Raw genomic sequence first — 72,089 nt, 5'->3', positions numbered from 1 at the left:
ACATTTTGGTTGAGCATTTTGTCAACTTCCGTTTGGATACCTCTGCGCTCAGTGTGGGAGACAGGATAGGGACGTCGTCGAATAGGACTGGCGTCACCAGTGTTTATACGGTGCTGAACGGTGGATTTTTGCCCTGGAGGTCTGTCGTCGAAATAAAAAATGTCGGTATACGACGCGAAAAGGCGACGGATGTCGTTGGCTTGCGCAGGGTTGAGGTCGGGTGCAATCACATTCGAGAAACAATCCGGTGAAAAACGGGTGCTGTTAGTTACAGGAGACTGTGGTAAATCAATCTCGGTGATGAGAGCCGCTATTTCCAATTCATCAGCATTAGATACATTGGCCAAGAACATGCCACGAGGAAGAACTTGAGGGCACAAGCTGAAATTGAGAAGTGGGAGCGAGATACATTTGTCAGAGACAGTCACAAGCATAAGGGGGACGGCAATGTTGCAGCACAAAAGGACGTCGGCAAGAGAAAGGAGGACATATTGACCATCGATAACCTGTGGCTCCGCGATCAAAATGACGTAGGCGGCTGCCTGAGGTGACAGCCGCACATCCTGAAGAGATCACAGGCGTGGCGGGCCAGTGTGGGGTTCAGCGACTATCTGAGGCAGCTCTAGCTGAAAGACGCCGGTAGCACAATCGATAAGAGCAGAATGATTCAACAAGAAGTCCAGGCCTAGGATAACGTCATAAGGATAGTTGTTAATTTCGGATAAAATGACAGAAGTAGTGTGGTCGTTTTTGCCTAAGCGGGCAGTGCACGGACCAAGAACCATCGGCGTGCCGCAATCGGCCACACGGAGCATTTGTGCAGGCGCTGGTGTCAGAACTTTCTTTAAATGTGTGCGTATAGGCTTGAACTCGTGACGGATATGCTTGCGCCGGTGTCGAGAAAGGCTTGTACAGGTACGCCGTCTACTTCATCGTCTATTACAATTCGTCATGAACGGAGAGAGATTTGCAGTGAAAGGCGTCAATGCAGCACCATTTCTGGGGGCTGAATTTCTTAGTTTTTCGAGACGGTGTGGCCGGAAGCCACGGCTGACGAGAAGCGTCATGGCTGCGGCGAACGGGATCATGGACCACGTGTTTTTGGCAAATGAGACTGTTGCCCACGTGGTGAAGGTGAGCGGCTGTACCAAGTGTTCCGAGAATGGTCAATGGCATTGAACTCATGGGCAGGTGAAAAGGTGCGAGTGGTACCATTGAAACGGGTCATATTGGTCGTTGCACGAGGTGCCGAGCACCATGTGTTGCGGCAGTAACGAGCAATATGTCCAACGCGGTGGCAGTTGAAACATATAGGGTGGTCATCTGCAGTTAACCACTCAGCCGGGTTGCGAGTACGTGGAGAAAACCGTCGCTCGGAGGCGGACGTCACGAAAAGGCGTTCGCTGAATCTGGGTGCGGCGACATTGCACACGGAATGCACTCCGATGTTTTCAAGCTCCTGGTGCATGATGGCTTGAACTATAGGAAAAGTAACAGGAGTGACATCGGTGCTGCGCGATTGGAACGCTCAGGGCGCCATTGCTTCCAGTTCACGACGAACAATGCGTGTCAGGTCTCTCGGCGGCGATGGACGTTGTTGTGTGAACTGGTCCTCGCAAGTCGATGTTGCAGCGGTGTTTGGAAGTAGGGCGAATGTTCGCAGAATGCGGTGACGTTTCACTTGCTCAAACTGACAACATCCTTTGATGATCGCGTCAACGGTGGAACACCTCTTGCACACAGGAGATTGAACGCGTCGTCGGCAATCTGTCTCGGGACATGCCCGACCTTGTCACCTTCTGTTATGTCGCTTCCGGCCTTTTGGCAGACGGCCAGCGCGTCTTGAATGTATACGAGGTATGAGTCCGTGAGAGATTGGGCCACGGCAGGCCAATTCCTTTTTCGGCGGCCATCGTACGAATGGCGGTTTTGCCAAACACCTCTCGCATCTTTTCTTTGCAATGATCCGATCTTGTGAGTTCTTCTTCGTTGTTTTCATAGCCCACCTTGGCCGTGCCTGTGAAGTAAAACAGCACATTAACCAACTGAAATGTGGGATCCCATCTGTTGGGCACACTCACTCGTTCGAACATGGCCAACCAATCGCCAACGTCGGTGCCATTGGTCCCGCTGAATGTACCGGGATTCTTAAGTGGAGTGAAAACACACAGTTGCGACGCCGTGTTCGTCAGAGACGCTGACGTTGACGCGGAAGGCTGAGCATGCCATGACTGTGAAAGTGATTCGATGTCCGCTGCCGAGCACCATTGCTTGATGTTGTACCCATCATTTCTCACCAATATGTTATGGGGTTGGTGACTTCTGTACAAGATGTATCTAGAGAGGAAAACCACAGGCAAAAGGCACAACGACTGATTGGCACACTCGGGCGCCTTGTCTTGTCTTGTCGCCTAGAAGATCTTGCTTGGCTAATACCCACAAGGGGGATTGGCCACACTGTACCTTGTAATGCAAATTTCTTACTTGCCAGTTGCTTCTGCTCTTCGTTTTCCTTAACTTCATCTCTATAACAATATAAAAGTATGGCCTATGTCATTTTTCCTCAGCATGAATCGTCGACCAATGCTCTGTGCGCCAAAATTAGTGTACAGTGTGCATTGCTTGCTGTAATTTGAGCTCCCTTTTTGTGGCCACAAGCTCGGCCAAATAAAGAGTTTCGCTTTCAGGAAGCCTGCTTCTGCTCCATCCACGACACGACTACGTGTCAATATAAAGAAACATGGAGTGACTGATATATAAAACCACGTTACTACATATAATTTAGGCTCTACAAGTTCATTCTTGTCTTTCTGATAGGGATATTATTTTGAGCGTTTTTTTAACAGCTGTGCCTTTTTGCTGAAGCCGTCTCAGATGTCTCAGATATAAAGGCAACATTCCACAGTACGCAGAAAGGCTTACGCAGGGAAATTCACATAGATACCCAATAAAGTGGCTGAGGGGATAGCTGTCGTGGTAGCTCAGTGGTAGAGCATCGAACGCGTTATTCGAAGTTCGCAGATTCGGATCCTGCAAATTATCTTTTCGCCCACTCTTCTTTCTTCGCATTTATATTACTATTGGCTTAATAACATCCATCATACTTTCCTTGGCATTATTGTCTGTTAGGTCTCATTATTGTTGTGTCGAAAGACGAAAAAACCACCCCTTAAGTATGTACTTGTTTCTCTTGTATATATATATATATATATATATATATATATATATATATATATATATATATATATATATATATATATATATATATATATATATATATATATATATATATATACATACATAATGTGAAGAAGGCGATGATAGGATAAGCCGTGGAGTTTTTCACGGTATCACCTAGAGGGAAATCTAGTGCTAGTGAGCTGTTGCAGTCAAGGAAATGCCGGTATATGTGAGCTTCGAACGTGACTCAGTTTGTATACCTCAAAGACTCGTCTGACGTCACGTTAGAATGGCTGATTTCTTACTAAAAGAGCACGTAATAAGCTATTTATTTTTCATCATTGCAAAGAAACGTGTTTTGTTTATACTGGAAGCCTCTGCGTCATTGTAAAATTTTACAAAGCGTAAGAGGTAACCAACGGCCCCTAAACTTGGCAGGCAAGCGACAAAGCGAGCGTTCCCTCTGCCATTTTATGTCACCTGTTTTTTTTTCTTTCGCCGTTTGGTTGTGTTGTCAAGGTAAGTGTTACTTTCATTAGAGAATTTATTACGCGTTGAAGAGATCTATTGATAAACGTGATGTTTTAGAGAAGCTTTATTTATATAGTCGTATTCACTTTTGAGCTATAGCCGCACTGAACACCAGCCAACACAAGCCTCGCAGACACATATACCGTCATTACCCCGTCAGCGCTCCATCGAGCCCCGTAAGAAATTCGCATAGACGGTGGCGCCACACTTACCTCTAGGTATGTTTGTTAAAAACTCTATGGGATAAGCCGAAAAGGAAGAGGTACACGTGCATTAAATTAAAGGGATGACATCTGAACCCCGACGTATGTCTGTTCTTTAACATCATAAAAGCCGACAGGGTCGACATATCAACCAGCCATGGCTAAACCAAAGCCTCTGCTCAACATACAGAAGTTCAAGGGAACACTAGAAGACGTCCCCATCGACGAGTGGCTACTATTTTTTGAAATGAAGGCGACCGAGGCGTCATAGGCACCCCGTGATCGGGTCAGTCACTTCAGTGAATATATCGAAGGGCAAGCGTTCAAGTGGTATACTTGACAGGTTATTGGCAATGACGAGACATGGGACGATATAAAGCGCAACATGCGATTCCATTTAGCTGCGACTGACGTAGATGCCTTTCGTCTCTTCATCCACTATACCGGTTAAAAGGACGACAGTTCATTAAGAATAGCTACAACGAGAAAGAAAGACTGGGCTCATTGGCCGATTTTAAAAAGTGCCACATCATCTCTAGACTGAATGACGGTATTTCTTCTAATGTAGAACTAACGGTCGCCGGGCTGTCTCTCAGCTCGTCACCACAGTGGCTCGCCGCTGCTCAGCGAGACATTTTTGAGACTGGTTAGAGAAATTTTCGTTACCCGTACTACTAGTACTACATCGAGAGCTCCACGTCTGTTCAGCACACTGCAGCCGCCAACATTGACTTCTCGACCACGTGTCTTCCAAATGATTGTGGATATTGTTCAGCTGCTGGTTTCCGATAGTTTCATTGGCACAAGGAATGTCCACGCCACAGCAACGTGTCCTCTATTTAGACTAGACCGGGAAACGAGAAAAGCCACCCAGAGTTTCATTAATGCAGTAACTGCAATTATTGATATATGAGCAACAGTTACTTGTATCAGGGAAGATGTGTACAAGCTGCTCAGATGATGGGAGACTCTCGCATCATGGTACAGCAAGGTACTTCAAGCATTCGAACTTTGGGTCACGTAAACATTCAATTGCAAATTGGGAATGCCACAAAGAAAGTTTATGCCCACGTTTAGCGAGGTATGGTAACGTAACGAATTCTGGCCCTAGACAGCGTTTTGCACTTCAATCCTTCTGTAAACTTGTAAAGCCAGTCAGTAACACGAGGACGTCAAAATTTGAACTTGTCGAATCACAATGAAAAGAAAGCCACTAAAGTACCGCTGATGAGAAGCCTGAATTCAGAGCCCCGCCGCGGTTGTCTAGTGGCTAAGGTACTCGGCTGCTGACCCGCAGGTCGCGGGTTTGAATCCCGGCTGCGGCGGCTGCATTTCCGACGGAAGCGGAAATGTAGGCCCATGTGCTCAGATTTGGGTGCACGTTAAAGAACCCCAGACGGTCGAAATTTCCGGAGCCCTCCACTACGGCGTCTCTCATAATCATATGGTGGTTTGGGGACGTTCAACCCCACAAAAAAATCAATCAAGCCTGAATTTATGAAAGCTTGCCAGAACATGAATCAGCAGTGCTCGGCTCTTTTAAATAATTATGAAGAGATCTTGACGAAAAACCTGATAGGTACTGAATGCATCACTACTGAGAAACATAGGATTGCACATGCCAATGTTGTACCTATTCATCGAGCAGCACACAGATATTAACAGGCCGACAAAGCGCCAATTAAGAAACATGTTGATGCTCTCATTAAGCAAGGTGTTTTGAGGCACTCGTTGTCGCCCTACGCCACACCGGTCTTCTTAGTGGAAAAGAAAAGTGAAGGACGTACTCGTCTATGTCTTGATTATCGCATGCTCGACGCCATAACGGTACCCGACTATCAACCAATCCCACGTATAGATGACACTCTGAACCACTTGGAAAAGGCCAACTTTTATGTAACTTCAGAATACGTGCATATCCGAATGCGTCTCGACGATGTTCGAATGGCGTTCGTTAAGAACAATGGTCGTTATGAGTGGCGGGTTATGCTAATCGTATTAAATAATGCTCCGGCTACATTCGAAAGAGCGACGAAATCGATGATAGGCTAACATCACCTCAATAATGTTAGCAATTACTTCGACGATAGTGTCGTATACTCAGAGGCCCTTGAATGTCACATGCGACACTTCGAGACACTGTTGAAGGCTCTTAGAGACTACAACGTAAAACCGAAACAGAAAAAGTGCCAGTTTGCCAGATCGAGCATTGAATACTTGGGCCACAAAATTTTACAAGGAACAGTGACACCTAAGCAAAGTAACGTGGCTGGATTCTCTTGTCAGCTGGTCGCGGTGGCTGAAAAGAACCCTCGATCTCAAAAAATCTGCAGTGTACCCACCATCCCGGCAGTGCATGGTCAAGTGGTTCAAGGGCACAAAGCACCGAAGGGAATTTACGTCTGACCAATATAAACGCGTCCGCACGATAAGAGTATGCTGTATACAACTCTAATGGCACATTTTACAGCCGTAGTTCTGTGCCTAATGGAGCATGCATTCTTCGACAACGGGTCGTTTTCAGTACGTTTCCGCACCGCCGCTCAAACAATGCTGATTTTATTCTTGGCAACAAAAACACTTTTAATACATGACGTGCTCCCACCTTCTTAAGCCTAAGCGAAAGATGGTGAACCTAAGGTAAAACGGCGATTTTTTTTCTTTGCCTTTTCTTTGGCAGGAACCGTGTTACCTTTCAGGTCACTCCTCAAGTTTCACGTCAGCTTATGACAAGCCAGCAAAACAACACCTTTCGGTTAATCAGCTTCTTTTAGCCTCAGGATTTGTGATAGTACGCTCGCGGACATTTTATGATCACATGACTTGCTTATTGCAGTTTAAAGCGGGAAAGGTGATACCGTTTGTTATGATTTTGAACGATCAGAATCGAAAGAAAGCAAGAAATTGGAACTACGAGGGTGTTGTTGCCAGTATACTTGCTTATCATGGAAGCATTAGCTTAGGTCTAAGAATCGCTACACACCTTACGAAAATAAACCTAGAGCTTCTTCCCTGGAGATTTTTAGGATGTTAATCGCGTTGTTCGTTTGTAGATTGTTTCAGATAATTTTAAATTATTACCCCTGATATGAGATAGATGCCTCATGTCTACACAAAAGTGTTTTTTTAGTTGTATTAGTTTTTCTTACTTTTTCGCCTTGCGAGAGCGTGCATGAATAAATGTAAATGTTTTGTTTCTTCATTAAATTTGTGAATTGAAAGTCAGTGCTCATCTTGTGTCCTTCTTTTAGTCTGTCGTTGTTTTGTGCACTGTTAACCTTGACCAGCTATGAATTGTTACCAACTTGCCTAGCTTTTAATGCTATACTCGCTCTATACCAAGTGGCTGCGATGTTCGTATGCTGGGGGGGGGGGGGATCCTTGCTGTGGAGCGTTGGCATATGGGACTTCCTGAGAGTCGTCTCTGAGCGTCGGCATATGGGACGCGGTAATGACACTTCTGGCTGAGCATACTGCTGACGTTCCCGAATGGGCTAGGGATCCTGAACCACGAGTCTAACTTCATCACTCATGACGTCGGCCATTGACGACACAGCTAGAGCGCTGTGGTACAATCGCTGCCTCAGGAGTTACTCTCGCACCACAGAACTCATGAGCTCACTAGAAACTCCGTGCTGTTGCCCAAGGTAGTACGTCCTGCGTCTACAGAGGAAATGCCCAGATACCGGTTGTGCAATCTTCGCTCGTTGTTGAAGCGCTCTTTCCGTTATAGTCGCCTCAGAACGAAACTCAGCGACTGTGGACAGCGGACTCTGAACCAAACTGAAAAAGTTCCTATTTTAGGCCTTGAATAATATATAGATGGCAAAACTTTTTGTTCTCACTCACGTTAAGATCTTCTCAGCGGAAAAGATGGGTTACGCCCTCTGCATACATGGCCACACTTTCATTTTTCATTGTTCCGTTGGTCTCGTGCTTGGAGAGCGGCCTCGGCTTTCGCCCTGTGATCCGTACTCGAGTAGGTGGCAAGCAGCTCCGGTCGAAAGTCATCCCAGGTTGAAATGGCAGCCTCGTGGTTCTCGAACCACGTTCGTGCGGAATCTTCCAACGCAAAATAAACCCGCCATAGCTTGTGAGCAGCGTCCAAGCCATTGACCCTCGGGACGCGCTCAGATCGTTTGAGCCAGTCCTCTGCATCTTCATGTGCGTCATCGTGAAAAAGTGCGGGCGTCATCGGCGTATCAGCTACAATTTGTGTTGGCGTGACCCGAGAAGTCATCTACGTGGCGTCTCGTGGAGAGAGAGAGAGAAAACAACTTCATCTGAATAAAAAAATTCACAGAAAAATAGAGGTCTGGCCGCCATCTCCTCAGCTGGCCGCTGTATGTCTTGAAGCTGCATTTCCGCGCACGTAGCGCGGAGTACACTTTCGCACACCTCGGATGAGGGAGTGGTCAGGAGATCATCCTCGCAGCAGCCCCACGGTATGCGAGCCCAAGGATGCCGCACTGTGAGCGATGCGGACAGAACCCATTGAGGTAAATGTGTATATACCCGCGGGCACGCTAACTAGTGCGTTTAGAGGTGGCACCACGTGATTTCTTGTGGTTTCATGAGTTTGGGATGCGGCGGTGGTTTCGTTCGACGCGCGAGGCAATAGTTCTGAGAAATTCTGTGATACGATATTAGGAGCTCGCTGATGTTCTCGGGGCTCGTGGCGCGGGCCCCCGCTAAGGTAACGAATTCTCGAGCTTGACAATGAGTGGCCTCGTCGTCCCCCGGGTTTCTTGCGTGCACCGTGTTTCCAGACGAGAGCGATGTAAAGCGGATCCTCGTCTTCGAGGGAGGTGAGGGACTGAAGGAACCGTAAGGTACCGGCAGTCGTGGTGCCGTGGGCGAAATGGGATATAGCGGTTTTCGAGTTGCCGAGGATCTTAATAAGCCCAGAGGACACCGCGAGAGCTACGGCCGCTTCCTCGGCTTCGACGGAGTGGATTGAACGGACGGGGGAAGTGATATTTATATGAAAAGAGGAAAAGAGTGAGCCCCGTAACTGTCTCTCAGGGGGAGGACACCTCAAGAGTAGCTCACGAGGGTGGGAGAAAAGAAGGGATTAAAAAGATAGGAATAAAAGCTAAAAAGATAGACAAAGAGGGGAAGGAGAGAGCGAGGCGCAGGGAAAGCGAACGACGGAAGTGAGGAGGAGATAGGAAAGATGGAAACGGTCGTAGGAGTCCGAGGACGGGTCACCACTGGCAAGAGCTCTTGTCGGCGACAGGAGATGGCGTAGGGATAATCCAGTCGGCCAGCGCTACGCTGTCGTCGTCGTCGGGGACCGGCGTCAGGAGGTGGCGTAGAACCAACTTAGTCGGCCAGAGCTGCACTGTCGTCGGAGATCGCGAGGGCACAACCGGTCAGCACGTAATCTAGCCAGCAACTCCCGTATTGAACGGATGGAGCTGGCTACTCGCAAGACTGCGCTGGTGTTGAGGGGGGGAGCGAGTAGTCATTACACTAAGAGCGTATGCATTTTTTTGAGAAGGGTGGCGGGCCACGTCCACGTAGGCCACGTAGGCCACGTCACCGCGAAGCATAGGCGTCGTGTAAGGCTTGGGCTTGGGCTCACCATTTATAGTCGCGGTGTCCAGGAAGCATGTTTTTCGGCAGTGGCTTGACAAAAAAAATGTCGACCTTAAGTCGGAGGTATATAGGCCGGGTCTGCACCTGATGGCTAGGCAGAGAATTCTATGCGAGAGTATCCAGCGGCCAGTCCTGCTGCCACGAAGTCGGGGAATATGTGATGTGTGGTGTGCTTCGAAGAGTCCATCGACAGTGTTGTAGATGCCGAGGATGAGCTGCTGTTGTTCTTGCAAAGTCCGGAGGGGGAAACTCGTGGTCCTCGCCGCGTAGGCTACAGCTGCTGTGCTGGTGATCGGGGGTCAGCTCGGTGAATCCTAGTCTCCTTTGCTCCTAGTTACATTCTACAACTTCAGAAGAGTTTGGGTTCACACCCTGCTACTCCAGCAGATTTTTCATGCACTGTTAAAGAAGTTAAAATGCTGAACATACAAACAAACAAGTGAGAGAAAAATGTTGTAGCCAGAACTAGAGTGACCTTGAACATGGTCATATTCTAGGTCATTCTAGCCAGAACACCTTCGCTTCTTCGGAGTTTGGAACCTCGTCTTCTTCTCTTGCGCCGCTTAGTTCGGACGTGCTTGAGTTGTTAGCGTTAATCCTGGCATGCTCCACCGGTGCTTTGCTCATGGCCTCCCAGATCTCGAAGGCCATGTTTTGCTTTATCTGTTTCGCACGCACGCCGCAAAAAACATACGTAGGACGTATGAAATGGCTGACGCACGTTCTTTATTTGTATTTTGCGTATATATATTGTGACTACGCGAGATTGACGAGCACACAAAGCGCCTCAAACAAAAACGATTTATCGATCGCAGGGAACAGGCTGCAACAACTTCGTCTTTTGTCCTCGGCCAAAGACACTCGCGCTCCTTCGTTGTCCTCGCCACTGGCATATACGCGCGTCATTATTCTCCCTTTAAAAACATCGTCCCGATGTTAAACGTTTGAGAAGCAAGGCGAAATCAAAACTGCACAGTTAGTCACTGAAAGTAAGGCCTCATCCGAAGCACGTGGACAATTTCTGGTGAATGTCTGTGCCGCTTTGAACACTGCACGCCGTCCGGAACAACCTCGTAGTTGACGTCACTAATGCGTCGCAGAACCTTGTAGGGTCCGAAGTATCTTTGCAACAGCTTTTCGGAAAGCCCACGCTGACGAACAGGTGTCCAGACCCATACTTTGTCGTCCACGTTGTATATGACGGGTCTGTGCCGGAGGTTGTAATACTTGGCATCGTCGTCTTGCTGTTTGGTGATTCGCACCCTGGCAAGTTGTCTGGCTTCTTCTGCTAGCTGGGTAAACTCTTGGGCGTCTGTCTCATTGCCATCATTTTCATGAGGGAGCATTGCGTCTGACGTTGTTGTAACCTCGCGTCCGTAAAGGAGACTAAAGGGTGTCTTCCGAGTGGTCTCTTGACGAGCCGTGTTGTACGCGAACGTGACGTAGGGCAAAATGATGTCGCAGTTCTTGTGCTCTACATCTACGTACATGCTTATCATGTCAGCCAGGGTCTTGTTGAGGCGTTCGGTGAGCCCGTTGGTCTGGGGATGATACGCCGTTGTCTTCCTGTGAGCTGTACCACTTAGTCGGAAAATGGTGTCCAAAAGCTCGGCCATGAACGCAGTACCTCTGTCGGTGATGACTATTGCGGGGGCACCGTGTCTTAAGACGATGGCTTCGATGAAAAATTGTGCCACTTCAGCTGCCGTTGCCCGTGGCAGAGCGCCTGTCTCCGCGTATCGGGTCAGGTAATCCGTGGCGATGATTATCCACCTGTTTCCAATGGCAGACTTTGGGAAGGGGCCCAGAAAATTCATGCCAATTTGTGCAGACGGTGTCGCCGGCACTCGAACAGGCTGCAGCAGGCCAGCTGGTTTGATGGATGGTGGCTTGCGGCGCTGGCAATCTAGACATGCCTGCACGTAAGTTTTGACAACTTCGGCAAGTATTGGCCAGTAATAGTGCTGCCTTATCCTCGCCAATGTTCTTGCGTAACCCAAGTGACCAGCGGAAGGTTCACCGTGACAGGCTTGCAGTACCTCACGGCGAAGCGAAGAAGGAACGACGAGCAAGTAGCTGCTGACGGTGGGTGAAAAGTTCCTCTTTAAAGAACGTCATTTCGCAAGCAGTACGACGGCAGCCCTCTCGCAAATAACTTCAGAACGCTATTCTCTCGCCCTTGTAGGTAACCTATAAGTGGTAGCAGCTCAACATCACCACGCTGCTGTTGAGAAAAGGTGGCAGGGTCCACAATTCCGAAAAAGGCCGTGTCGTCATCGTCGTTGTCCGGGGATGCCGTCTCAACAGGAGACCGAGAAAGACAGTCGGCATCGGTGTGTCGTTTTCCCGACTTGTAGGAAACAGTGAAAACAAATTCTTGGAGCCGAAGACTCCATCGTGCAAGGCGGCCAGACGGATCTTTCAAGTTGACTAACCAACAGAGAGAGTGGTGATCGCTGATAACGGTGAATGGGCGGCCGTACAAATAAGGACGAAACTTCAGGACTGCCCATACCATTGCAAGACATTCTTTTTCCGTCGTAGTGTAATTAGCTTCAGTTCGGGACAGCGTCCTGCTGGCATAGGCGATCACGTTTTCATTGTTGTCCTTCGACTGTACGAGCACTGCTCCAAGACCCACGTTACTAGCGTCTGTATGAAGTATTGTCGGTGCGTCTTCATCGAAGTGGGCCAGCATGGAGGGTGTTTGCATTCGCTGATGAAGCTCGTGAAAGGCCTGCTGTTGGTCTTCGCCCCATCTTAAGGGGGTATCTTCCCGAGTAAGCTGTGTCAATGGCCATGCGATGCGCGAAAAATTAGCAATAAACCGCCGGTAATAGGCACAGAGTCCTAAAAAACGTCGCACTGATTTTTTATCTGATGGCGTCGGGAAGTTTGCCACGGCGGCAATTTTATCCGGGTCGGGTCAGATCTCTTGGCTGCTCACGACGTGACCGAGGAATCGAAGTTCGTGGAAGCCAAAGTGGCACTTTTCTGGTTTTAGAGTAAGACCGGCCAAGCGTATTGCTTCAAAAACTGCTTCGAGCCTTCGTAAGTGTTCCTCGAAAGTCGCCGAGAAGACAATCACGTCATCGAGGTACACCAAGCAGGTTTGCCACTTAAGTCCCGACAGAACCGTGTCCATGAGACGCTGGAATGTTGCTGGTGCCGAACACAAACCAAAAGGAAGAACCTGAAATTCATAAAGTCTGTCGGGCGTAACAAAGGCGGTCTTCTCACGATCTCTCTCATCCACTTCAATTTGCCAGTAGCCACTTTTTAAGTCCATAGACGAAAAGTAGCGTGCGTTTCGTAGTCTATCCAATGAATCATCAATATGCGGCAGAGGGTAGACGTCCTTCTTTGTGATCTGATTAAGCTTACGGTAGTCGACGCAGAAAGGCAAGCTACCGTCCTTCTTATTGACGAGTACTACAGGTGATGCCCAAGGACTGTTAGACGGCCGAATAACACCATCTTCTAGCATCGTCTTCACCTGTTTTTGAATTACCTCACGCTGCTTTGGGGCGACTCGATAAGGATTGGTCTGGCATCGGAATCCGTGATGATGCGGTGTTTCGTCAGTGCCGTTTGACCAACTCTTGATGTGAATGAGAATTAGCCATGGAACTTGTTGATCAGCGTGAGAAGGCGGTCTCGCTCAATGGGAGATAACATTGGACCAACGTCTACAGGTGTCGGTGTAGTGATAGTAGACGCTGCTGCTTCCTCCACTAAATGACAATCTTCTGTTTGCGAGAGTTCGTCAAAATAGGCAATAGCCGTGCCTTTAACTATGTGTCGGCGTTCTCTGCTGAAATTTGTCAATAGCAGTTCAGCGCATCCGTCAATAACAGTAATGACAGCCCTGGCAACAGAAATGCCGCTAGTGAATGCGAGCTCCTTGATGTGTTCAGCGATGCCAGTACCATTTTGTAATTTGGCACAGTGCACAGATACGAGGGAACAACTTCGTGGTGGCAGTATGACGTCGTCATCGGCAATACGGAAGCGAGGTGGCTGGTGTTCCTCATCTGTAGCAGTCTCCGAGCTTACAGTGAACGTTACGCTTCTGTCACGGATGTCAATGACAGCCCCGTATTTGCGCAAGAAATCCATTCCCAATATGAGCTGTTTACAGCACTCGTGGAGAATGACGAGGGTGGCGACAAAGGTGGGACCAGCAATGAAGAGTTGGGCCGTGCACTTTCCAACCGGTGTCATCAACTGACCTCCTGCAGCTCTTATATTGGGGCCCTGCCATGGCATTTTCACCTTCCTTAGTCTTTCGGATAGCTGTAGGCCTATTATAGAAAAGTGGGAGCCAGTGTCCACAAGTGCCTTCACTTGGTGGCCGTCAATGTGAAAGACGAGGTCAGCGCTGATAACGTCGGTTACGTCGGCAGTTGTCTCATTCGTCGAATTAGTCGTTGCTGTCGTCTTCTTCGGTATCGATGGCTTCGAGCTGTCACTTGTCTGCAATGGGGGCTGTTCGGAATTTCGAATATTGGCAACCCCACCCCCCGAGGTCGCTGCGTCTAGTTTCCCCGTCGCGGGCTAGGGGACCTGCCCCTGGTGACGTCGGCAAAACTGCGACGATATGGTGAACTGGGCCACGCAGGAGATGGAGAACGTGATCTGGGCATTACTGGATTCTGCGGCGGTGTGTTCACATGGGCGTAGTTGTACATGCGTTGATCGTCGTACGCAATGTAATCAGGGTAGCGAGGAAATCTCGAGTACTGAGCGTCGCGATAACGGCAAACTCTGTAGACGTGCCCAGCTTCGCCACAATGAAAGCATACCGGTCGACGGTCAGCGGTACGCCACAAATCGGTTTTCCGACGCTGGTAGGTAAGTGGAGACTAACTATTGGGCCACGTTGCGGGGCGACGTTGTGGGGCATGTTGGTTATACGGCATTCGTCTTGTCGGAGGAATCGGTGAGGTTGCGAAAGTGGTCGGCGCTGACAGTGGCTGTGTTTGCAGGGTTGGTGGTGGTCCAGTCATTGGGGTCTGCTGTGCTGAAGGAGCGACGACGGGGCGTCGGACTGCATCAGCATAAGTAAAATGTCGTCGCACACCATTATAGCCGGATGAAGAGAGAGCATGGCGGACCTCATCCCGGACAACATCAGCGACAAAAGACAATGCCAGCGTCGGTTCAGTTGCTGGAATTAAACCAAGCTGCTGAAGCTCCTCCCTCAAAATCTCCCGGACGACTTCCCGCAGAGGCCTGTCGTTGTCGCAGAGGCTCGCCGCAGTCGTGACAGGGCTACTCGCTCGAACGTTGACCGGGTTCTGCTGGCGGTACCGTTGCTGTAGGGCCCGTTCAATAGCTGTGGCTTCTTTCGTAAACTCAGCTACTGTTGTTGGCGGATTTCTCACAAGCCCAGCAAACAGTTGCTCCTTCACGCCTCGCATTAGATACCGCAGCTTCCTGTCTTCCGGCATCTCGGGATCCGCCCTGCCGAAAAGACGGGTCATGTCCTCGGCGAACATAGCGACGCTCTCGTTCGGTTTTTGAATTCGAGCTTCCAAAAGACGTTGCGCATTCTCATTTCTGTCAAGACTACTAAAGGTGTCAATCAGCTGATTGCGGAGGTCATCCCACGTAGCCATGCTTCTTTCCCTGTTGATGTACCACGTCTGGGCGTTGTCTTTCAGGTAGAAGTACACATTCGCGAGCTTGTCTTCTGGGGTGGCCCACTGGTTGTACTTCGCGCAGCGTTCGAACTGGTCCAGCCAGTCTTGTGCATCTTCATAGGTCTCACCATGAAAGCAGTCAGGAATCATGGGATTCTGAAGTGTCATGTGCGATGTAGCTGCAGTGGCCATGGTGGTTGAAGGAGGCAAGCAATTGCTGGCAGTTTCTGGAAAGGGATTGAGCTCGGGAGCTAGGCCTCGCAGATGGCAGCTGGAACGGTGGACTGGTGTGTCGACGGGTGGTAGTGATTCCGGGCTTGAATGTCGGGTCCGCGAAGGGGTGCCAAGCATGAAGACGTACCCAGCACCTCCACCAGTGTGACGACGCGAGATTGACGAGCACACAAAGCGCCTCAAACAAATAAGATTTATTGATCGCGGGAAACAGACTGCAACGACTTCGTCTTTTGCCCTCGGCCAAAGACACTCGCGTTCCTTCGTTGTCCTCACCACTGGCACATACGCGCGTCATTATATATATATATATATATATATATATATATATATATATATATATATATATATATATAAAGAGAGCGAGGGACAAAGTCTTATAGAAAGTTTTAAGAAGATAATAAACAATGTCAGTTACATAAAAAACATTTATTTCTTTGCCAATGCTGCAACTTTCATCGTCCTGTGAGTTTGTTCGCAATGTGACCGCTGTGCCAGACGGTCTACTTGTCACTGCCCCGTGATCCGTATTTTATAAGCCAGAAAGAAAAACGAATAGGCATAAACAGTCCCCTGTGGAATAGCTGCAAAACAATAGTCTCTTTATAGTCTGTTGATGCTCATTGAAAGCCCAGGCTAAGCTGTAAAATATCTCCAGGGCCCGCGCCCGGAGGAGGTGCTGCCCATCATGATGCAGCCCAGAGGGTGCCCGAGCCCCCCCCCCCCCCCCCCGTAATATTTGCCTATGTAATGTGCCATATGAACTATGTGTTATATGCCACATATGCCATATGATGCCGTTTTAAGCGAATTCGGAACGTGGAATACCTCTCTTGAAGCCCTAAAACTAACCTTGAAGCTCAGTAGGAGTGTATTAGATGCGAAGCCGCTGTTTGACTCATTTGTGTAACGCCGTATATACATGCGTCCGTACGAACGTGGCACAACGCGTTCTCTCGCAGCAGGTGTTGGATTGGTGCCAAGTAAGTCACGCCGCAGCAGCGTGTTGACGTGAAGCTCCGTAAAGTGCCAACCACTGGCACGCGTATGCTCGCGTCTACGCGTCAAAAGCGTCAAATGCATCTCTCGGCGGCGGCGTCGGAGGGGCATACGCGAGGATGGTGGTGGTGGTAAAAAACATTTATTTCCGAAAAAGTTTACTAGAGAGTGCCGACGTGGCCCATCGGCGTGCTAGAGTGGCAAGACCCTATTCCGGGACGCCAGTGGAGCTGGAAGCTGCCCGTGCGCGCTCCACCAAGGAGCGTTGTGCAGCCAAGGTAGAGCAGCCGAGCAGGTGCTCCCCCCAAGCCTCTCTAGTTGGGATAGGAAAAGGGGATGAGAAAGGGACGGGATTAACTGGGCACGATGCTACGACGTGATATGTGTCGGCGAGGACATGACAGGTCGAGCAGGTGCCATTGATTTCCGGCAAAAAGTGCCTGGCGACCGCCGGACTGATAAAGGTGTTCGTCTGCAGGCGGCGTAGCAGTCGTTCATCCGCTTTCTCCAAACCGCGTGCGGGGTCCGGGTAGAGGCGGCGCGAAGCCCGGTAATAAGCCAAAATTTCGCGAAAGCGCGTCAGGTTGGTATTGCCAGATTCCGTCTCGGGACATGGAGGGGCAACGGCCCGGACAGGAGAAGCGCGGGCAGCGGCATTTGCCGCCTCGTTGCCGGGCAGGCCCGAGTGGCCTGGGGTCCACACTATACGAATGGGATGAGGATTAAAGCGCCAAGAGGCTGCCTGTAGTAGGCTAGCCGCCAGCGGAGCAATCGAACCCTGAAGGTACTGAGAACAGGCCGAGCGCGAGTCCGTCAGGATGGTGCGTGAGGCAGGGTGAGAGGCGGCCAAAGCTATGGCAACCTCTTCAGCGTGCGTTACTGTGTCTGCTCGAAAGGAGAGGCCATCTACGTGTTTGCCCTCTGTAATCACGGCAGCCGTGAAGTGACCCGAGGGGGAGGGACCCGAGACGTCCACGTAGAAAACACCAGGACGATCGGAGTGTCGCGTATGAAGGGCCGCGGCGCGTGCTAGTCTACGGCCAGGATGGAGGTCAGGGTTCATATTACGGGGTAGAGGTTCCACCCATAGCTTTTGACGCCAGAGCTCTGGTACCGGCTGCAGAGGGTCTTGGTCAGATATCAGGTTAAGGCCAAGTCTGTGTAGAAGACGGCGCCCTGAAGGCGTCTGTGACAGTCGATTGATTTGGTTAACGCGATGAGCTTCGCGCATCTCTGCAAAGGTGTTGTGTACCCCCAGAGCCGTGAATCGGCTGTTGGAAGTTGCAATAGGTAGGTCCAGAGCGCGTTTGTATACTGAACGAAGAAGGACGTCCAGCTGGTGCTCGTGTCGACGACGCAGGCGAAGGTAAGGCAAGGCGTAGAGGACGCGACTGGTCACAAACGCGTGGGCCAAGCGGAGGGACTGAGACCCGCGGAGGCCGCCGCGCTTGGTAGAAACTCGCCGTATCATGCGGCTCACCTGTTCGCTGGTGCGTCTGAGGCCTGCTATTGTGCCCTTTGGGTCCAAGGACGATGTGAGGTGAAGGCCAAGAACTCGAATATTTTGCACTGACGGGACGGGCCCGGACGGAAGAAAAATTTGAGGTGGCGGTAGCGGAGAGACTGAAAGAAGAGCCGATTTAGCTCGAGAGCACTCCAGGCCGCATGAACCTGCGTAGGTGTCCACCAGAAGGGCAGCCTTTTGCAGGCGTTCTTCGATTTGCGCTAAGGAGCCGGTGTTGGTCCAGATTGTGATATCGTCTGCATATAGTGCGTGTTGTATTCCCTCGACCTCGCTTAGAAGAGAGGGGAGGTTCATCATCGCCAGGTTAAAAAGCAGAGGAGACAGGACTGCCCCTTGAGGTGTACCCCGCGTGCCTAATAAGTACGGGCCGTGTTCGGTAGAATTAAGGCGAATGAAGGCGGTGCGATGTGATAGAAAGGCGCGAATGTAGTTGAAAGTCTTCTGCCCGCAGTTTGTGGTAGACAGGTTAGTGAGTATAGTGCTGTGTTTGACGTTGTCGAACGCCCCGCGGAGATCAAGAGCGAGCACGGCTTTATCGTTATGGCGCATAGTAGTCGGCTCTATGATATCGTGTTGAAGCTGGAGCAGGACGTCCTGCGCCGACAGATGCGGGCGAAAGCCAAACATCGTGTCGGCAAAGGTGCTCCTGGTCTCCAAGTAGGCGGAAAGGCGTTCGCGAACCATGGTTTCCATGAGTTTGCCTGCGCAAGACGTAAGTGAGATGGGTCTCAGTGCCTCAATACTAACGGACTTTGCCGATTTGGGAATGAATGTCACGACTGATGTGGTCCATTCTGTTGGAAGCGGAGAACCGTCCCATATCGAATTTATAAGCTGGAGTAGCGAGAGGTGTGCTTGGTCGGGAAGATTTGCCAGGAGCGATACTGTGATTCCGTCGCGTCCAGGGGCCGTGCCCCGTCGCATTTTCGTGAGTGCAAATCGTAAATCAGAAAGCGTGTACGAGGCGTCGAGGTCGGTGTTAGGGGCGCCGGCATACGTATATGCTGGGCCTGCGGGATCAATTGTGCGGCAGATGTAGCGGTCACAAAGTTCTCGCGCGAGTTCATCCGTAGTGCCCTGAAATGCATGCAGAACACGGATACGCGAGGAGGCGCGAGGGATCAAGCCGGGCTTGATATTTTTGCCACGCGTACGCTACGTCACCACGCGTACAGCGGCGCCAACACACCAGGGGCCACGCGCCAACCAACCAGAGGCCGCTATGCCTCAGAACGTTATGCCTAAAGGCCACCGCTTCGAAGGCACAGCCGAGTTCTGGATGCAAGCACGGAAACTACTCCAAACGTTCCTGAATGACCGCTTCGTAATCTGGAACGACAACGACACGACGAATGACTGCGAGTGTTACCAGTGTGACGCGGTTTCGTGCCGATTTCGAGCGACGCCGACAAATCCAGCGAATGCCGGCCGGCTATGCTAGCGCCGGTCCCGAGTGCGATCGTCGGGCGAGTGAAAGGAGCATGTCGGTGTTCTTGTGTTTTGATCTGCGACTTTCTGTGCTAAAGACGAGTGTAAACAGACTTCAGAGGTTTGAAGGTTTGAGCGTGAGCCCTCGCCTACCACGGAGGCAATTCAGAGTGGTGTCATCTGCATCCAGCGCAGGCCTCTACCGTCTAGTTCGTATGAACCAGCACATGTGAGGAACATCGGCTGAAAAAAACTCTACGGTAGTTTCCGTCGCAACATAGACACCATATACGACGCCAGAAACAGCGTAGTTCATACGGAGGAGTTTTTATCTGCCCTGTGTTTGTTTTCAACATCGGTATTCATCATCGCTGAAAGCGAACCTCGCCCTAGCCAACACAGTTCGGTGATGTGAAAACGTACGTACTTATAGAAGTGTATTCGCGGACTGTACGACGCTGAAACATTCGTTGGCTTCGGTGCAAATTGTTTTCGTGTGCAGCCGAGCTAATAATAACAATCTTGCGCTGGTTGGTAGCAGTGTGAGGTGACTTCGTGTCACCAACGCTGAAACATTCAGCTGTCAGTGGTCTCATTTCCATTCACGTACAAGACAGAAACTCGAGCATGCGTTGCTGTGGTGATCGAAAAAGAAAGATGCATGATTAAGTGCTGCTGGTATTGCCTGCTATTTCACCTCTCGCTCCTTCTGCTTCTCTGCCACTCTCAGTAGCACATACGTTGTTTGGAGACATTCTAACACACACATTCTTAATTTTTAGTTCATTCTGATACTCATAGCAATAGGCATACAATGGCGCTTCTCCTTCGTTTTACAGTTTACTATAATATAACGCGCGTTTTGTTTACAGCTGGACAGATAACTGAAAACCTTGTGAGAAGCACCTGATTTGAAATCAGCTGCACGATGACACGATAGTTGGAAGAGAAGATCACCACATGTATGCCCAAAATGAATGAAAGTGCACTAGTATGCTACAGCACTTTGTATAGAAGAAATGCAAAAAGTACCTCATGTGACTTGTGAGACCTTTCAGAACTGTGCATGTATTTATCTGTTCCTCCAGACTGTAATGAGCTGAAGATATTATTCGATGGTTTCGAACATTGAATATTTGTATGTGTTTCCAAGGAGTGCTTCATTTCTGTTCGGTTTTTTAGTATATGCATCAACTTGGATTATATATATGCATGCACTTAAGCATATTCAGTTCAGCTCTGTTGGAAAACTTGCCAAAACTTCTGTACGGTGCTCTGATGCAATCCTATAATCGGTATCTGTCCCATCAAAAATTTTGGGCATGATTTATTGCATTATAGGGTATTTTGACAATTGACATGTGAAAGCCACAGTGCTTGGCTGTAATCTCAAAATCAATGTCTGTCTCATCAAGAAGTGTCAGATGCATTTTGTAGATCTTAAAGAATATTTAAACTACCAGCAAAGTGCTGAAGCCTTCAACACAGCACTGATCCGCAATCACCATCCAGCTTAGAAGTCATTTGTAGTGCTCTCTAACACGTTCAAATAAAGTTATCAAACACTTGATTGATCTAATTGGTTTGATTCCTAATACCAGTGTGTCTGACTTTTTGGAGGCACTTGTATAATAATATGTTCTATTTCTCTGATTTTTTACAAGGGTGCACTCAAGGGTAGTGATATTTGTTTACCTTGGCACACTTATTGTGATATTACTGTTTAAATCCTTTCATTTCGTATATATGTACGCCACTTTTGCAGTAGCCTCACATTGGGCTGCCGTACTTGAATATAAATAAATAAATATATCATCCCAAAGTGTTCCACAGTGTGCTCGGGTCCAATCTGATCACTAATATCTGTTGCATCATGATGTGTCGGGTGTGTTTTATTGCATTGGAGAACATTTTGGCTGCCTTCCATGAAGGGTTCAGTTCCAGTATTATGACCGATATCTGCGACTTCATGTAGAGTTATGCGCGGTTTGTCGTTTTAGAAAGTACTTTAACTACAGACAACGTCCAGAAGTTTTCCATACAGGGTTCAGTTGCAGTCCTATGAGCAATATCTGTTTTATCATGAGGGTTTCAAATACAGTTAGTTGCATTATAGCATATTTCGACTACAAAAAATGCCCAGAGGCATTCTACGTAGTGCTTGGTTCCATTCTTATGACCAGTATCTGTGGTATCATTAAGAGCGAGATGTGGTTTCTTGCATTAGAGGATATTTTCAATACGCTTATCATTCAAAAGCCCTCCGCACAGGGCACAATTACCGCCTCATGACCTAAATCCGTCACATCATGAAGAGTAGGGTGTGGGTTGTTGCATTGGAGAGCATTTCGGCTCCAGACAACGTTCAAAAGCCTTCTATTCAGGGTCCAGTTCCAATACAATGACCGATATCTATGATTTTATGAACAGTTGGGTGTCATTTGTCATTTTACAGAATACTTTGACTAAAGACAACGTCCAGAAGTCTTCCATACAGGGTTCACTTTCAATATTATGACCGATATCTGTGACTTCATGAACAGTTGGGTGTCGTCTGTCGTTTTAGAGAATACTTTGACTAAAGACAACGTCCAGAATTCTTCCATACAGGGTTCACTTCCAATATTATGACCGATATCTGTGACTTTATGAACAGTTGGGTGTCGTCTGTAGTTTTAGAGAATACTTTGACTAAAGACAACGTCCCGAAGTCTTGCATTAAGGTTTCAGTTCTAATAATATGACCGATATCTGTCACATCATAGAAGTGTCAGGCACAGTTAGTTGCATTAGAGCACATATCGACTATGGAAAATGCCCCTAGGCATTCTGTGCAGTATTTGGTTCCTATCTTATGACCAATATCTTTTGTATCAATAAGAACCAGGCGTGCTTTGTCACATTAGAGGATATTTCGAACACACACATGAGCCGAAAGCCTGCTACTCTGGCCTCAATTGTAGTCTTATGACTGACTTAAATCTGTCAGATCATGAAGTTTCAGGCGTGGTTATTAAGTTGAGTGCTATAAAATATGATGTGTAAATATACTGAAGGTACCAGCATATTCAAAATATTGTTAATAAGTTTGGTAGTGCAGGTATAGAAATCCGGTGGTTTGTAAACCTAATTAGGAGGGCAGCCGCCGCCTCATTCCCTAAACAGAGGAGGGAGGGGGGAGCACACATTGTCAACTCCATATATTAACATAATAGTGAGGGGGCGCTAAGTCAGCCCCTACATGGAGGGGGGGAGCACTGCAACAAACTTTTGCCCCCCCCCTCCTCCATGAGGAGAACTCTGCACACGCCTATGATAGACCTACAGTATGCTAGACGCGAATGCTCATTCGCGGGAGCGGCACACGCACCGATATTGATTTCTGGTGAATACCACTATTTTTAGTTTGGGCACTGGAATGTCAATTACTTCTAAAATAGTCTAAACTGCGGTGGGTGAAGCACTATCAATTTTTAACGTGTTCTCATATCCTCTAAAACATATTGTCACGTGCGTCCTGGTGGAGGTGCTGGGGCCTGCAACCTGATGCAAGAAAGCGTTGTTCGGGACCGTACACCAAGTCCGGAGCCTCAACGTCTTGTTGCGACTCCAGTACACCGATTCAGCCGGCGCCTATTAGGCCTAAGCCCAGAACTCTTGACGGCATCTCCTGTTACCAACATGGCGGCCCCTTCAGCGTCTGCGAATCTTCCCCCGGCCCAGACGACTCACCCTTACCAGGTAACTTTTGAGACTCCTCGTGTTCCCGAAGTCTTCCGTGGAGAACCGTATGAAGATGTCGAGGACTGGCTCGACCAGTTCGAGCGGACCGCTGTGGTGAATCGTTGGAGCGTGCAAGAAAAACTTGGCCGTGCCTACTTCGCAATGGAAAATAGCGCTCGCACATGGTACGAGAACAGGGAGCCTACTTTCCAAACCTGGGACATTTTCCGCCAAAAGCTTCTCGAGACGGTCCTGAGTGCGGACCGACGGGATCTCGCACAACAGATGATCGAAGCCCGCATGCAAAAGCCGAACAAAAGCGTGGCCATGTTCGCCGAGGATATGGCCCGCCTATTTTGCCGCGCTGACCCTGACATGCCCGAGGCAAGGAAAGTTCGTCATCTCATGCGGGGAGTTAAGGAACCACTTTTCGCCGGCCTTGTACGAAATCCGCCAACAACAGTGGATGAATTCATCAAAGAGGCGACTGTCATTGAGCGGGCGCTCCGGCAACGATGCCGCCACTTTGACCGCCTGCCCGACCAAACGCCTGTTGGTGCCGCCGCTCAAAACGCGGCCGTTTCCGAAAACTCTTTACGGCAAATGATTCGACAAATGCTGCGGGAAGAGCTTCGGGCCCTCGGCCTTCCGTCTACCGATCCCCCAGTTGCTTCTGTTGCAGAAATCGTGCGCCAGGAACTACAGCAAGCCTTTCCATCACCGGCGCCACCACCCGAACCACGTCCACTAACCTATGCTGATGCCGTCCGCCGTCATCCGCCTGCCCCAGAAGAAGCACCCTTTCAGCCACGGCCCGTTACCTTGCCGTGGTGGCAGCGTGAACCTGTGCGGCGACCACCAGTACGTCGGACCGACTTGTGGCGCACTGCCGACCGTCGACCCCTTTGTTTCCACTGCGGCGAACCAGGCCACATCTCGCGCTACTGCCGTCATCGAGAAACCCGGTTTGGAAACTTTTCTCGGCCCGCTTCTTTTTATTCTGAAGACCCTCGTGACCATGGTGCTGATCACCTACCGACCAACCAAGCGTCTTCATCAAGTCGTCACTGGCGGTCTCCCTCACCTGCACGAGGTCAGCATTCCCCTAATCGCCAAAGATACGCGGACGCCATCAGAAACCGCTCCCCAAGCCCGTGCCAGGGAAATTAACTGCCGCGACCTCAGGGGGCAAGATTGCCAATTGCCGAGACGCCAAAAAGACCCCCTTGCCTCTACACAAAGACGACGTGACGACGGTGATGACGAAGACGACAACAACCACGAGTACTACTGCCAATGAATTTGTACGTGCCGACCTCAGCGTTATTATAGACGGACACCACGTAACAGCACTGGTTGACACTCGTGCTGACTTCTCTATTATGCGACAAGAGCTCGCCGACCGCCTTAAGAAGGTTAAGACGCCGTGGAGTGGGCCGAGCATAAGGAGTGGTGGTGGGCAGCTAATGACGCCAACCGGTAAATGCACCGCTTGGCTCGTAATCGATGATTCGAACTTCGTCGCCACTTTTGTCATTTTACCGGACTGTTGTAAAGAGTTGATTTTGGGTATGGATTTTCTGCGAGAGTATGGTGCTGTCATCAACATCCCAGAACGTATCGTCACCTTTTCCGCCCATCCTTACGTCGACGCCACCACTGAAGAACAACTGCAACGTTTACGTGTAGCCGATGATGTGATGCTCCTGCCGAGATCTTGCTGCCTTGTGTCGGTGTTGTGTGAACGGCCGTGCCGTAATGAGGTGATAGCGGAGCGAATAGACACGCTATTGCTTACGCAAGGTGTTTCAATAGCGAGAGGCATTCTGGCACTAATTGATGGGCAAGCAGAAGTCCTCATCACCAACTTCAGCAACGAGCGTCGCCACATCCAGAAGGGCACCGCGATTGCCTACTACGACGACGTGGACCAAGCCAGAGATTGCTTCGCTTTGCAACCGGACGAAGCGACCATCCCAGCCTCGACACCTTTGTCTGTCAACATTTGCTCAACCCTGTCAGCCTCGGAAAAACAGCGCCTACTAGAGCTGATACACCAGTTCAAAAATTGTTTTTCGTGCACGTCGAAAGTCGAGCAAACACCACTGACCCGGCACCGAATCATCATTGAAGAAAATACGAGACCAATCCGTCAAAACCCATACCGTGTGGCTCCGAAAGAACGTGAGGAGATCCAAAAGCAAGTTCAGAAGATGCTCCAAGATGACGTAATACAGCCTTCCAAAAGTCCCTGGGCATCCCCCGTGGTATTGGTTAAAAAGAAAGACGGCAGCTTGCGCTTCTGTATAGATTACCGCAAGTTAAACCAAGTAACGAAGAAAGACGTCTACCCACTGCCACGTATAGATGACTCTCTTGATCGGCTGCGGCATGCACGCTATTTCTCATCGATGGACCTGCGAAGTGGCTATTGGCAAATAGAGGTAGACGACAGAGACCGTGAGAAAACTGCTTTCGTGACGCCCGACGGTCTTTATGAATTTAAAGTGCTTCCATTCGGGTTATGCTCAGTGCCAGCGTTTAATGGACACTTTTCAGCGTTTAATGGACACTGTGCTATCAGGACTTAAGTGGCAGACATGCTTAGTTTATCTAGACGACGTTGTCGTCTTCTCAGCTACATTCGAGGAACACCTAAGTCGATTATTCGCAGTTCTACAAGCTATACGTTCGGCTGGCCTGACTTTAAAGCCAGAGAAGTGCTATTTCGGTTTCAACGAACTTTGCTTCTTAGGCCACGTGGTCAGCCACGAAGGTGTTCGACCTGACCCGGGCAAAATCGACGCTGTCGCAAAGTTTCCCGCACCGCATGACAAAAGAGCAGTGAGACGCTTCTTAGGCCTCTGCGCTTATTACCGACGATTCATCGCCAACTTTTCGTCTATTGCGGCGCCTCCGACGCGGCTCACACGAGAGGATGTCCCCTTTCTTTGGAGCGAAAAGGAACAAACAGCGTTCAACGAATTACGCCAACGCCTCCAAACACCTCCGGTTCTGGCGCACTTTGACCAGGAAGTGCCAACAGCACTTCACACCGACGCAAGCAATGTAGGGCTGGGCGCCGTACTGATACAATGGCAAGATAACTCCGAGAAAGTGATAGCCTATGCCAGCAGAGCTCTCTCTCGCACGGAAGAGAACTACTCAACTACCGAGAAAGAGTGCCTCGCCGTGGTTTGGGCGGTTCTCAAATTTCGACCGTATCTGTACGGCCACTCATTCAAGGTCCTCAGTGATCACCACTCGCTTTGCTGGCTCACTAACTTGAAAGACCCATCCGGCCGTTCAGCACGCTGGAGCCTTCGGCTTCAGGAGTTTGATATGACCATTATTTATAAATCAGGGAAGAAGCACACCGACGCAGACTGTCTCTCGCGGTCACCCGTTGAGCCTGCCGCTATTAATGACGAGTCTATGGACGCCGCATTCTTGGGAGTCATCAACGCGGCCCCTATCTCCCAAGAGCAGCGCCGTGACCCTGACCTGCTTTCGCTTATCGATTTCTTAGAAGGACGACGGGAAGACGTGCCACGAATTTTCGCGAGAGGAGTGCCATCTTTTTGTTTAAGGAACGACGTCCTATACAAGAAAAACTTTTTTCCCACCGGCAGCCCATACTTGCTCGTCGTCCCTGTATCACTGCGAAAAAAAAGTTCTGGAAGCCTGCCATGATGAAGTCACCTCTGGTCATCTCGGTTACACTCGAACATTGTCCCGTCTGCAAAACAGTTACTACTGGCCTAACCTACCTGCTGCTGTGAAGCCTCACGTCCAAACATGTGCCGACTGTCAAAGACGCAAAGCACCACCCGGCCGGCTGGCAGGCTTATTACATTCCGTTCAAGTACCAGCAAAGCCATTCGCCCAAATCGGAATGGATATCCTGGGCCCATTCCCAACTTCTACCACAGGGAACAGATGGATCATTGTCGCCACTGACTACTTGTCTCGCTACGCAGAAACTAAAGCCATGCCGAGGGCCACAGCAGCAGAAGCGGCTCATTTTTTCATAGAAAACGTCGTCCTTCGGCACGGGGCTCCAACAGTTCTCATCACGGATAGAGGAACTGCGTTCGTGGCAGAACTTTTGGAGTCGGTTCTCAGGCTCAGTGGTACAGCTCACCGGAGAACAACGGCGTACCACCCACAAACAAACGGACTAACAGAGCGGCTTAATAAGACCCTCGCAGACATGCTCTGAATGTATGTCGACACAGAACACAAGAACTGGGACGAAATCTTGCCTTATGTGACCTTCGCCTATAATACTGCCCGGCAGGAAACTACCGGAATGACGCCGTTTAGTTTAATACACGGGCGCGAAGTCACTACAACGTTGGACGCTATGCTGCCGCACGAGTGTGAGACACTCACGCTGACGCCGAAGAAATTGGTCAGCGTGCCGAAGAAGCCCGACAGTTAGCCCGCGTGCGTATTTGTCACCAGCAACACAAAGATGCGAAACAGTACGACCTACGACATAAATTGGTAACCTACAAACCAGGCGACAAGGTATGAGTCTGGATCCCAATACGTCGACGCGGACTTTCAGAAAAGCTATTGCGACGATACTCTGGTCCATATCAAGTCACCCGACGATTGAACGACATCAACTACGAAGTTATTCCCGACGGCGATTGCAGTTCCAGTCGCCGAAACTGCTCACCCGAAATCGTGCATGTCATCCGGATGAAACCCTACTTGTCCAGCTAACTCTCGTTTGTCCTGTGCGTGCCAGTGCATATGTGCGTTTTTATAAGTAGAGTGCCTTGGCTGCGCATCGGGACGATGCCATTTTCGGAGGGAGGCAAATGTCACGTGCGTCCCGCGAAAAAGACGAAGGCGACAGCGCATACGCACATCTGCACGCTTTTATGCAGAACGCAACAACGAGAAAGATGACGAACTCTCTCTCACGCGGTTAACAAAAAGACCGACCCGCTGCTGTTTTCTCAGCGTCTTCGAGTACGACCTCTCTCTTGACGTCGCGACAATATAAACCCGTTCCAGTTAGGAATGTGGCATTCTGTGCTGAACTTCGACAGTTCTAAGCCAAGGCCAAGCAACATTGTGCATCAGCCTTGGACGCGTGGGGGTCAACGTGGTTGACGCGTGCCAGTGGTTGCGCGCCCTTTTCCTCCCCAGGCGTGACTAGACGCTTTTGACGCGTAGACGCGTGCATACGCATGCCAGTGGTTGGCACTTTACGCGCTTTTCTCGCAGGTGCGCGCTCACGTCTTTCTCTCCCTCACCCACTGCACGCTTGCCACGGCGCCCACGCTGCCGGCTCCCCCACCCACTCGCAACACACTTCTCGCTCGCTTCACCCTTTTCACCGCCCACAACGCTCGACCGCACGTCGAGTGCAAACACTCTTTTGGCTTGTTTATCTGCGATGAAACTTACATGAAGCCTTAACCCGCCTCCCATGTCTTTGTGTTTCAAAGAAAAGTTTACTCGAGAAATGGCTACACTGGGTTTCGCTTCACACCGTTCTTCCAGCACCCGCGTCAATGCCCGTTTCTGCCAGGCCAGCAGGGGGCGCACCGCTGCTGCTTTGCATCCCATTGTGGTTTCCTTCGGGGGAGATGGTCCATAATTATTTTAAATAACGAAGCTGGCAAAATATCCTATGTAGAAAAAATGTATATCGCTTTGCTAAACATCCAACGAGCAAGTATATACATTTAGGTACGCTATTTATCACTGTTTTATGCTTACTACAAATGCCCGCTAAACACTAAAAATACCCCAGGACATACCGGCTTGCCTGGGGGGGGGGGGGGGCATGACTGAAGTGCTTCCTAATGTTACGCATACAAACGAGGCATTTCTCTGGCAACGATTCTTGACAGCGATAAGCAGAAGCACTTGTGTTGCCACTAGCAAAAGGTGTGTCATCGCACAACCACTGCCACAGTCGCTGTGTTGTTGAGGCAACGCACACGCCCAAGTGCTATAGTCGTTTGCACGCGTAACGTCAGAGAGCACTACAAACACTGCGTGCATAGACGTGCAAGCGGGCTTGTCATGCGCTACATTTCTTTAAAGTGCGAATGCACTTTATAAGCGACAATGAATCCGCCGTCCACGGTGCGCCTCCTCCTCTCCCCTAGCACTGGTGCGAGGAGCGGAGAGAAGCATGTGTAGCACGGAGGACCTTCCTCCGTGATCTGTAGCAATCACACACCCCGTGATTGCGCGCACTCCGCCCTCCGCTCCGTGGCTGCGCGTGGCAGCCACGACTTGCTCGAGATCGGCAAGTCATCATAGGTATGGATCCATCGCACGCATCAACCTCGAATGCGATACCTCCTACAACGAGTACAGCGCAATAGAGTGAGAGCATTGCACGCGTCGTTGAAGATGTCGCGCCGGTTGAAGACAAGGCAGTGCGGCGAAGGGCCCGTGATGCCGAGCGCAAGCGGGCCGCGGACATAAACATCATTACAGTGTGAATTTACTCTCACATATACGCGTCAACTTACCAAGATTTTCTGAGAGGGTCTAATGGTTCCTGGGAATCGCAATGTGATCACACGGGGGAGTTTACGTTAACTCACTGGCGAATGCCAACAGATTTTACCTTACTCCCCCTTATAGCATCACCCCGTGCATTCGCACTTAACCATGTTCACCCTCGAGGAAATGCTTGCGAGTTTATTTGCATTTCGCGGGCACCTGTGGTAAGCAGCAAAAGACCAATACGTGTGTTTCAGACTTTGGAGAAATATCGGAGCGCATGGCATCGCACTGCGGCCAGCGCTGCAGTCACGCTCCAGCAGCCGCTCACGCATGCGCAGGCGCTTGCTGAGCGTGGCGTTGAACCACATCGTCTGCGACAGCAGTGTTCGCTGGCATCATTGTTTGGTAGCCCTCGGGGAGATATAATTATTTGCTTTCATTTGAGTGTTACATGCTGCACTAGAGAAAAAAAATAACGTAATTTTCTTATGTAAAAATACATAATAATGTCTGTCTGTCTGTCTGTCTATCTATCCATATCTATCTATCTATCTATCTATCTATCTATCTATCTATCTATCTATCTATCTATCTATCTATCTATATCTATTTATCTATATCTATTTATCTATCTATCTATCTATCTATCTATCTATCTATCTATCTATCTATCTATCTATCTATCTTCTATCTGTCTGTCTGTCTGTCTGTCTGTCTGTCTGTCTGTCTGTCTGTCTGTCTGTCTATCTATCTATCTATCTATCTATCTATCTATCTATCTATCTATCTATCTATCTATCTATCTATCTATCTATCTATCTATCTATCTATCTGTCTGTCTGTCTGTCTGTCTGTCTGTCTGTCTGTCTGTCTGTCTGTCTGTCTGTCTGTCTGTCTGTCTGTCTGTCTGTGTGTGTGTGTGTGTGTGTGTGTGTGTGTGTGTGTCTGTGTGTGTGTCTGTCTGTGTGTCTGTGTGTGTGTCTGTGTGTGTGTCTGTCTGTGTGTCTGTCTGTGTGTCTGTCTGTGTGTCTGTCTGTGTGTCTGTCTGTGTGTGTGTGTGTGTGTGTGTGTCTGTCTGTGTGTCTGTCTGTGTGTCTGTCTGTGTGTCTGTGTGTGTGTCTGTGTGTGTGTCTGTCTGTGTGTCTGTCTGTGTGTCTGTCTGTGTGTCTGTCTGTGTGTCTGTCTGTGTGTCTGTGTGTGTGTCTGTCTGTGTGTGTCTGTCTGTGTGTCTGTGTGTGTGTCTGTGTGTCTGTGTGTGTGTCTGTGTGTGTGTGTGTGTCTGTGTGTGTGCCTGTGTGTGTGTCTGTGTGTGTCTGTGTGTGTCTGTGTGTGTGTGTGTGTGTGTGTGTGTGTGTGTGTGTGTGTGTGTGTGTGTGTGTGTGTGTGTGTGTGTGTGTGTGTGTGTGTGTGTGTGTGTGTGTGCGTCTAGCCGCCTACGACTTCTAGCTCTCCTGGCCGTTTGGATAATGGTATCGATACCAAACTTATTATGGTATAACATGACTCTGTGACGAGCACATTTAATTAGTCATAACATGAACATCATGAGATGTATGACATTATCGTCATGATTTACATTTCATGGTCTTGCTCTCTTGTGGTGGTTTCGTTCACATGACATGTTGCAAAACTGGTATGGTATGACATGATTGCATGGTAAATACAAGCGACAGAACCTAACATGAAATTCATGACATGCGTGTCATGTAACAACATGAGTACACGCCGCGCTCATGATGCGCTCACGGCCATTTCACTAGCGTCCCATATACAAAATTGCGTATTACGGTACGTGAATGGATGACGAAGGTATGTGACTGGTGCAAACATGATAAACGGGAGATGCGTGTCATGTAACAGCATGACTACACGCTACGCTCATGATGCGCTCCCGGCCGTTTCGTTAGCTTCACATAAGCCAAATTCGGTATTACGTGACGTCAACGGATGACGAAGGTGCAAACATAACAATCATGAGATCCGTGTCATGTGACAACATGTCTACATGGCACAGTCAAGGCGCCAATACACTTCGACGTGACACGGCGCGCGTGCGCGGCAGCGTTAGTTTCGTCGCGTCACGCCGGCCTGGCTACGGGAGGCGCCGGTCCTGCCGTATACTCGCAGGTGTGCGCCGCGCTGCTTTGACACATGCGTGTTTCATCGCGTCCAGCGTCCCTCCGTCACGAAAAGAGGCAGACGCAGTGCTGCCTGGGTAACGAATCGGTGCGAAATGCAGCATGTCGCATTTCGCGCCGGTTGCCAACGAGCCGCGCCGATGGACGCTGGTCGCACCTGGCGTGAGATTATAAAGTTCTCGCGTTTTGCTAACGTATAGCGTCTCGGTGCCCAGCGTGAGCGCGCGTCAACGTCACGTCAGAGTATATTGGGCCCTTCATGATGCACTCGTGGCCATTTCGCAAGCTCCACATATGCCAAATTCGGTGTCATGTGACGTCATTAGATGACGATAGTATATGACTGGTGCAAACGTGATAATCATGACACGCATCATAGAAGAACATGACAACATATCATGTTTATAGCATGCTCGCGGCCGTTTCGCTAGCTTCACATATACTAAGTTTGGCATCTCGTGACGTGAATAGATGACGAAGGTAAACGACAGATCCAAACATGAGAACCATGGCACGTAGGTCGTGTGCGCCAGAATTTACCTCTTCTTCGTAATTTTGTGGTTATTTTAAAGTGACATATCAACTTTCCTCATTAATGCTTCGCGTATCTATTCACATTGTACGTGGGATCTGCCTTTTTTTAAGTTTTTTGATGCCATCTGATAGTGCGCATTTTTCCGGCATCCCTTCCGTAGCAAAAATACGTCACTAAAATCTTCATGGACACCTGCACAAAACACTTTCGTTTTGAAAAGTGTGTGTTTTGTTCCTGTAGTCTTGGCTGTGCTGCAATAGAAAGTGTTCGTCTGGTATGTCTATTGCCCATTATACTTTGTCAGCCTTTGCATCACTTTTTTAGGTTACGAATACGTGCCACTTTAGTATACTTACTAATCGCCGTATGCGGTGCAGAAGCTTTCTCAATACAATATTTAAAAAAAAAAACAAGTATGCAGAAAAACATGAGAAATCGTATGCCTAGGTGAAAATATGGTTTAAAAGCCAAGAATTTATTTCTGTTGTTCGTATGAGAAAAAATGTGTTCATTATTTTTTATTATTTGCTAGCGAAATTTAGGACTTTTGAGCTCGTGAAACTAACGCACAGAAAGCCTGAGTAAGTGTAGGCACTGCTTAGGGGCCCATGGCTTGAATAATCAATAATTTAATACAACGTTCACATACACATAAGAATTCAATGTTTATTGTACTCTAGCATTCTCAATCATCACTCCCACTTTCGCAGTATTTGATGAATTAGCCGCAAATTCTGTTATCAAATAGTACACTTCGTCAGGTTTTTCTGCAGAACTGTAGTGACTCATTCCCAGAAGAACAGCCTCTGTTAAATGCGCTACTTTCTTTATATAACCATCATGGCCATAATACCTGTCTGGTTTCCTCCAGAGCTGATGGCTGGTGTTACGATACGTATCTGCATGCGTCCAATTCAGTTTGGCGAAGTACGCTTTCTGATTCACCGCGGGAAAAAGAGTGTCAAGTTGGCCTATGTAAGAAAGCAGGCTTGATTCATTTAGTACTTTTTCTACCATGGCATTGATCTCTACTAACCAGTCAGGTGCAAGGTTTGACAGAAGGAGCGGGTTGTTAAATTGAAAAGGTACACCTCCAACATGGAGCGCTTGTCTCATATATGTTGAATTAAGAACCACAACACATGCATACATGATACCTGGCCTTTCTGTAAAAAGAGGACTCGCGTGATCATTGAATAATGTAAGCTCTTGAAATAGAGTTGGTGATTCAGAGCTGGTGAATATTGTAGCACCCAGCATTAGTACTGCTCCGAGAGCTGTAGATTGATTTGCTGCAAGTAGTTTCATCGTTTCGAATTCCTGTTTGAAGCGTCCGCGTCCTGTTTCGTCGACCATAGACATTTCGTAGAGGAATCTGCTTGATTCTGCGATCTCCAACACTGGGCCAAGAAATCCACTGCCGCTTATGACACCTTTCAGGCTTAGCGACACATCTTCTGGGTGGGACAGCATCCGGTTTGCGACAGCAACGGAGTACCTAGCTGAAATGAAAGTGCACAATACACTTGAATTCTAAAGTGTCTACAATTTTTTTCTTTTTCGTGAGACGCTAATACTCCGGCACTGACACTGGTATGTAAATTGATGTAATATTCACGCACGAAACGAAATATTGTTATATAAGAGTGATGATTCAGGTACCTTACAAGATACGTTTTTTATGTCACAATTGCAAAGGAACAAAAAAAACCAGCACAGCGTTCACAACCCCTCTGAACTAAGAAATAAGGTCACACCCGAAACACCGATTTTAAAGCAAAATAGCGAAAGCCTTACGAATACTTTTTTAGTCCTATTGTTTATTTTCTTGCTTTGGAGTATTCTATGGCACGCTGCTTGTAATGCAATGAACAGAAAAAAAAGGCTAAACATGCTGCGGAGACACTGCAGCAAACAGAAGCATGTCTAGCAAGGCTTCGTCGCCAGAAGGCAGCTCACGCTAAGTATAGGTGGGGTGAGGTAAAATGCTAAAAAAAAATTTAAAATAGGATATATCACCTTTTATTTCCCTTTTTACTATTAGATGTCAATGCAGAAACTTCCCTTTGGGTAGAAAGTGTGTGGTGCATAACTATGACCATGTTGCCATAGTTCGAAGGGGGCATTTTCAAAAGCAATAGAAAATGCGCCGCATGTCTTATTTTGCCCCAACCTGCTGGGCAAAATGAGACACTGAAAAATTTCATGCGCTCATATTTTGCACTAGAAACATATTAAACTCATCCGTGGGTCCCCCCGCAAACTGAAAGAACTCTTTGCACTCCACGCAATGAGTCCTGGCAGAACCCGGTGATATGTTGCTCTGAAAATAGCAGATCAAGCATCCCCAGTTTTTTCTTGTTCTAATGGTTACTTTTGTTGAATGCGTGCAGCTTGCACTTCATTGGATTATGCAGTGATTGGAGGCTAGATATGTTTGGGCGCATCTTCTTCGCCTTTTCGCGCCGTTTTGATGCCCAACTGCAGGGGCATTTTGTGGCTTTCAACTTCGTCAGCCTGGCGTTATGATGCAATGAATTTTGTATTTGCTTTCAGTTGTTATTTTTAAAACTTCACTATGAAAAAAAGCTCATTAAAACTTGATTCTAAGTCGTGTTTGTCAATGGCATGGCTTTCAAATTCTTTCAATGTTTTTCATGCGCCTCTTGAGAACATCCTTGGGATCGTGGAACAGCCACAATGTAGAGCGAATGCAGGGAGTGCTGTCCTCAATAGCATTCAGAGCTTTTTCATGTCGTTTTCCACCCATAAAGCTTTACATATTATTCTTATGTACAAATTCACTGTCCTAAACAAAATATATAATATGTAATTAGCAGGAGTAAATGGTTCACGTCATTAGACACTCTTTGGCACTTCGATTCCTTTTTCGAAGTTTTTGCCCCTCCCACATGCGCGAATTCAAAGAAAATCCCGCATTGGCACAGTGCACCAAGCGAACCAAACTTTGGTGTTGTATAGCTAGTAGTATTCTGTGACGACATAAATACGTAAGTTGTTGTACTGACATAGGAGTAGCTTCATGCACGGACCACAACATTTGACCAAGCAAAATTTCGCCCCTTTTTTACGTGTCATGAACACACCGGTACCAGCCACGTAGTTTTCCCCACGTGAACGCTGTGTGCAATGAAGGATTTTATGTCTACCCATAAAAAATGTAGACGTCTACCAGCACCTATTGCTGAACTAGAGAAACAAAGAAAGGTACTCTTTGTATTAGCTATACAGTTCGGCTTAGTCTAAAGTTGCGTTTCGCCCCATGTTTCATTTTAACCCACATTATCTTGTATCGTGGCATTGCTGAGCTAAACTATTGCTAATTTTTTTTTTGGTAGTTGCTCGAGAACCCACCCCAGAGCAATTGTTCTCCAAAATCTCTTGAAGCTTCGGACCACACATAGGCGAACGTTGCTTAATTCACCGCGGCAATCGTAAACGGGGAAAAGAGCGCGATGACGTAGGTAACTACGGTGCCGTCGGCTTACCTAGAGTAATGCACAAGCTCGTCAGAAACGGCGCTTTCGTCAGCACTACCTAGGCGTATACCACGATAAAATCCTTAGTTCTATGAGCCCCTATAAGGGACGCTGCATGTGCAGATGGCTACGCCCTTCAAACGTCCTATTTTAATCCGTGAGTGCAGCAAGTGTCTGTATTTTTTGTGGACGCTGATATCTCAGCAGGATGCAGGTGGTTTGAAATAGCCTAGCCTCCGAGATGGCGCGCGCGCGGCGTGTTTCTCTCCGGCTATCCCAATGGCACGGAGAGAGCGCGTTACGAAAGATGGGCGTGGCCGGCTCTTTACTCCGCACCGCGGCGCTGCTTCGTTTGGTCAAATAGGTAGTGATATGGACGATACCGGAGGTACCGGTGCGTGACGGCAAACTGCAAAGAGTGGTTGTCAACGCAAACCAATAGATATGGCGGATGAGTCGAGAAAAATGCTTTGAGGTGGTGGAAATAAACAGAGAGGTGAATAGGTGGGGTGGTTTTCAACGAGACAGAATTCACTTCGATGGGTGGCTAGGTCATGAGGTGGGCTGGCGACTTTCAGGACGCGCAGTAGATTTTTTTAAGAGGCACGCGAACCCTTCAGGGTCCAGGATAGCTAGTAACGAGGAAAACAAGCCGGGAGACTCTTTGACAGGTGGTATGGACAGATACGATTCCAAAGTGGCACCAGTATCTGAGATAGTTATTACAAGATTACAATGCCTCGGGTCAGCGCTAACAGAAACACACTACGTCAAACGCACATCTAGCAAACAACTATTTAAAAAAAGAAAAAAGCTCATCAAAGGTAACACGACAGGAGTGAAATTTATTTTCTAACAAAGCAACGGAAGGAGGGCTGATTCACATTTCTCTAGCGTTTCAATTCAGTGCGCTTCCACAATTTCTCCCGCTGTTTTACTCCGGTGTTTAGAAAGAGTTGTTAACGACTGAGAGTGTGTTTAGAAAAAAGTTGTTAACGATTTAGAGTGCGAGGTGTTTAGAAAAAAATTTGTAACGATTTCGAGTACTTCGTGCTCAACTATGGGAGAGCACTGAGCCATCCCGCTTAAATTCAATTCAATCGATCCGCTGTGCACAGTACTCGACTATGGGACAGCCAAAAGCTTTCCCACGAGTTTCTTCCATCTTGGCAATGGATGACCAAATGAGTGCTCAGGGGACCTTTTGGGCTGTGCAAGTGTTCCCTTAGCCTCGTGTTGTGGCATCTGCCAGATGCATAACCCCACGTCATAGGAATACTGTGTTATACCCCACTTTCGCACGATCTACGAACTGCTCTTTACGTAGGTGCTTAATGATACAATCTTTTTTTCTCTGTCTTCGCTTCCAAGCATATTTTTTACCTTGATGCACCCCCCCCCCCTTCCTGTTTTTTTTTGCTGCAAGCACCACTTGTACTCCATACTTTCTCGGGATGCGTTAAGGTATGTGTGAAATGCAGTTAACATACGGAATCACTTCTTCCTCAAAACTTGAATTATTTTGTACGGAGTAGAAGTGGCTTCAACACTAATGTGGAGTTAAGTTCATACATTATAAATTTCCTGTACCGATTTTCTGTCGTGGCAGATGCGCTCAACTTTCGCCAGCTTGTTGTGTGCGTGCACGGGTAACGGCCAATTCATAATTCAGGCTCTAAATTTCGGTGTCATGGCTTGTTAAAAGGAAGCTCCGCCGATCGCTATTACGACTCAGCTTTTTAATACGGCCCGCCTCATCATGAAGGTCTTGGCTGCAGGAATAAATTATATAAATATATTTATGCTGAGAATTTCGTTCACCTATTTCGGCTAATTTACTGCCCATCGTAAGTGTTTTACTATTGTTATCTTGCTCTATGCCCATCAATTTTCAGCTCAACTATGATGAAAGATTAACTCCGGAGGAAATTTTTGGTGCTGTGATACCCAGAGAAAACAAGTTGTAAAAAATATATATGTAAGAAGCCATTGACATACCTCCGTAGGATTCTCCGCCAAGGTAGAAGGGCCTGTTTCTGTAGTAGCCAAACAGCTGCAAGAACTGCTTGAGAAACTCCATGACAGAGAATACAATATCGTTCAAAGACTTGGCGTATGAATCATTATGGGTTGTGAAACTGAATCCAGCCCCCACGGGCAGGTCAACGTAAAGGACACTCATGTTCTTTTGCAGGGTATTGTTTCTTGGTGAAAGGTTTCCACTTTCATTGATTGCCACTGGACCATTTTCCAGAAACAGACCAAACAGTGCAGACAAACCAGGCCCTCCCTGAGTCCAAAGCAGCAGTGGCTCAGAAGAATCATTTTTCTGAAAGAGTTGTTGAGTTCATGCAAACAATTTAGTGTGTTTTATTTTTAGCGAAATAGGTTACTATTTATTCGCTCCATTACAAACAGTTGCCTCATTGCTCATATGCTGAAACCTTTACGATAGAAACTCATTTATTTTCTATCAAATTGACCGCAACATAAAATTTTAGGTGGATAAAAAATTTCTGCCCCTATATATCTAGCGCAAAGCTTAAAGCAATAATTTAATGATGATGTGCTCATGGATTTTGTCTGTCGAGTAAGTAAAGACTAAGATCACCACATAGCAGAGTACTACAGTTATAACTGTCGTAGTATATATATATATATATATATATATATATATATATATATATATATATATATATATATATATATATATATATAACGTTTCGGCCGTGCGACGGCCGAAACGTTAGTAAAGGCAATTTTCTTTTCAAATGTGCTATCTGCCAGTTCAATCATTATATATATCGTTATAGTGGAGAAATTCATAGTAAAAATAACTTGTTTCGTGAAAACGCAGCATTTCTTTTACTTTACGACAATACGTCGGTGTCATGATGTCATATCAATGTCAAGGCTTTCGGGACTTCTTTCAGTTTTTAGATATACAACTATGAAGCTTGCATACACTGTATCATGTAAATAACGCGTAAATAGTTCGAAGCGAACTTCTCTATCTTCTGGAGTTACATGGTGGCCATTGACTTCTGACCACAAATTGGGCACATCTTCGACTGAAATTGCTTCTGGGATTTTGTTGGGGGTCTTCTTACGCCCCTTGCTTTTGACTCTGGTGACTGTACTTTCATGGCTGGTCGCTGAGGCTTTGAGGACGATGCCCTCGTTTCATTGTGTGGCATTGGTTCAAGAGCTTGCTAGTCCTTTTAGCGTCCATCCTAAGTCCGTCTGGATGCGTTTGAGCTCATTGTCCTAATTCTGTGTATTTCCTGTTGCAAGTGATCAATAATAATCACTGCCGATTGACCGCGTTTGGGCTTCCGGCTTCATCAATATCGGAGAAGCAATAGCCTTGCTGTACAAGCTTGTCGATGATACCTTTATGCGCCCGTGGAAGAGACTAGTCACATATGTTTGTCGTGACGAGAGCTTCGATCAGTTGTGGCGTTCCACTACGCGGTGAACTTAGAGCGACGAGTGTTCACTGGGAAGTTCTCTCACCATGTTGCGCTTCCAAATATTCTACCGGAAGGCTCTGGTGATAAAGTACTATAATATGCAATTTCTCAGCCAATCGCTTCGTCTCAAACCTGCGCTGACTGCCTCAGTCGAATAAAACTTACTAAACATTTGTTGGTTGGGCAGCTAGATGGCTGCCCAATTAACAGCAGTTTGGAGGTTTACGCGCCGTTTGGAGTTCTCAGTTTCAATATCTTTCAATTGTACCGGTTTTTGTAGCATCTAGGAATCGGTACACGATTTCATCAATCGCGGGTCACACATTGTATCTGCGTGGCGTCTCTTGAAACTTCGTACATTTGACCTTTCTCTTGCAATGTTTTGCCATATAATGCTGCAATGTACAGCGGAAGCATCGAGCCGCAGTTAGTCTTTTTTTCCTTTTCGTTAAGAGGAATCGGACACTCGCACTGCTCTATGATATGGGTGTTTTTCTCACAAACACATACAGAATAAAGCAGGCATTGTTTCGCGGTGCTGGTTTCACGGATGAGGTAAAACAATCCGCGGTTGATTGGTGTCACGCTGGTGCGAAAATCTTTAACTTGACTTGTCGACGCGTCCTCTTTTACAGAAACGTGCAGGGTTGTTTGCTCTCGAGCCTCTATTTTCATTTGAACAAAACGCAGTAAAAACCTAATGCTCGTCCTCTGGTACTGGCTGTGCTGTCCTTGTTGGTCTTGTTGGTTTGATCTCGGCCTCGTTGCTCTGTACGTTGGCGTGCGATGGTCTTCTTGAAGTCGAGGCCGATATCGTGAGGAAGCGACTTCATCAGGATGAAGTGGAACATCGTAAAGTATTTGTCCTCCGATACTATGAGCCCCGTATTCACAAACCAACCTTATCTTATACTTCGAGTTTTCTTTATCGGCTTTACGTGTTTATTGCGCTTGATATATACAAAGTTGGCTAGTATTCACGAACCGATCTTTACGTTATCCTTTACACTGTTACTATTTTTGAGCCCTTATTCCGCGTGTAGAAAGTACAGGAAGTTGACGAAAATTGGAGGTAAATCCAAGGTCGGTTTGCGAATGTGAACCCGAGAGTCTTGAGGGCACGCGTCTGAGATTGAACCATGTCGTAAAGGCATCATATCGTTGGGGGACTTTACGGGTGGTGTTTTAATGAGTTTCTGCATGTGAGCTTGTATGATCACGTCGGTTTTGGCAAAGCGCTGTTTTAAAATAGGTGAACCGGTTTTTAGATAGGTGAACCGGACAAGTCGGTGAAGGCACCATTGTTGTGGATCAGTTGACTAAATTAAAGTGCTCCTCTAAGTTGCGGTTCTTCAGTAGGGCAACTTTTCGCGCACTGTTTAGTTGGTCTCTGTTTACCGCGCATAGCGTATGGAGGCCGTTCGTGCTAGGAGTCTTTGAATTGAGATGTGATTTGAACAACTGGCCGGACCTTACGTCAGCCTTCTATAAACGTGTTTTAAAAGTGCTAGAGAGTGTTACGCCTTTACTTTACCTGAATTTTCACCCTGTTTCATCCACTCAACTACGTCTCAAAACACACCTCAGCACATGTTTCAGCAAATACTTCCTGCCATGATCAAATATGTCTTGAAACGCACGGAGGATGCTGGCCTCAACATGCTATTTTAGATGAACCCATAGTCCGTGGCACAAATCATTACTTGGTGCCCGACAAACGAGGAGCTATATACGCCGGCAGCGCTCGTTGTCTGGTCAGCCTTCATCGCGCTACGAACACCATACTGATTTGGCCGTCATCGCCGTGCAGTCCGCATTGCTTGCAGAAAGGAGAGCGTTACTTCGGGAGGGAGTTTCACGCCAGCTATTTATGGTGCCCATAGCTCATTCGTTGCACATATAGCGGCCCTCTTCTAATTTTCCACCTCAGCTCCGGCAGATGACCTAGCAAGAAATAGCCCACATCCTGTTAGACCACCAACTAAACCTTCTCTATGAAGTTGTGGTGTTTAAAGTGCAGCCCGCCATACAGCCTCATCACCAGACATTCCATGGAGTGCGTCCTCCAACGCGGACGGGGCCAGCTAATAAAGTGGACTGGTGGAATTTTCAGGACAACCGGTGTATATGTTTGGCTGTGACTACGCTAGTCACGCCGCACGACGTTGCAATTGGGTGAAGCCACCCAGCATTGCGTCATGCGTTACAAGCCGTTCAAACTGTCTCCACTACGACCCACCTTCCGCTATGTGACGCTAAGTATCAACAAGAGCGTAACATTTGCAGTGTTTTAATTTTTGTTACGCTCTCATTCTTCTTACTTACTTCCATTTGAAGCGCATGCAAGTTTATATTGGAAGGTCTTACAATTACCCTCGACTGCACAACTTTTTTGAAAGTGTCTAAGCTCAGCACATGACTCATTTTTACCGGTTGAGTGCATCCAGCAACTTTTTCTTAAATAGCAATGCGGGTAGGGACTGGCAGTTGACTCCTATAGCGCCTTGATTATCATGTCACTTGAGTGCGCACAAAATTAGTTCTTTGATAAGTTTCTATCGACTGTTGATTCGGTTATTTGCCACTCGGGTGCACGTGGGTTTATAAATATATGAAACTTTTTTTTAAAATAAAGTTAGTTGTGAGTCCAGTGAGTGTCGTGTTATCCGTGTCTTCTTTGTACCCGTCCAAATTGGTCTACCGCAGCAGTCCACCCGGTCTCCAACTGATCCACCTGATGGCAGCCCATGGCTGTCGCATGCGACTAAAGATTCACGCTGCTGGCCGTGGCGAAACCAGAGTGGCCAGGCGGTGGAGTCTAACTGCAGGCCAGCAAGCCACATACCTTTCATGGCAGTGGCATCGATGTCTCCCTGCAATGTGTTCCATCTCACGTGTCAATCCAGGTGAATGACGGGAGGTGCGCTGGCACAAAAAGTGCATCACGCCACCATAGTAATTTTCTATGTTGTGGTCGCCTCGGATCATTTGAGGCTCATCATGAGACATCTGCTGCTAAGTTGCCACCCGCATGAGCTTGTGACCATCATAGAACAATCGACCTGGCCACCCGGCTTTCTCTCTAGTAGAAAGTGCTCCCACCTCCTTCATCTACGCATCATATACTCTTGGCCTGCAGTCCAGCGTCATTGACTTGGTCCGGTGCAGACTAAACATACGAGCACTTCTTGTGTCTGTCCCCATTTCCGAACTGTACGAGTCGCCTTGATAGCCGCATGCCGTTTCCAGGGTACACCTGTGGCTACATAAAGGAAGCTTGTGTTTTCTGTCCACACTCGCACCCACGTCCTAAAGGTGGTTCTTGGCGTCATTAGGAGTACTGAACAGGATAGGCGGCAGCAGAAGCTGGCCGCCGCTTAAGCGTAAACATGCATTCATTGTCGTATTTCAAAGGGACTATACTAAGCCTGGACTAAATCTAATCAAGTCATGTGAGTGAATTTGTAATATTTTTGTGCTACTCGAAAACTATACCCAACTATAACAAACAAGATGCATTTTTCTAGTTAAATCCATGCTGAAACACTTTATGATTTTTGTTTCCGTAGTTCTGGGCTGATGCAAGAACTTTAAATTAGCTGTGCTGTATACGAAGAGCCACGGTACGTGGGTACGTCACTATGAGCAAAAGTTCCATTATTTACGCGGCATGCATGTCACGGTATTCATGTCATGACCTGTCAGCCATCTTCACCATGTACTCACATACTCCTATACAAATTCTGTTGAACACCAAGTCAAGGAGGGGACCACGAGAGCACTCAGATGTAGGTGGACAGACAGACAGACAGACAGACAGACGGACAGACACAGACGGGCGGACGGACGGACGGACGGGCAGACGGACGGACAGACGGACAGACGGACGGACAGACGGACGGACGGACATAGATCGATGTATCTCTTTGAATACTAGCTTTGAAAACAAGTATACTTACTGCGCCCTCTACCAACACGAAAAAGAGGTTTATTGTCTCGTTGACAGTGATGTAACCAGAATGCGCATTGATGCCCATATTTCTAAATAATTCCACTTGGCTTTTTTCTCTCGCTTCATCGTATGAGCAATTCATAATTAGAGGCGTTAACAACAAAGGTTTCTGTTCTGGAAGACTACAATACGAAAATTGTTAGTGATCTCAAACGTAAGGAGTTTTTCATATGTGCGCATATTCTGATACTACGAAGCGGAAAAAAGTTAGGAATAAATATGTCACGCAATATGCCTCATCCAATGTTTCATGTATGGTCTCTGTCATCTGTGAGTATGTGAGCTCCTCGCTGCGCCACGCATCGACATTATACTCGGGGACAACTTTCTGTAGCAATGGAGAGAAAGCTACGGGGGTGGAGCTGCTGCTTCTGTGCACCGCGATGTAGTCCGCGCTTCAGCTCGTGTTTCGAATGACGGCCAGGCTCAGGCAATCCCACTGCACAGAATTTGATACGTCTGCTTACACAGCTATTTGTTAGTTAAATTCAACACAAGCTTCTTCAACGAGTCGTCATAGTCGTTGGAATAGCTGGGGGGCGACTCACGCTTACCTAAAGGCGAAGCCGCCATTCCGACTGTAAGGTGCACGTAACACGTGCGATGTTTTCAGAAGCACAAAAACGCGAAGGGACTCTTAGGAAAACAACAACAGATATGAATATCGGCTTGATGCATGCAGTGGCTCTTTATAAACAGCATCTATTAGAAAATACTGTTTTTTTATTATTTTCACGCTGAAAACACAGGCGCATGTGTGGCACTATATTCTACAGCGGTGGCACATGCCCACTTTGGCTTCGTAGCCTTCCTACAATGGCTTTCCCTTCACTGTCACAGAAAGTTGTCCCCGAGTATAATGTTGTTAGCCCATGTCATAGTACGAGTATACAATGCAGGGTGAGCCCTCTATCTTTAGACAGAGTTTTAAAAAATTAGATCATCTTTTATTAAATAAGGCCATGAGTAGCATACGAAGCAACGCATGGGTCGCCTTCCGTTCATCGCGGGCGCCTTGCCCGATGTGAAGGCGTCCTTGCAACTGGAGCACACCATGAATTCACTGTAGTTTCTGTTTTGCCGTTACTCGACCCGAACTCTTGTTGGAGCACGCCTCGCGGGTTCATCGTCACGCCACGAGGGAGCCCGTGCGTTCATCACGTGTCTGCAGAATGTCTTTGACCGGCGCCGCCACGGAATCGCTCACGCAGGTCTATAGACCTTTTCAAAAACGCCTCCCTGGGTGCTACCATAGTCCTTTAAGGGCTGCGCAGATAGGCGTGACCGCTCAAAAATGCACTGACAAGGCTGCGCCCTTGGCCTTTGTACTCCCGCGCGCAGCCCGTCATGGCGGTGTTTCCCCCCCCCCCCCCTCTGAAAAGGTTTATAGTGAACTAGAATGCAAGTCTCGTTCCCTGATGCCATCACATGATTGCTGAGGAAGTGTAAGGAAGGGGGGGGGGGGGGGAGGCCGCAGCACCTTACTCAGCCCCTCACACAGGCCAGAGCACGCTGCGTAAGCACGTAATGGCAGTGCTTGGGCCAGCTGTTGCTCAGGCACAGTAACGGTGCTTACGCACAAAGGAATGGACCGGTGTGCGTAAGCTACTGCCCATAAACTGCTTCGCATCTAAAAATTATGTCGAGGCACTTCATGACGACGAGACAAAATGAACGTTACTTATGATCGCGTGGAGTACGTCGCACTGTTTCTTGCTTCCCGCTTAATCGCCTGATTAGGCATGATTAGTTAAAAATAAGGTTTGAAGAAACGAACTTGGCGAAAATCTTTACAGAGAAAGATTGTGGATCGGTTTGCTAAACATCCTATGAGCCACTTTCTAAATGTATGAATACTTTAATTAATAGTGTTTTTTTTCTTTATCTAAGGTGTGCGCCAAACAGAAAGAAACGTTCTGCGTACAAAATGTGTGCTTCCCTTGCAACGGTTCTTGACAGCAATAAGCAGAAGCAATGGTTATCCTTCATGTTGTCACGTGTGTCATAGCACAGCCACCACCATCGTAACTATGCTGATAAGGAAGACCCCCGGCGCAGGGATATATGGTTGCCCCGCCGCGGTGGTCTAGGGGCTAAGGTACTCCGCTACTGACCAGCAGGTCGCGGGTTCGAATACCGGCTGCGGCGGCTGCATTTCTGATAGAGGTGGAAACGTTGTAGGCCCGTGTGCTCAGATTTGGGTGCACGTTAAAGAACCCCAGGTGTTCGAAATTTCTGGAGCCCTCCAATACGGCATCTCTCATAATCATATGGAGGTTGTGGGACGTTAAACCCCACATATCAATCAATCAGGGATATATGGTTCGTTTGCAGGCGTAACGCAAGGGACAAATACAAACACAGTGCGCATAGGTGCGCAAGCAGGCTTCTCACGTGTTATTTTTTTTTATTTATTGGGCATCTGTAGTAAGCAGCGAAACGACTAATCATGACAGATATAAAGTTAAAAACTGTCGAATGGAACGTTTGGAAGGCGATGAACAGGTTCATTTTCAATTTTTTAGGCCTGGCTTCATTGCCTCAAAACCTTCAGTGTTGAACATGTATAATTACACAATTACGAAGAAAAAGTGGTGTAACTAGCCAACAGTTGACATGTATTTGGTCCCATCACTTTAGAGTGCAACGTAATTTTTTAAACTTTGCCTAGCGATAGCTCAGCTGACTAGCTAAACTACCTCTGGGCACCTTGTATGTAGTACAACGAAGATGCACGAGTGTACTGAACACAGAAGAAGAGTAATGGAGCCGGCGCTTGGAATGTGTGGTTGGACGAACCGGACTGAGCTTGTCTTGCAATACGCTGCTCTTTTTTTTTTACGTCACTTCATCCCATGTGTAGATAAACACATTCCCTGTTAACAATATTTACAATACTGATACTACCACACACTCTACCCTCTACATCGCAACATGAGACATTGGCCGGAAAACTGCCACCCCTTCCACTCAAGTTTTTTGTCAGTTGGCTAATAATCGTCGCATCTTTGACTATCGATGGTTTCCAATGTTTCAGTTGTCTTAGGCTAGTGAGAGGCTGAATGCAACGCCAAGGATTGAGGCCGTCGTTACGTATTTTGTACAATAAAGTGTTCCTGCGCATGCTTCACAGTTCACTGAAGAGAATCATAAAAAATTTAACAAGTAGCAAACGTTACTGTTCCATTTATTCGTCAGAATCGTCTTCATGGTTTTGCATTTGCCCCACTTCGTGGATATATATCATAGAGTGCATGTATTGTATTTGTAGTAAAATCTGATTTGGGCTTGCGTATTAACAGTGCATAGACCACATCAATAAATAGGGACGGAACACAGAAGAGAGCTACCGGCTCTGACTTCTAAATTTCTCTCATATACTGGTTCTTTGCACTGTTGTTAAATCACGGTTAGAAGTGAATTACTATAGTTTTTCTCAATTTACAATATTTGTTACAATTAAAGTTATTTACAAACATTGGCATAACGAATTAATAAACGTGTCATTGTGTTAGTTTCAGTGCAATGTGCACAGAAACTGTAAGATTACCCTAATGCGAGATTTAGGAGTCATTGGCACCTGTGACTTGCGCTCGTCGCGCGAGCAATAAGTCACAACGCGACTGGTCATAAGTGGTCGAGTGTCATGAATATGGCTGTGGTCGCGCAGCAACTGATTTGTCTCAGTCGCTCGCTTCTTGATTATTTAGTCACGGTATTGCGTTCATCAACCTGTGAACCGATCAGATGTACATGAACAGAACACCGACCTATATTAAGAAGCAATGTCCATGCAAGTTGACGTGAACTCTCTGTGGCCACGGACATAGAGTTTCCTATATATGCACTTGAGATAAGTCTGTCCATTGTGTCTGTGCGAGCTGCAACGCACGACACTAGAGTCTGCATGAAAATGGTGGGTAGTACACAAATTTGCCTATAGTTTTCGTTTTTTCGGCTCTGTTCGGCTCCGTGTGTCACTAATCCGCTTTGCTGCATGGTGAAGTTCAGGAAAGATTTAGCTATTACGCTGCACTAGCTTGACCTTATTAAGCTCACAATGTCAAATCGAGTCACAAAGTTCGGGTGACCGTTTCTGGTCTAAACTTGAACAGGGTAAACTACCGTAAAACAGTGCTTGCGCAGGCGTATACTTTCCAAAGCTCACCTAAAAGAGTGACTTTTGGTGTAAGCAGGCTCTCTTTATGGTGGAGAAGAGAAGGAAAGCTGAGGCAGGACCCAAGAGACACCTGGAAGGCGCTCGAGCAAGCGCACCCTATACGCGAGCCCTATCCTGTGATGAAAGCCGCGTGAACGATGTCTAACCCGGCGCCCAGCAGGCGCAACGGGAGGAAGGACCGAGAAAGTGGGTGTGGCGAGGATGTGACATCAACACGCCACATACTCACACCCATTTAGCGCGGGGAGCCTCGTCCTATAGGATTTTCAAGTGTTACAGTTCATACAAAATTTCACATAATAAATGACTCCCATTTTAACTTCTTTGAATGTTTTTTTAGAATTTTATGAAGTAGCTAACGGCAGCATTTACATAAATGCTACTCAGTGGAGCTTCACCTTATTTGTATTGTGTGTCAATACGAATGTTTCTCTGCGTACTTATTTAAGAACAAATGGGTGAATGTTGATTTCAGTGTGTTCGAAATTGCCTGGTCGTCTTCTAGGTGTCATGTTCACGGTTTCTCATCGATGAATCCATGTATCATACCTGAATTATACATACTAGAAAAATAATGACGCACTGAATAATTAGACGATTGCCACAGCCTTTGCGCAGGGGATGACGCCAAGCGTCGTATGAGGTGACGTGATCTGCAAAGTTCAAAATTTACCATTTGGTGCCCGGACATCGTCATTGTGGGCTTAGCAGCGTAAAAAATTTGCCTGATTGTAATAATGCTTTGCTCTTTGTGTGGAGTGATGCTAAGTTGTGGCTCTTTGTGTCGACTATTCCTTGCTCCTAAGACGAGGTGCTTTCAAGAAGCGCATATTGAGATCGATGGGGAAGGCGTACGCCAGGTTGCAGCACACGCCTAGACTGCAGCTAGGTGTGCGTGAGCTGCGATGTTGCCACTTCGTCACAACTACCAGAGACGATCGCTGGAACGCTTGGATTGAGACCTAGGGGCATTGGTGCAAACATGTAATCATTCGTGGTGCTAAAAGCAGGTAGCTTGCCGCTGACTTTTTACCATGTACCACTGTGATAACGCGGATACTGTGCAAGTGTACAGTCGTCCTTAAAAATGTGACTGTGTGCGCTTATTCAACGGCTACATGACCTAAAATAACGGCTATGCAACTTAATAAAATGTCTCAATTCAGCTTCAAGGTTTAAAAATGTAATTCTGAAGAAGCAATGAAATTAGTTATAGGTCTGAATGGGTGGCTCAATATTTCTTGTGTTCGTTGCGAGGTTATTGGCTTTGGACTTTGATTCAGTTTGCGCGCGAGACACTATGGCGTTCAAAAATAGGGAAAGGGTGCGCTGATGTCTTTTTTTTAAGATTATGTCATTCTAGATTTATCTTGGCCTCATTGAAAGTGCGCCACTTTTTAATTTCTAGTAAGCCAAAAAAAAAGAAATAATAGTTAAAACGTCTGCAGCATAGAGCAGCTACGTGGTGGTAGCGAGCTCCAATCTCTCTATCGGGCGCATATTTCAATTTCAAGGTTTTATGCGTAATTGATTCAGCACTTGAATCAATACACTCATACCAAGCAAAATGGTTTGCTTACAGTTATATATTCATAATATACGCACCTACAGGTTTGGCAAACTACATTCATTCATACCGAAATGCACGAAATATACTCATGTTCCAGCTACTTCAAATCGCATAACTCACCTTCGTTCTGGTGGAACAGGAGAGTCGCTATTTGTTTGTTCGGTCTCACCGTTGGTGTCCGCTCTGAGAAGTGAATAACAAAATGATTATTGCGGCAACAATACTCGCAGCGTTGCTGGAAACAGGTCATTATGGTCCTTGACCGTAACAAGAATATATTCATTGAAATAGTTTTGCAGCTCGAGACAGGTATTCTTAATAAAATGTAGTACATATATTTTAATATGGGAAACAAATGAGAAATCAATCGATTTTCGTATTTACTTTCAATGCATTGCAGCCGCCGAGCCCGTAATGTATAATGTCACATCCAGCCTATATACTGGAGCAACTATACTCGACAACAATTGGCCACATTGGCTAACTAACTCACTCAGGAGTCCACTCGCTCATACTGAGATGGAGCCTGAGTAAGTGCGGCTGAGCAACATCTTGTTGGGTTTGAGTCCGAGGCAGTCGAGTTGAAAAAAAAAATAGCGTTGTCTGAGCCCGAGTGAGAGCAGTTGAGAAAAATTTTGGTGTGGCTGAGTTTGATTATAAGCCCTAAGGGCGAGTTATATTTCTTGATTGAGTCTCAGTGAGCGCCATCCGCCACAGTGGTGCAGCTCGGCAGCTGACCCAAATGTCACGGGTTCGATCATGGATGTGGTGGTCGCATTTCAATGGAGTGGAAAGGGTCGAGGTTTGTGTGCTGTGCGATGTCATTGCACGTTAGAGAACGCCAGAGAGTTATTTCCGCAGCCCTTCACTATAGCGTCTCTCATATTCATATCGTTGTTTTGGGACCTTAAATCCTACATAATATTATCTCAGTAAAGGCCACTTATTCTATGTGCTTGGCCTAGCGCGGCGGTTGTTTGTAGATAGGCTCTTATTTGTATCTTTAAATATCAAAGCTCGCTTCAATTCGAGTCATTCTCTTTATTTGCCATTCGTTTTCTGGCTGACTGTAGATGTATTTTTCTGTGTAGTTGTATCATATGCTATCTGGGCCTTAATATGTATCTTTTGGTGGAGGCTATGTGAAGTCCCACATCTCCGTATAAGATGCGCAATGACTCACGGTGACCATCAATCACCAATATGGTGGTATGTTTTGGCATGCTTTCAGCATCCCGATTTTTTAATTACCTACAAAAGTAATGTTAATGGCACTACATTAGTATACAGTCAATGAAACATTATGAAGGCGCGTGCCTCACAGGAAAATATATTGCAGACCCTTTGTTCTCGGCTAAAGCCTGATATGAGTGCAGTTGCGCTTCCCAGAACCATTCCCTATACACCTGGTTAAGCTGACCTGCTGATGAAAAATGTCTTGTTGAAATTATATACGTCTTTAAAAGTACTTGGAAAAGAAAAAAAAAACAAGTGGCTAATGAAAATAAAATGTCAACGATGATTACAATACCTTCTAATGTGAGATTTCTATGTGGTTATACGCGTTTTCATTTCACTATGCATTAGCTGGCGCGGAGACAACCCATTGCCGCGAAACGTTGCAGATGGAGCCAAGTGCAGTGCGCTTGGAATCGTGAGAGTCTGTGTGTGGGCACATATCACTGCAGCCGCCGATAAGATGAAGATGCGCTATACTCTGGCGCCATCTTATATACAGTATCGTGCGGCCTATTGCTTCCATCATCACCCTCTCGCGATTTTCTATGTGGTCTGCGTTTTGTTTCATGAATTAGGTGCGTCAAGCACCTTGGCTTTCGTTTTTGATGCGAAGCAGCTTGATTGATTGATATGTGGGGTTTAACGTCCCAAAACCACGATATGATTATTAGAGACGCCGTGGTTGAGGGCTCCGGAAATTTCGACCACCTGGGGCTCTTTAACGTGCGCCCAAATCTGAGCACACGGGCCTACAACATTTCCGCCTCCATCGGAAATGCAGCCGCCACAGCCGGGATTTGATCCCGCGACCTGTGGGTCAGCAGCCGAGTACCTTAGCCCCTAGACCACCGCGGCGGGGCGCGAAGCAGCTTACGACGTGGCTTTCGGTGTACGGAATTCACACTCCCACCGCGCAGGCACATCCCTCTGCCCTCTCTCTCCCGAGTCGGTGGTGATGGCAACGAAACGCTTGCTCAGTACACATGACTACACCACCACTGCGCATCCGTATCCCATTTCTATCTCCTCTCATATGCTCTACCCCCGCTCTCCCGAGTCGGCGGCGAACAAAACGCTTGCTCAATACACCCGCGTGCTCGACGATGCAAAGCCCCCGAGCCTTCTTCGAGTTATGTTCTTCTGCGGACCTCGCCACCTTATAGAAGAACGGTTTGGTTTCGTGCTACTGTCTGCACTGATAAGACTCAATACACTCTCTTGTCATGCCTGTGAATTTTCTTTTGCTCTTCTCCACTTTACACCATCTTTACTTCCCCCTCGCAAACCCTAAAGGCACTGAAACGAGCCCCCGTGATGAGAGGCAGAAAGTAACGTCGTTTTTATTTCTTCCTATTTCATTAACCTCTCTCTCAGTACAAACAATCACTTCGCAGCCATTGATCGTTGGTCCTGCGGCGTTGCACGTTTACGTGACACAGAGCACGTCTGTTTCAGTTAGCACGGGACCACGTTTGATGTCTCTGGCGTGTGCGTTGAGGGACCGGATTTTTATCAGTGCTATAATGAAGTCCGTTTCCGTATCGACGTCTTCTCGGAAAGCGTGGTGGTAACGCTGAGTGACGGTGTCGAGACAAGTTTTGTGGAGGTGTTCAAATTCATCCATCATGTTCTTGTTCACGCTGTTCTTGAGGTGGAAACGACGGTCATCGGTAGCGTTAGACAGGTAGAGGTTTTGAATGGTGGCGTAGTCACCTTAAGCAGGTGAGGTCATGCGGACGTCCTGGTTAGGGTGACGTCCTGCGGGTGCCGTTCACAATCTTTCCGCTGCTTCGCATCCACACGTGGTTTCTTTAGTGGGAGTTAGTGTAATTTTTAAAGACGGTGGTTTTTCTTGGGGACCTCCGACGCAAACATTTTGGTCTGTCTGTCTGTACATTTGTTTGTTTGTCCACCCTTAACGATACCGGAAACCGGAACGCACCAGTCGAATCGCCAAACGACCGACCCCATCCGCAGCGCCCACCAATGTTGCTCAAGCTTCAGCGTTCATGCTTGTGCGATTGTCAATTAAAAAGCAATCACTGTGCATACCCGAGGCACCATAACAACACGCATATATTCTGCATGTGCGTCTTTTACTAGAAAAGGCATACATAGGTAACTTTAAAGACCGTAGAGCTTATCACGCTGCGCTGACCATGCAACGCTTGCACGAACAGGTGAGTCTTTCCAATGCTTGGCTAAAATGAGATGGTGGTGGCACCTGCCCGTCGCCTTGCGTTCTACACCTTATCACCTCTGAGACGGGTGAGAGCCACGCGCTTGTTTTTGAAAAAAAAAAAACTGCCAGATGGCGCTCATGTCTCACGTGTGACGTTACTTGATGCGCTCGTTCGCCTTCGCTGCACGCTCGAGGCACCCTAACGCAGCGCCTCCAGAATACCATTCACCGATTTTCTTGCGCAGAACATCAAATAAATATTTTGTTCACTCTCTCTACATGCAAGAGTATCGTCTTTTGACGACATTTGCAGATTACCATGCAGATACGGGACCAATTTTTTTCGCTATGTTCTTTTTCTCGGTGCCAACGAACAAGACACGCTGAGACTCAACGCAATAACTGGTGCCAGGAGTCGTACTTTGTAGAAGTAAATTTACGCCGCGAAGGTAATTCAAACAATGCGACAGCAACAACTTGCAAGGTTATACAAAGTAAGGTTAGCAAATGAAAAATTGAAGATCTGACCTCACGTAACGATATAAAAGCTGCAGTCAGATCATACAGCCGCTCCAGGGAGCAAAGGGATTTTTGTGCTGTCTGTCGCCTCAACGGGAAGTTGTTACAGCAAACCATATATACAAAGCTGTGAGCTGTCCACTGATGTCTGTCTACCTATTATGTGTGCTGTTTTGATCGTGTTGTGCAGCGTGCGCTGTTGTATAACCTGTACTTGAATATGCACTCTGAAATTTAGCTTTTAAACACAATGTCAAAATGTCGCCTACGCTCCCATTTGAAAAAACGCGTTTCCTTTCTTTTACACAGGTCATTATTGAAGGGGACTCGGCATCAGCTTTCTAAAAGTATATCGATACTGTTCTTTAGAATGACTGAAATCTGAATATCTTTTCTGAAATATTCGAATTTTTTTCAGCGTGCTGCTTCAATACATGCTGACCATATAGGGTAACTCACGAAAAAAATTCTTTAGACCATATATGTTTCAATAGTTCACCCAAACACAGCGTTATTAATCGCAATGGTTGAATAAATAAGATCAGGATTATTTTAAAACGGCAGACATTTTATTTTTTTGCCAAGCTGCACGTGGTATGTGGCACACGGGCTAAATATTTGAGGCCCTTGCTGCTATTGCGCTTTGGTCTTGAAGGCGAGGCTCAAGCATATTCCAAATTTTTACAAAAGATAACGTGGTTAACTTAAAGCAGATTAGACCTGCATCAACACCTGTGATATTGAGAATTCAGTGAGCATTCAACTGCGAAGCCAGATAACATCTCGTTGGAATACGTGCCACGATATGCAGGCGTCAATTTTAGCTTTATTGTGGCAACTCGACTTAAAAGTAAAATTTCCCTGCGATATACTAAAATGCTTTGTAGACCACCCCTGAAAGCCACTCCTGATGCACCCGAACAAATTCTTATTTACCTTGTCTTGTTTTCGATTATACTCTATATATAGGCTTGGCCATACTACTTACTGGTTTTGTGGCGAGGCCTGTTTGTACCATTTGTATTGCACCCAAGCTGACTTCTCTAAATATAAATGACATATTTAGGCCTCTTAGCGTCCAATATTTACAGAAATGGTCTCTAATGTAAGCGTTATTGAGTGAAAGCGCAAGAATTTTACGCGGTGCATTCTTTGGCACGTATATGCGAGAAGATAATTATTCATTCAAACACTTTGAAAAAAGTTTCGCCAAATCGTGTGCAATAAAAGAAAGGTTGATTATCTGTGATATTATTCTATTACTCACCCCTTTATGTATTGTAAACAAACTGCAAGGATGATAAGTATCCTTATATGTGGCCATGTCATGCTGCTTCCTTATAACTGTAAGCCCGTTGGTCACAATGTTAGCATGCACTTGTGACCGGACGATTAATCAATATCCGTGCTTTATTTCTCTCCTGCAAGGATGCAGCGAATGCCTGTAAAACAGCATGAATTCATGTAAATATGGATCAAGTGGTCTTACCTGCTCGTATCATTACACATGGTGAACAATTCCAATAAAGCTGAAGCTGTTAAGAATGGCACTTCCAAAGCGCGAGGACCTCTTCTTGGCTCTAAAATTGTTGTCAATATTGTGCTCACACTAATGGCTTACAAACATTCGTGCCTGTATATCTACGGTGATATGTATTTAAAATGTGTTTTAAAGCTACTAAGGGTTGCTATTAATATTACAATAATTATTAGTGTGTTATGGTCTGGTAAGCAATAAAAGCTTTTAATATGAAAATTCCTAAGAGTCATGAAGACGGATGACTTTATTTAGTAAAAACTTAGTGAAAACATTAGTCTAGATAAATAGGTAGAAGGTAAGCGCCAGGAGGACGCAGAAAGCTAGGTGGGCAGACGAAATCACGAAGTCTGTGACAACGTGGTGGATAGAAGCACAGGGCTGGGAGATGCCTTTACCCTGCAGCGGGTTTTCTGGTGTTGATGATTATTAGGTTATAATAATAATAATAATAATAATAATAATAATAATAATAATAATAATAATAATAATAATAATAATAATAATAATAATAATAATAATAATAATAATAATAATGGTTGTTGTTGTTGTGGTGGTGAGTTCACATCCCAGAACCACAGTACTAGTGCGAGAGACGCTGTAGTGCAGGTTTCTGGAAATCCGACCACGTGGGGTTTATGAACATGAACCTAAATCTAAGTACACATGTCTCTGGTATTTTGCCTATATCAAAATTGGGCTGCCGCAGGTGGGATTAGATGATTCTGCCGACTTCTGATTTAGCAGTCGAGCAGCATAACTTTTGGACCTTCTTGACGGGTGATGATGATTAGACCTAAGTAGATTTTTGGTGTGCATGAGGACTTTTTGAAGTTTTATACTTTTAATACTAGCCGGCACGCTGAGTAGGCGGGGTGCACACGTGTACATGTGTGCACGTGTGGTGCGCCCGTACGTGTGCACTAGCTGGCATCACACTTTTCAGATTTGTCGCAATGTTCATATTCATTGCAAATTATCGTTGTTTAATATCTTCTAATTCACTGCTCCTTGGGTTAATGAGAAGTAGTTGAACACGTAATGTCCCTGGAACCAACATTTCGACAAGGTCATTTTGTCAACTGCTGGATGAAGTCAAATTTCCTCAACAAAACTTTAGGTTCGTTCGGTCATATCAAGCCTAATAAACGCAAGCCTCCAGCTTCCCCTCTTTTTTTTTTTCAATAAACACGGATATGTAATCAAAATTCGAGGCATCCTGTGTTTTCTTTATTACAATACATGCGCCTTCGGTACTTTCCAGGAGCGTGCCCACAAATTTCATTTTTTTTTTAGTTAGCCTTAATCAGAAGTGCACGCTTTCGGCTTCGCTCGAACTAAGGAGAAAGAACCGCAACAAGCGGAAATATATTGCACGGTGCCATGTATCTTTCACTTCTCACCTTTTAAATAAATTCATTTTATTGTTACAATATGTTTGCTTTCACTCGGCTGCGACTACCGCGGTCACTTTCACCAAGACCTAATATCTACATACTGCTTGGTCATTAGTGGCAGTGTATGCATGCCACTTTTCGCCTCTTTTCTGTTCGTGCTATTCAATGCCGAATTTTCGCGATGAATGAAAAACATGAAAAGAAGCAGTTGTTCTCTTGTGAACTTGTCAATTTGTGGAGATGCACCAGCAGAAACTATACCTGCAAACACCTAGCAGTGGAAGGGGTAAATGTGCTCTCCTTTGCAAAATCTCGACACCCCAACACAGTGATACTGCACCTTCTGCTAATTCTCGTCCCCTTGAGAATCTTCGTATTTGGCTTCAAGGGATGCGTCCTTAAAACGGCTGGCAGTTTTTGACGTAAAGCACAGGTTATTGGGGTTTTATGGCGGCCATGTTGGATTTGTAACAGGATGGTCACAAGCTAGTGGGGCTGAAATGCAGATTTCGAGTAAAGCGCAAAAATTTACCCCTTCACCATGGCGAAATATATGTAAGGACGATTGAGCTTGCTAGAATGTTTTACGACCTCATGGGGTGTGAAGCTATCGGCCTTCAACTAAATTCTGTGATGTCCGCTTACTTCATGTACTGTAGTGTGAGCGAAACCATATGCCAAAATATCTTATGTTACGCAAATACTTGTTCTTTGGTTTACTTGTTCTTTAGTTTGGCTGTTGTGATACTTGTTCTTTGGTTTGGCTGTTGTGAGACTCCCGACTAATTATAAATGAATATCCTTGTAGGTGCATATTAACTGAACGAGATCTTTCAAATCGCTGATGTGTGAGAAAAACAAAACTCAAACGAACTTGATTCTCGAAATCTTGAGACTGCAACAAAACGCAATGCCAGACAAGCTTCGATTACGATACTGCAGAGGCATCATATTTTTATTGGAAGACGCTGAACGCATTGCAGTAGGCAGCACAGTACCGTAGCTATAGATTAACAGGTTTAATCAGACTGATACAAATAAAAAGAAAGTAACCATAGAGAAAAAAGAGGTTGGATGAAGCGCGTAGTTGTGTGCGAGCTTGATTTTGTCGTGATGGCTCGATCACCGTCTCGTAATACTGCTACACCAATGGAGAGCGTAAACCTAACAGCTTGTGCTCACTGGAGCACTCTGGCACAGATAATATAATGTCACTGCCAGAGCGAAACACGCTGCAGAGTTAGTTGTTGATACATACAGATTTAAAATATTGTAGTGCTACATTTGACGAGGACAAGGAAGATGAGTACGTGGCAAGACGGACGCTGACTGCAGCTATTTGTACTCGAAACACGGGCATGGTATTTTATAGTATTAGACAACGAACGCATACGCAATCAAGGAAGAACAGTAAAAGCAACTATCAGAAGCACTTTTCATTACATGGGATGGCGACACGTGCGTCAGCACCACACCTGTACGATAGCATACCAGTGAATCGGAAATACCAAACAAAAACTGATAGCTTGTGCAAATCCCACCATTTATACTGTTCATTCTTGATTGCGGATGCGTTCGTTGCTTTTTATTGTCATTGAATTCAATGCGTGTCGTTTCAATGAACATAGCTTCAGCCAGTGCCCGTCCTGTCAATTGCTTCTCTTTCTTCTCCTCATCAAATGTAGCGCTGTAATATTTTAAGAAGTACCCTGTAATTTAGTTTTGTTCTAGTGGCTTATTGATAGCAGAATCAGCTTGAGAGGCGAAGTTCTACCGACGTTTGTTGTTTTGCATGGTAGTGTTCCATAGCAGTCTTTTGTATTTAAAGATGCACGATTCGCTGTTCAATGTATCAAGAATGCAGACACTCATTGTGTAAGACGTAGCGCGATAAAGACAGAAATACCTAAAGAATATCTAAGATAGTATCTAAGATACATGAGCCTTCTATACTGCCCGGCACAAATGTGTACGCTGCAGCTTTAAAAACGATAGTTTTTCTCGAGATACCTCAATGCATAAATTTTGGTCTGTCGGTCTGTCTGTCCATTGTTTGTGTGTCTGTCAACCAAAACAACTCAGTTATCCTGCCAAAGCTTAACCACATAAACAAGTACATATACATTACCGGGACTTGATGGTGACGCTAATGGCCATGACAAAAAAAAAACTGAGGGTGTCCATATAATTGCTAGCATCATGAAAAGTAATGTAATCAACCTGGCTGACAGATAACACCACCGGTAGCTGTTTTCTTTGCTTACACTCACAACCTCCCTAGTCATTCGTCAGCAGCTTCTATGCTCGCGGTCATAACTCTGGTTAGAGTAATACTGGTTGAGGCCATTACTATATTACAGTGAAGGTGTATCAAGATCACAACAAGAGTATATGAATGCGAGAGCGGGTGTTGTCTACGCTTCGCTATAACGACATTGTGCTGCCACCTGCCAGCTGCTCTGCATTCTAGAAGACTTTCGTTTCTCATCATAGAATAGATTATAGAATAGAGAAGGAAGAAGTGAATGGGAGTCTCTCTTAATTCAGTTATTATATTGAGTTCAGGATCTTTTTACAGTGTGTGCGGTGGGTGAACTGTCTCCAGAGTGGCAGCTAAACATCGGTGAGTCGGAGTTACACTACGCATCGCGATCAGAATTGCCCCTTAGCGGGCCCGTACCTCATACCTGGCAAAGCCCGAATATGGGGGACAACGAGATGCCGCTAGCGCCAAGCGGAGCACCACTTATTCATCCCGCTCGACTTCAAGTTGCTGCAGGCTCAGCAACAATATCGACGTCCCATACAGAGAACAGCGAGGCCTCGCAGTGCAAGAAGAGGCGTACAGAGGAGGAACAAGAGGTTGACAACGACGATGCTACATCGACGTACTCCCTTAATGACATGACACAGATGGATACAGAAACACCCAAGGAAGACGAGGGAGCTTACACGGTGGTCACCCATCACAAGAACCGAGCTACGGGTATACCGGTGGTGTTCAGACCAATCGCTGCTGAGGACTCCTTCTGGAAGGTGAATCCTAATCGCATGGCATCTGAGATAATCTCTGCTATCAATGAGAAAGTGACATCATCAAGAACCAACAGAGACGGAAGTTTTTGTGTTGGAGTACGGTCTTTGTACTCGGCAAACAAGTTGCTGCTGGTCAAGAGTCTCGCTGGATTGACTCTACATGTGATGATACTTCAGTCTTACATGAAGACCCTAGCAAAGATAAGCGATGTTCCACTCGAATACAGTGAGTATGACCTACTGGAATATCTTGAAGATGCTGAAGTAATCTCAGTCACACGACAAAAAAGATGGGTAAGAAATGAAGATGGAAGTGCCACAATGCAGCCCATACGTAATGTAATACTCCAGTTTAGACATGACATGCCATTGCCAAAAAGAGTTGCTCTCGGCTTTACGGTTCATACTGTCGAGGAATACATTGAGCCGGCGGTAAGGTGTTACAACCGCCAGAGATATGGGCATAAGGCTAAGACTTGCAGGGGAACCAAGAGATGCAAGGTATGTGCGGGCGCACATGATTACAAAGAATGCACCTCGAAGCGTCAACCTAAGTGTGCCAACTGTGCTGGACCACATCCGGCGTCGTTCTCAGGCTGCTCTCGAAACCGTTTGGCATCAGCGGCACAAAGAGAGAGAGTTGTAAAAGGGTACCATAAGATACAAAGAGGTCCAGCACCCAATGCGGATATAGTCGAAGATGTTCCTGCGGCACAAAGAAGTGCAAAACAGTGGCGCCACGACTCTTACTCGGAAGTATTGAAGCGCTCAGCACCAAAACATCGCGTTGGAAAAGAAGTCCGGGCCCAGGAACATGCCGAAGTGTAACTTTCTGCCTGGCCAGACACAGCCAAGGAGCCACTGACTACCAAAGGGAAGGGTCACAGCAGCTTGCTGAGGAAAAATTCTTCAAGAAATGCGATCTCGGCGGAGACAGCTGGAAACGAGCAAGTCATTTTGCCAATAATCTTTGCGGCTCTTAAAGCAATTCTACGATCCCTGCCACAAGCAGGTTCTTTACCAGAAGTGAAATTGCTGCTAGATGTTGAGCATCTTCTCTTGTCGTAATCATGGCTACCGGACTATCTAACTGGTACAAAAGAAGTGCAATATTCCAGTGGAACTGCAACGATTTGCAGAATAAGAGTGGAAATTTTCGTAAATTCGTCGCTCAGCACGGATTTCCGATTTTGTGTATTTCCGAAACAAGAGTATCCACTAACTTTCGCTTGTCCAATTATGTGGTGTACCAAGCAGAACGTCCTGCTGCAAAAAACAGAGTGATGTTGTGTGTGAGACGCGATATTCCGTCGACTCTTGTGGCTACTTCAAAAACAGATGCTCCGGAGTTTGTTAGATGCAAGGTGAAGTTTAGTAACGTTACTGTAACTGTAGTTAGTGTTTACGTGCACCCTCAAGCAAACGTTTCATACGCAGAGTTGGCTGCAGTGTGTAGATCTGACCATGATCCCATAATTATATGTGGTGATTTTAACGCGCACCATGAATTGTGGGGTAGTGAGCGTCTTAGTGTAAGGGGATCTGCTATAGTAAAAATATGTGAAGATTATGGTTACACTATACTAAATGATGGTTCTCCGACGTTTCTACGGGGGCATAACTACTGCAGCGTACTAGACATCACTGTGTGCTCCTCCGAATTAGCGGCTGGAGCAGACTGGACTGCAGACGCTGATACAAGAGGAAGTGACCACTTGCCAGTATTCATATATCACCCAAAGTTGAAGAAAACGAGAAATAACCGCACAAGAAGAATTACAAATTGGGCAATCTTTCGAGAACTACAGAGACAAAACCTTGAATCTTGTTCTGACGCAGAAACGTATGCATCGAAGATAAAAAAATTTCTAACAAAAGCAACTCGTGCAGTACCCACTCCAGCTGGGTATTCGGGTGTTGACGCTGAGTATGAGAGGCTTCGGGCAATACGTCGCCGATCTGAAAGAAGATATCGCAGGTCGGGTAATTTAGAAAATTTCAAGGTTGCACAGAAAGTACATTCTGCAATGCGTAACCAACTGCAGAAGCTTTCAACCAAAAGGTGGCAAGATTTATGTGCCTCACTTTTTCCATTTACCTCGGCGCCTCACCTGTGGAACATGGTACGCGCCCTCCGACAACCAGTAGTCCACTCAAGACCACTACAGGCTCTAGCGCTGTCTCAAGGAGTTAGCGAACGTGTGATTGCCGAAGAATTTTGCGATCTTATACTGAGAAATGGAGAGACGGCCCAAACTAGCGAATATAAATCCTCAGCAGAATCAGCTTCGGTGGTTGTAAGAAAGTTCTCTGCGATCATTTCATCAGATCTGGATGACAGCTTCACACCAGAGGAGCTCCAACATGTGCTGTCTTCAGTAAAACGAACAAGTTCACCAGGAACAGATGGAGTTACATACGCTGCTCTTGCTAATTTGTGCAAAAAAGGAAAATTACACCTGTTGGACATCTATAATAAAAGTTGGCAAGAAGAAAAAGTTCCGGAAAGTTGGAAGATATCAAAAGTAGTACCGTTGCTAAAGCCAGGGAAGAGCCCTATGCAGTTGGACTCGTTTAGGCCGGTTAGTTTGACAAGTTGTTTTTCAAAAGTGATGGAAAAAATGCTCAATGAACGAATTTTATGGTGGGAAGACATGAAAAAACTACTACCAGAAAGCATAGCCGGCTTCAGAAGAGGTAGATGCACAATGAACTGCATTTTGGATTTGGTCACAGATGTGGAAAACCAACGAACGCAAGGAAACATCACTGTCGCTGTATTCCTTGATGTCCACCGAGCATACGACACAGTGAGTCATGTTCACGTTCTGGAAGGCCTGGCGTTACAGGGATTCAAGGGCAAGATACTGCGTTGGATCGCTGACTTCCTGAAGCTCCAGAAAATGTTTGTAGTTACGCAGGAGGGCCCAACGTCAGAACATGTCGTCAACCAAGGAGTGCCACAGTGCAGCGTGCTAAGCCCTACTCTCTTTGATGCAGTCATGGCGCAGCTCCCGTATAATCTTCCACCTAACATCAGATGTTCAGTATACGCTGATGATATAAGTATATGGACGTCTGGTCCATCGTTTTTGGATATACAACAAACTCTACAAGAAGGATTGGATTATGTAGACCGCTTTCTAAAAAAAGAGGTATGGCACTGAGTCTGGCTAAAACAGCCATACTTCCGTTGACATTGAAAAGGCCTGGAAATTTCCAGATTATTCTGCAAAAACAGCCTATTCAAATGGTTAAAACTCATAAATTCTTGGGAGTAATTTTAGACCGGAGACTAACATGGTCGCCTCATGTCCAGTCCCTGGAACAAAAAGTGAATCAGGCCATTCGAATCCTCCGGCATCTCTGCGGGGCCAAATGGGGTGGTACTACAGAGTCGTTATTAGCCCTACATGTTGCCTGGATACGCCCCATCGTAACCTACTCACTGCCTTTGCTGCACGGACTCCCAGCCTCCACCGAAAGGAGACTTCACTTGTTATTGGCAAGGAGCTTGAGGGTATGTCTGGGTTTACCACGGTCAACTTCCAGTGCTTTAGTGTATGCGGAGGCTCAAGAGCCACCTTTGGCAGTACTCCGATCTAAAGAAACATCTCGAAATTTATTTAGAATTTTCACGCAACATGAAAGTCATTTTTTATCTGATGCACTAACACAAAGGATGGCAACGAGACTACAGGATACTATATCATCATTTCAAGCAGTAGTACCAGAATTTAAACAATGGAAGCCCTCCAAACCACCTTGGACGCTGCCACTTCTCAACGTTATCCGTGAAACAGACGGCATAGAGAAGAAAGCAGACATAGCACCTCTAGTAGCGGCACAGTTGGTACTTCATCAGCTTCATGTAATGCATAATGAAAAAACGAAGATATATACAGACGGATCATGCACAGAAGAAGCGTCAGCCTGTGCGGTCTTTATACCCAAAATTCAGAAACAGGAGATGTACAAATTATCGCACAAATCTTTATCGACGATAGCAGAATTGGTGGCTATCTTTGAAGCAGTTAAGCTTCTCTGCGAGAATCCTGAGCCATGAAAATGGGTGATATGCACTGATAGCAAACCTGCTCTTCAGCTAATCAGAAATGTAAGATCACCTTACAAAAATGGTGAAATAGCACAATGTATCGCAGAAACTGTGGAATATGCCTCATCGCAGGGTCACAACATAGTATTACAATGGATACGCAGCCACATTGGAATAAAGGGAAATGAATATGCTGATAGTCTCGCAAAGAAAGCATTGAAGGAAGGACGGGATTTCGCAATCCCAATGTCTGGGGCGGATATTCGGCATTTTATATTGCAAGGAGCTAACCATTGTTTGATGGAGAAGTGGTTTGAGCACCCTAAATCAAAGGAAACGGTACTTTATGAAGTTGATCCACTCAGAAAATTTTCCATAGCGACAGACCTCCCACGACACCTAGAGACATTGATCCACCGACTTAGATTGGAAGTAGCATACACAAACAGCTTCCTGCACAAGATACATCGATCCAACTCACCGGAATGCCATTGTTGTCATGCAGGAGAAAATGTTCGCCATATTTTTTTGGAGTGCGTTATATACGCGAATGAAAAAGAAAAATTAAAGAACAAATTAGCAAGTTTGGACAGACGGCCCCTCACAATAAAGAAACTACTTGGACCATGGCCCGAGGTGCATCTCCAGAAAAAGGCAATAATCTTCCTGACAGACTTTTTAGGGGAGACCGGACTGGACAAGCGCCTATGACTGACAGCCAGAGATGGGTATTATGTAAAGTGTGGTCATGTATATACAGACATTAGAATAGTAAGGTGTGCGTGTAAGTAGTTTATGACTATGGGAACTGCGTGAAGAAAACTGTATTAACATGATATTTGAACTGGTTTCAGTGTACTATTATGTTTTTTCTTTTTTTTCTTTCTTTTCCGTATTGTTAATTTTTGGGTACCGTTCTGTCTTATTATTTTATTTTTCGCTGCAGAACTTTGTGATATGGAGTAGCCGAGGCAATAGGCACCTCAACCTCTCCACAGCAAAACAGTTAAAACAGAACAGAACAGAACTTTCGTTTCTAGGCATTAGCGCTGCAGATGGTGGCCACGTGTCATGCGGCATTTGCACACAAAAGCCTATCGTCTTTCGATGCCCCTTGCAGGGACGCACGCACATACGGCGTCGATTTCTTTTAAATCTTTCTTAGGGTACTTTGACGCAAAAACTTTGATCTGTCTTTTGGTCTGTCTGTCTGTCTGTCTGTCTGTCTGTCTGTCTGTCTGTCTGTCTGTCTGTCTGTCTGTCTGTCTGTCTGTAAGTTTGTCTGTTTGTTCAACGTAACGATACTCCCACGGTCTCAAAGGATTCCCCAAACGGCCAACCCCATTCCCAGCGTCCACTAATACTGCGTTCATACTTGCGCGATTGTCCATTAAAAGCAATTATTGCACTCATCTGAGGCACCATAACGACACGTCAATATTCTGTATGTGTATGTGTGTATGTTTATACTAGAGAAGGCATACATAAGTAATTTTAATGGCCATAGCATTTATCACGTTGCGCTGACATGGCAACGCTGTACTCAAAAAGGAAAGTGTTTCCGATTGTTTGCTAGGACTACATGGTGGTGGCACCTGCCCTTTACTGCCAGTTACCTGCCCGTTACGGCGCGTTCTACACCTTATCGCCTCAGAGACAGGCGCGCGCGCCTTCCTTCGTTTTCTAAGATAACTGCCAGATAGCGCTCGTATCTAACGTGCCTCGATGCGCTCGTTTGCCTTCGCTGCACGCATCGAGACTCTCTAAACGCAGCGCCTTCAGAATACAATTCAGCAATTTTCTCGCGCAGAACATCAAACAAACGTTTTCTTCACTTTCTCTAGATGCAAGAATATCGTCTTTCGACGACGTGTGCGGCGAAAAATGCAGATACGGGGCCATTTTTTTTTACTTGAATTTTCACATCTCAAGAGCTGTTGTACAAAACATCAACAGCTTTGTTCAGGTACCATGCTTTCAGGTATTTGTTTGGGTACCGATGATCACGTGGGGAGATTTTCTATGTGTCCACCTGTTTATTCTTGCCTTTGCACACTACATCTGTGTGAACTATTTGTTACATGAATGTACCGTGCGCATGCGATAGCAAACTGTACAAAGCCCATTTATCAACCCTGACTTCTCAACTTTTTCCCCATCTTTTTTCTCCCTCTCTCTGTAATGCCTATAAAAGTTGTTCAAATGCTAAATACAACAACGATAATTAGGACTACCATAACTCGACTGTGCTATTTAGGACCTTGCTAATAATCTAGGTTGGCCAAAGCTCTGCAGTTAGTCCAGCCTTGCGCCACTACAAGCTGCCTACATATTTTATTAGAATGTGTAGCCAAAATCTAAAATATCCTAAAATTGGACACTGTTCTCAAGCTTTTTTTTGTTGTTGTTCTCAGCTAATGGGTGCCTATGAGACACGTCCAGCCCCGCCAGCAGAGTGGTGCGTATTGAGAAACCCAAACACGACGCACAGTACATATTTAAGAAACAGTGTATAAAAACGTAGACAAAGGAAGAGAACAAAAGACACATTATTCTGACTTATTGATTTAAGTCACCGCGGTAGTGTAGCAATTACAGTGCTCGGCCACTAACCCAGACGTCCATGGTTTGATACCTGCAGCGGCGGTCGTATTTCACTGGAGGCGAAACCGTAAAGGGCCGGGCACTGTGCAATGTCAGTACACGTTAAATAGAACCACATAGTCAAACCTTCGGCAGCCCTCTCCTATGCCTTGCCTCATAAGTATAATGTTTCCCCACGTAAAACCCCAAACTAGCTTGCCGTGTTGATACAACTCACGATGCGCCAGAAAAGACTGAGTCATGAAGGTACGCGCATGTTGGCGAAAACATGAGCAGCTGATTGACTAAGCTGCGTGCCGCCTACACAGACTCTGCGTGCAAGCGGCTAATGATTATGCACGGTGCGTGGTCTCGTGAGAACTTGACGAAAAACATATATACTGGTTTTTGTTAATAATATACCCAAATAAATAGAAGTGAACATAGGTAATAGGATGTAATTGATAGGGTTCAACAGTTTCACGACCACCATATGATTATGAGAGATGCCGTAGTGGGGAGCTCCGGAAACTTCAACCACCCGGAGATCTTTAATGTGTCCCAAAATTCAAGCACGCGAGCCTCAGGCATCTTCGTGTTTATCTAAATTGTGGCCGATGCGGCCGGAATTCGATCCCACCATCTTCGGGTCAGCAGTCAAGCCCCACAATCGCTAGACCGCCTTGGTGGTTACGTGACCAATGTGAATAAAAATTATCGATACATACAGTGCTATAATTGTGGGTTCACCTGGATCAATGAAACAAGAAATCAGCATAAGTTTTGTCGAAAGAGTGAGAAGTAAAAAGCTGCATAAAACTTCATGTTCTAAGAAGTATAGCGGACATATGGAACTTCAAAGCACGTAGTTCGAATAATGCAAACTTTGCTAAATTATGCAGAAAACAAGTTGGTTGTTCCACGGGTCGGTAACACATTTTTCCTACGCACTTCAGCCTTTGCGGGTGATACATTTGTCTTTGAAAAATAATAATGGATATTTTCATAAAAATGTTCATTATTAAACTCTAATGCAGTCGCAACTTTCCCCTAATAAAACCACCAAATATCAACCCGATGCTCGAACAGACCATAGGAAGAACAGCGCGTTGTGAAGGTCACTGGTGATAGCTTTCTAGTTGGGGATAACAAGACTAGGCATCCAGTTACCTGGGACTATAGCGCCAACAGTGCATGGAGGCGAAATGCTGGAGGAGCTCTCTAAAAAAAACACGAGGTGGTCGAGATTTGCGAAGCTCTCCGCTATGGTGTCTCTGATAATAATCTTGGTTTTCAAGTGTGAAAGCCCTAAAGCTATTATTACTTAAGTGAAGGGAAACGGGCGTGATATACAGTCTTCTGCATCTATTATGGCGAACCGGAATCGAATGTCATTAGAAACTAGCTTATGAAAATGAATTCAGTCAGCCGTAACAGTATAAAGGTAGCAGCCTGTGTCTCCTCTGCAACGGCGGGTTCTGTAGGCGTGATGAGCACAATATTGTTTCTTCGGATTTGAGTCATTGCAACACGTGGCTCCTGATTAAGCGCCAATGCGGAGGAGGTGGCACCATATAATCTGTGAGAAGATTGACGACCAAGAACGACAATAGGGTTAGAGTGCTCGGGCAGCTAGCAGGGAAAAGAGAAAAACGAAGCAGAATATTAGGAATAGCCGGCCCAAGAACGGGTGCTGTCTTTGCGTGCTTCGTTACTAAAATGGAGCAGTCGACAGCTGACCGAAGGGAAGGCTCTTGCCCTTTTGTAACCGAATAGGCATGCGTAAAACAGGATTCATACTTCTAAAAGCAGATACTAGCAGAGCAGATCTCTGCATTTAGGGTGGAAAAATAAAAAGAATAAAAAACATCGTCAATGTTACTTCCTCAATGCTAAGAGTTCACAGTTCTTATTATGCCTAGTAATGTTTTCACAAAAGGGCATGATACAAATGTACAATCGTCAACAGCTGGTACAGGGGACCTTCCAGTAAAGCTGAATAATATAAGTTGACGCAAAGTAACTGAATGTGCCGTTTCCTGTACTCTGCTATAGTGCCGTGCCGTCACGTCATAGGCAGTACCCCTTAACAGGCGAGCAATCTACAATATGCCAGCTCTTCGTGATACTTCGATATGCTCTTCGTGATTAGAGCTTAAATCAAGTAATTGTCCTTTTGAATATGGGGATTTACAGTAATTAGAAGGTGAAATTCATTCGTACGTGTGATGCCAAGCTGCAATGGAAGGTGGTATCCACGTTGTTGAACTGAGAACCGGTCTCTTTTTGCACTCTCAAAATTACCTGGTAATGTTGAGTTAGGATTTTAAATCCACTGCTTGTCTGCCAGCTTCGAGGTTAAGATACTGAAGTGAGTTGGCTGGACGTCGCAAATAAAGTCAGACCTCACTTGACACCTTTTTTTCTTTTCAAGCCTTTTATTCTTTAGGCACATTTGTTTGCCATTTGGTTTCAATAAAACTCAAAGTGCAAACTGTCCACGGTGCGTGCAATGTGTCGGGTACTTTTGTGTGCTCGAAACTTGTAAAGCTAGAATAATTTACTGCGCAGAGTAATACAAAGTGTCCTTTGACTCGCAGATGGGAGTCAAGCAACATTCATCATCAAAGCTGAACGCGAAAGTGCGCTGACTGTTTTTATGAGTAGTTGTGTCTCTCTTCAAGAATTGCTCTTCAAGAATTGCAATAGAATTCTTATGTAAAATGAAGCATCGACTTAAAAATAAATTAAGCTTGATAAATAACCAGCTTTAGTATTTTATTTACAACCTATGGGATCTAGTGACATGTTATGTATGATGATCTATCGCGCAAACGTGTTTAGTTTTGACGTTAAAATTAGTGGCAGGGAGCTTTCCACAACGTAGAAATTCTGCAATAAAGTAGTATCGTAACTCGAAGAACGGCTGTCACAGTGCGTCATTATTCTCGTGTGGTTGTGACAGTAAGAAAAGAAGCAGTTTAGCTGGCAAAGATTGACATACTTATTCTGCGAGTCCGTGCCCGTTCAATGCAGTATATAGCTTTAAAGTTCAAAAACAAAATGCCAAGATGGGGCGAAGGAAACTCACACGAGAATGAGCACTGCCTCGTGTATAAAGCACTTGAAGTACTATGATGGTAGACAACACATTTGTCACTCGCTTAGAGGCTATACTATGACCCTTCATATAAAGGCGTAAGCATTTGTCATGTGTCATTGTATAAATAATAATAATAATAATAATAATAATAATAATAATAGTTCATATTTTCACCCATGTAAACTTGATGAAAGGGATGAGAATGAAAGCCACAGGCCATGGCGATAACAGACCAGCTAACAAAAATGTGGCAATTTAACACAATTAGGAATCATACAGCTTCCAAACACACTGCTGATGGTGGCGCAGACACAAATAAAGCGTGGTGCAATAAAAATATATGAAGCATCAATCAGCAGCATCAATATATAAACCCTAAATACACTGAACACGTGATTTACGAGCAGTGGTGATTTCACTTTGATCATTTTGTTTATTCTCTTAATTTTAGCCATGAAGTGTGAAGAAACTGTTTTGAATCATACCAGCGTTTTTACTGTTTTTCTCATATGTTCTACATTGCAGTAGTCTATACACACTCGTCCAGCAGTCTAAGAATCATCATCGTCGTCGTCGTCGTCGTCGTCGTCATCCTGACTACGCCCACTGCATGACAAGGGCCTCTCCCATGTTCCGCCAGTCAACTCGGTCCTGTGCTTGCTGCTGCCACTTTATACTCGCAAACTTCCTAATCTCATCTGCCCACCTAACCTTCTGTCTCCCCCTAACCCGCTTGCCTTCTCTCGAAATCCAGTCAGTTACTCTTAATGACCAGTGGTTGTCTTGCCTACGCACTATTGCCCGTCCACAACCATTTTTTTCTTCTTGACTTTAGATATGATATCCTTAACTCTGATTTGTTCCCCGATACACTCTGCTTACACCTATCATTTTCCTTTTTATGGCTTGTTGCGTCGTCCTCAATTTAAGCGGAACCCTCTTTGTAAGCCTCCAGGTTTCTGCTCCGTTGGTAAATACCGCCAAAATGCGGCTGTTATATACCTTACTCTTGAGGGTTAGTGGCAGATTACCATTCATGATTTGAGAATGCTTGGCAAATGTGATCTACCCCATCTTCATTCTTCTAGTAATTTCACTCTCATGGTTCAACTCCGTGGTTACTATACCTTTTGTAAGTAGACATATTCCTTTACAACTTCCAGTGTCTCTCCACATATAGAAAAGTGCTGTTTTCTGCCGAGACAGTTGCACAATACTTGTGAATAATAATTATCAGACCTACTCTTCTGCTTCCCGTGTCTAGTTCAGAAATCATGAGCTGTAATCCATCCCCTGAGTTACTCATCAAGGTGATGGATGTCATCAGCGAATCGTAGGTTACTAAGGTACTCTTCATTAACCCTTGTTTTTAACTCTTCCCATTTCAGACCTCTAGAAACCTCCTGTAAGCACGTGGTTAGTAGCAATGGGGCGATCGTATCCCCTTGTCTTAAACTTTTTTTTTCAGCCTTCGAATACAGCTGTAAAAACAGTCAATAACGCCAGGCCTGCGTAGAACGCACTGCCCTGTAACTGCGAAAGCTCGAAGAACAGCATTTCAGAGCCTTTTGTAAACACTCATTGGGTAACTGCTGCAAGCACAGTTGCTCGGTACCCTAAACGACATTATTAATAATAACGTCTGGGGCCGGCATTCGCTATGCTATCCTTCGTCATTTTTCTGAGAAGCGTGGTATCCGCTAAGCACTTGCAAGGAATTTTGTGCCAATTGTTCACACAGTGGCTGACGACGATGAGAAATCATGACTGAAGTGGGCGAGCGCCACAGTTAATAGGATATCAAGGGCATGCGTATATTAGCGCAATTCCTTTCCCGACATCAAGTCTGCCTAAGGCCAGTTTGCAAATGACTTTCAAGCGCCAGCATTGCTCAGAGGTAGAATAATGGCTGGCACGCAGTGGACCCGGGTTTGAATACCATTGTGTCCTTGATGTTTTTATTTACTGAGTTTTTTTCTTATTTCTTGCGATATTGGTTATCGCAACGCCTCCTAAAAAATTATGCCTGGAAAGTGAGCCGCGAACGCGCTGCCCAACCTTCTGATTTCACCCTCCTCCTTCGGCACGCCCCCTGCGAACACTGCAATACTCTCACAGTTGCCTCCGAGCAGCCATCATGTAACGTGGCAGAGCGGTACGGTAATGTCCCGTGACTGAGTGGTACGGAGGAGAGCGGTCTCACGCGGCAGCCGGTGGCAACACAAGGCAGGATTCATGACCTTCGAGAATAAGTGCTGGCAGGAGCCTCTCAATCGGAAAAAAAGCGACGTTCTAAACATAGTTTTTCTAGGAGGCGTTCGTTATAGACACCAGCGGCCACAGCTGCAAACAACTACGGCGCGGCACGTGACCTGTGTTCTGATCTCATAACAGCTCTCGCTGTAAAACCTGCGTATAGCGTGGGTCGTCCGATGCTCCGACACATTACAAAAGCTTGTCCTTGATCTCCTATTAACTGTGCCGCATACCCACTTCAGGCATCATTCCTCATCGTCGTCAGCCCCCACATGAATTATCGGCACAGAGTTCCTCAATCCAGCAGTGCAAAAAAGCAGATGAAAGTCTATGTGTACCGTCAGATTAACCTTGTAACTTCTTCAAATTTACGAGATTCCTTAACGAACGTAGACTGGCATGATGTTTTGAAAAAAAATACGATCCATATGAAGCCCATGAAAACTTTTGTGCAACTTTCTAGTGATTTATTAACAATGTTTCCCTACAAAACATCTAGACGGCCAAAAAATGGTAAGAACCTATGGATGAATAATGGTCTGCTCAGCCAAATAAGAAAACGTGAACAATTTTACAGATCGTCTGTGGAAGTAAGGTCTGCTGAATCACTCAAAACCCATTTGTTCAGCTCTTCTCAAGGAAAGTCAGAACAGCTGTGGAAAAGTAAAAAATAATAGGTCATGCACCTGAACCACTTACCAAACTAGTAAAACACAGTATGGAGTTGAAAGATCGGCGCTTTCTTATGCATTTAATGACTTCCTTGTCTTCACACTTTTGTGCATTAACTGTATCCCGGCGCTAAAATAACACAACGAGCACACCATTTTTTTAAACCTCGTCAGTCTAAGGTAGTGTCCCCTTTCAGTAAACTCAATAACAGCAAATTTCTCATTATATTGTGGACACAAATCACACCAATTAAATATGTTATAGTCATGATGTCGCACGGCTTAGTTGACATACTTAATATATGCCTTACAAGCGAAACATTCAAACGTAAAATGCAATATGTGTGTGCAATTTATAAGAAAAATGACAGAAACAATTTTTCTAATCACCGTCCTATTTTCATCCTGCCAGTCTTTTCCAAAGTACTAGAGAAAATAATAGTTAAACGAATCGCATCCGTCGTCAACCGTTATGAGGTTCTAAAGCTAGCAGAATATGGTTTCTAAAAAAATAGATCAACGGAACTTGCCCTCTCTGTGCAAAAG

At 46.2% G+C, this 72,089-nt stretch overlaps 1 protein-coding gene across 2 annotated transcripts; it reads right to left on the bottom strand.

Moving 5' to 3' along the window:
- Positions 1-32,874: 32,874 nt before the first annotated feature.
- Positions 32,875-67,940, bottom strand: LOC119165639 (venom serine carboxypeptidase-like). 2 transcript variants are annotated; one of them, XM_075873645.1, is made up of 6 exons: positions 67,818-67,940; positions 54,171-54,345; positions 49,084-49,146; positions 43,161-43,335; positions 37,727-38,057; positions 32,875-33,730 (listed from the first exon to the last, which is right to left on the bottom strand). In XM_075873645.1, the coding sequence occupies exons 2-6, from the start codon at positions 54,230-54,232 to the stop codon at positions 32,895-32,897; spliced, it is 1,467 nt and encodes a 488-aa protein (XP_075729760.1). In that variant the 5' UTR covers positions 54,233-54,345; positions 67,818-67,940; the 3' UTR covers positions 32,875-32,894. The 2 variants fall into 2 exon arrangements, with proteins under 2 accessions (XP_075729760.1, XP_037273644.1); XM_037417747.2 differs by having other exon boundaries at positions 67,737-67,912.
- Between the last annotated feature and the right edge of the window lie 4,149 nt (positions 67,941-72,089).

Source organism: Rhipicephalus microplus, chromosome 9 (genome assembly GCF_043290135.1).
Source record: "Rhipicephalus microplus isolate Deutch F79 chromosome 9, USDA_Rmic, whole genome shotgun sequence".
Taxonomy (NCBI): domain Eukaryota; kingdom Metazoa; phylum Arthropoda; class Arachnida; order Ixodida; family Ixodidae; genus Rhipicephalus; species Rhipicephalus microplus.
The sequence above is the reverse complement of the archived record's forward strand: the minus strand, read 5'-3'. Positions and strand labels throughout refer to the sequence as shown.

Excerpts from the sequence above, each read along its gene's own strand:
- LOC119165639 (XM_075873645.1), bottom strand. The coding sequence starts at position 54,232 with ATGACATGGCCACATATAAGGATACTTATCATCCTTGCAGTTTGTTTA. Across the intron at positions 49,147-54,170 it reads TGTTTACAATACATAAAGGG|AGCGGACACCAACGGTGAGA; the intron begins GTGAGTAATAGA and ends TTCACTTCTCAG. Across the intron at positions 38,058-43,160 it reads TCGTGTTGGTAGAGGGCGCA|AAAAATGATTCTTCTGAGCC; the intron begins GTAAGTATACTT and ends CAACTCTTTCAG.